At 41.3% G+C, this 61553-nt stretch overlaps 1 protein-coding gene across 1 annotated transcript; it reads left to right on the forward strand.

The window, feature by feature from the left end:
- The first annotated feature begins 31145 nt into the window (after positions 1-31145).
- On the forward strand, positions 31146-60649 carry LCP1 (lymphocyte cytosolic protein 1). The gene is made up of 16 exons (XM_005147674.4): positions 31146-31281; positions 40602-40692; positions 42455-42606; positions 43864-43993; positions 44880-45012; positions 45616-45697; positions 47584-47749; positions 50689-50831; positions 52338-52433; positions 52952-53147; positions 53839-53917; positions 54145-54259; positions 55098-55231; positions 56232-56355; positions 57699-57823; positions 59164-60649. The coding sequence occupies exons 2-16, from the start codon at positions 40626-40628 to the stop codon at positions 59294-59296; spliced, it is 1875 nt and encodes a 624-aa protein (XP_005147731.1). The 5' UTR covers positions 31146-31281; positions 40602-40625; the 3' UTR covers positions 59297-60649.
- Positions 60650-61553: the final 904 nt, after the last annotated feature.

The raw sequence follows: 61553 nt of genomic DNA on the forward strand, positions 1-61553 counted from the left end.
ATCTTCATAACAAATGTGATACATTCCTTCATAGCAAATTGAAGGAAACTGTAAATGTCTTCAGCGTGTGAATGTCATTAGAGATTTTTCTAATGAAGTTGTTCAGGAGCACCAAGACTTCTGAAGTTTTAATATTAAACACCTTAAGAGGTGTTGGTAGCTGCACCCACACTGACTGAAGAGCTGTTGAGCCACAAAAATTGCTAATAGATACATGTGCTGACTTGGCTCTGCTGAAATTCTATTCTATGATTCTAAATATAAAAATATATCTGCTAGTTCTAACAGATATTCACTGACTTTTGTCTGGCTCAGATTTTGGTAATCACCTGCTGATTTTGGTCACAACTGACTATTGCTAAACCCACACACTGTTTGAAAGCCAAGAATCCTCAGACCATATTTTTGATCACAGATCAGATTTTACTAAGGTATAAATGGGGTCTTGCCAAAGGGCAAGAGTTGAGTCAGTCCTCCTCAGAGCAGCGGGTCTGCAGCCAAGGACTCTCCTCTTGGGTCAGGACACTGCCTGAGGTAACCCCTTGGGGCTGAGAGCCTGCGCCTTGACTGGCAAGTAAAATGTGTTTTGGGTTAATTCTCTTTAAAACTTAAACCTAAGTCGGTCTTATAGTATTTGATTCCACTTGGCATCTAGAGTGTATATTTTACTGATGTTATTGGAGTATTAAGTGGGTTTTGATTAGAATAAATTTCCTTTGGGGCTTGTAACCTACCTAAGTCAATTTTGTGGGCCTTCACAACAGAGACTAATAGCATGTTAAACTTTGAAATCTTGACTAAGTGATAGAAAGGATTGATTGTGTGCATACATACATACATATATATATATATATATATATATTCCATTAGACATAAACCATTGACCAAGTCTGGGACTAGGAATGGATCCAGCCACACCTGTAGATTTCAGTAGCTATTCATTCCTACTAATTCTGTTTACACTATGCCTGCTCTAATTCAGATCTCCCCAGTAGCTTCAGGTGTTTAGCTTCTGCAAATCATGTCTGGGCACCTTAAGTGAGCTGGACACCAGAACACTGGGAACTGTAGCTCATTTCTGGTGGTAGATAAGGGACAGGAAGACCCATGCTAGCAGACAGGAGCGTGGGAGGACAGCCATGAAGACCTCTCTCATTCTTTCTGTGATTCTTCCTAAATTCCAAATAATCAAAAAGGTAAAGAAGTTGAATACTGTAAATTATTATTGTTCATGTCTTATAAGTGTCGGTGCTATGCCATTTGCCTCACTGATTACATTGTCTTTGGAAGTTATTTTTATATCTAAACTGTAAAATTAAAGCCTTACATCATTTTAGTGAAGTCAAGGAAAATAAGCAGCACATACCTTTCTAGAAAAAAGAATAAATTATTGAATGACAAGTTAAGATAGACCAGGGTATTCATCAAAAGGGTCAGTGTGGGAAGGTGAAACAAAAAAAGGCCTAAAAGATACATAAAAAGGATCATCTGCTTAAAGAAGCCTCTCAGACTTTTAATTTAAATGCAGAAAAGTAAGATCCTTAAGAAAAATTCCTCAGGGATCACAGATATATCATGAAACAAACCCTAACCCCAGTATCCATTATGCTGTGGGCTTTGTGGATCTCTGAACACTAACCCTAATCCAAACCATAATTTGCATTGCACGCTGGTTCTGAGGCTGATGTCCTCCAGCCAAATGGGTGTCCCAGTTGAGAAAGGTCTTTCTAGAGAAATGTTGATGCAGTGTCATGTTGCCCTTGGTATGCAATTAGCAGCCGCTGCATCTCTGACCCTCCTCCCTTATCCAGAATGTGCTCTGGAGGCAACAGTTTCTGTGTCCTGTGTACAAGGGACAGTTTGGCTCTTCAGTCTTATTCCTCATTCAGACATACATTTATTTGATTTCTTCAAGGACAAGACAGTGTGCTGGATGCTTTGGTCCTAGTCTGCTGATAGGATCATGACAGCTTAAAAGCAAGGTAAATTTAGGATGGTGTTTCTTTAGCCACAACAAACTAGGGTCACATATCACTCACTTAAAGTACTGTTTTTGCTGGAGTTTGTAATTACACCTTCAAGAACAAAAGGAGGACTTACTGTACAGTTGCATGAAAATCTGCCTTCATATCTAACACATTTATAAGATGCTGAAATATATTTCCTGTTCCCAAAATAAAGCAATGTCAAAAACATGTAGGATTGTTTTGTAGTGAGCAAATTGGAATGTCTTGATAATTTAGGAAGGTATTATTGTTTAATCTTCTTATGAATCTACACTTCTGTTTAATAAATAAGATGACATTTCAAAGGCAATGTGCCTTAGACAAATAAATACGTTTTGCAAAACAGAAATTAAGACATTTAAAAGAAAGTTAAAAGTGTTGACCACTTCTATAATTCAAATACATTGGAAAATCTTGGACCATTTTTTAATGGTGGCCAAGAAGCATCTGGAACACCAGAATACTGATTCTGAAATGAGGTACCTCTCCAGTTTTTTCCATTAACCTTTGGCATGACTCTGCCAGCTTCTTTACACAGGACTCTGAAATTTCTGTACACACAGATCTTCTCTGCAGCAGGCAGTGACACAGATTCCTGGAGTTTCTGGACAGAAAGCTGAATTTCAGGAACAGAACCCCAACCTCAGCACAGCATCAGGTCTCTCAGTTCTCCTATAGACAAAAATAATGTGATATGACAGGTCTTTATTTACCTTATTGGAAGCCTTAGCAAAGCTGAGAGATCATTGTGTTTAGATGCTGCATAAAGTTACAAGATGTGCAGACTGTCTAATAAGGCAAAGGTGGAGAGACTCTAGGGATAACTGGAAGTCAGCCTGCTCCAGAAGAGGACACAGCACAACTGCAGCAATGTAGGGCTCTGCATGAGCTGAGAGGCAGGGCTGCACTGACCTTGCTGTCCTGCAGACCCATCTGTGTCCCTGCAGGTAGCTGCATGTCACTGTGTGGATCTGTCAGCCCACTCAGGGCTAGCTTGGAGCTCTCTACAACATACAAAAGATGAGTAAGAAAGACCCCACAAGGTTGGGACAATGCTGTTGTAATTAAGTACTTTTAAATAATTTAATGTAATTTAAGCAGCTTGCCTCAAAAAAAGAATGGATGCTGCACAGCAAAGACTATGAACCAAGAATCTTTTTAGAATGTGGCAAGGCCTGATTGTCTACTAAAAATAACTTGACAAGACTGTTTTTTCGCCTCTGAAATGAATAATAATAGTGCAGTTAGCAAATAATTCTCTTAATAAACAGTAGGCAAAGTGTAGAGAAGTTGAATAAAATAAGGAGAGGGGTCATTTGAGGATCTCAGCTGGTAAAGTGGGGAGTAGACCTATAAATACTTTTCTCTACAGCAACATAAGCAGTATTCGCTGGAAAGAATGTGAAAAGTCAAGTAACTGGTTTTTATAGTATCAGAAAGAGAACTCCCAGCACTGTTTGTTTGCATGTGATGGTGGTTCTGGTATTTCAGTCTCTGTCATTGCCAGTTTCCATTTTGGTCATACTTGCAGAAACGGTTAATAAAGTGATATAACCTGTTTGATTTGACAATTAAATTTCTTATGCATATTGTACCAGAGAACCCCAAAATAAACAGATATCAGACAAAATTTGTGCCAAATTGCTACAATATGGAGTACTTCTTATCACACATTACAAACATAGACATAGCACAATATAACATTTTCAGATACCGCGGAAGTTTACTTTGAAAATTGGCATTTTAACAGGTTTTCTAGATCATAGATACAAAAAAGAGAGCAGTAACAACAATTCTTTCATGGTTACGGAAAAACTAATGGAATATTTACAGTTAATCTACACAGAACATGAGATTGAGGTTCATTTAAAGCAGAATGTATTCAGCCAGAATTATTCCCAAAATCTCTAATCAGTTATTCCTGATCCACCCTCTCACTCAGTGTATTTACTCTGAGCTATTAAAATCAATATGTGAAATTTACTATGTACCTCTAAGAAGGTGCTTGCTTATCCAAATAACAGCTCCTATTCTAATGGAAGCCTGCAGCAGGCAGTTGGGTGAAGCCTGCAAACCATTTCTATCAGGCTGGCTTAGAAAATCATTTCCCCATGCCAGCTTCCAGGGATTTGTGTCCTCTATGAAGGCAAAAACATAAATTCCAGCAGAGGATCCCACATGGGAGTTTGAGTGGTGCTTCCTCTGGTTTGTTCCTAGGAGACTAAATGTCTGGTTCAGACCCACCAAGGGACAAAGTTTTGACCAGCAGGCAGATTCCCAGAAACCATGAAATATTAAATCTCTGGTTCCTTACCAAAAGCAAGAGGCACCTTCTCTCATTTTCCGCATCTGACAGCTACTTTGTATGATGCTGACATAACTTGAGTTGAATTACACTTTGGCAATAGGTACAGTGCTAAGCAAGTGCCAAGAAAATTATGCAGGCCGCATCAGAAAGAACACTAGTAACAGTCAAAGTACAGAGGAAATGGCAGAAGAAGGTGAGACAAGAGAAAAGAAGAAATAATGAAGAATTTAAGCAAGGGAACTATAGGAGAAAAGAATTCAAACAAGTTATCCCTACAGCTACTCTAATGTTAACAAAGTGTTATAAATCTTTCTAAACACTTCTTTCTCATGCAGTGGTACAGTATGAAATTTAAGGTAATTTTTCCATGGATGAGATTACAAAGCCAAAAGATACTTTGAGTGAAAGCTGCTATTGACTCTTACACACAGCAACATGAGCAATGTACCTTTAAAGGATATACCTGAAGGCTAAGAGTAATCTTCTGGTACAAGAAGCAACATAATTCTTCGACTTGGATCTAGACATCAGTTTTTCCTCTTCATCTTGCTTGCTTGCTTGCTATAAAATGAAAATTAGTTTCCCAAACACCCTCCACACTACTGTCATCAGGGGCATCATTAGAGTCTGTCATATAAAAAGGATGTCAGGCATTACAGAACTTCTTAGGGGAAAGGAAACATTAGAGAATGAAGACTGAATGAAAAGTGTTCTGCAAACCTCCTGCATTTAATCCTTGAGATCCTTTGTTGCCATACTCACAAAACTTTCACACAGTAATCAATTAACTCATTAGTATCTTCATAAGGATATAAAGACTTCAGGTTCTTTACAAACACTTTCCCCTTTAGTGGGAGAAGAGTAAGTCTTCATGTACAGAAAAAAGGGGCCAGCAAGTAGAATTGGATTATAGCCTACAGTAATGGCAGTAATTTGCCCTCCTCCATAGCTACCATTTGCAGTTAAGAGACACTACAGGCTTCTCATTGTGCTGGAACGTGCTAGACCTGAAACTGTTCAGAAGCTCCAGAGTGCTTTAGATCTTGTAACTCTAACCTCACTGACACTTCAATGCCAAATCAAGATTGCGTATTAAATTCTTATAATTCCACTATATTGCTAATGCAACAGCTGTAGCCCTCCACAGTCCACAAGTGCTTTGCTGCATTTCTGAGAATCTTATTTCCAATAATGCAGTTTTATGACTGTCAAACAATGTCATCCATCTAGTTTCTCTCTTAAAAGTGACACATAATTCTTGATCCTGTCTGTAAAGGGCCCCTTCCTTTCCAGGTTCAGGTAGCTTTAAGTAATGTCTAGGATATACTTTTTCTTTCTTTTCCTCTTCTAAAAGTTCTTCTGGTGAGCCAGATTTTCTCACCCAAGGCCACTTCTAAAGAGAAGTGCAAAATAATAGTGGAAGACATGTTGCATGTGCAAAAACTAAGTTCCTTTATACATATAGCTCAGAATCATGCTTTTTATGCAGTTTTGCAGCTGACCATGGAGATATGACTCCTCTTCAGAAGAGGGGAAAGACTCTTCAAAGGGTGAATCAAATCTTCAGACAGCTGAACTCAATGAAATTGCTTACCTCTCTTTGCTGATTACCAAAAGGTTTATAAATTCCATTTACTTAGTTTATTCACCTCCATTCAATGACTGTGTGGTGGGATTGCACCGAGCCCTCGTGTCCTACACCACTGATGCAGAGATTCATTTCATACATTTCTCACTAGAACGGGACTTGGCCTTTGCTACCTGGGCTATTCCCAAGGACCTTATTCTAGAGTTCTGTTGGTTCCTTATTTCTGAACAGTACTGCAGCTAGCGGTCATTTAGTTCTGAACATTTTTATCAACAAAGAAATGCTTAGTAAATTAACCTTCATTCAGCCTGTGTATTCCCACAAGGTTGATGTTCTGTTCCCTTTTTTAGGGAGATGTTCCCTTTGTCAGGAAAACACATTTCCAGGGACCTACTGAGGGGGAAGTTACCCCTTATAGCTCTCTGCTACAACTCAGCTCTCAAAGAAAGCTGGGACTATTGACTTATCTCCCTGTCTTTCTTGCCCTCCACCACAGTGTTTGACAGCATCCAGCTCTGTGCTGGGCACAATCCACACCCTGACATTTCTGCTGCCTTTTCAGCCAGTTGCTTCATTGTGTTACATCCTCACTTTGTATACTCCCCTGCAGAGAAAAGGACTTTTATGCCGTACCACACCATCTTCTTTTCCTATTCAGGGCTCCCACTGTCAGGTCTCAGTCTCACACTTCATGAAGCACAAAACAATTCCATCCACCGAGACGATCGAACTACCATTGCTGAAGAACTGCTTGCTGATCAATGGGCATGTTATTGTATAAATAACTTTCAGGTGTAATGGTTCCGCTTGGAGAAATGATCCTTGAACAAAATTTACTGGGCAGCTCATAGATTCTTGTCAGGTTTACTATTTAAATACATGATCTATAAATAGCATCCATCACAAATATGTACTACTACAAGGAGAGGCATCACAACAGAACTTTGTTTCAGGATAAAAGGTTTATCTATCACTTTTAAAATGGTTTAGATCACTGAAGCTCAGCTCTGATAGTGAGCCAGAAATATTTACATCTGTTCAGGCAGTGCCAGGCTGGAAATGTATTGTATGGAAGAAAATTTTACCAGCCCTTCAAAATAATATTTGGAAGGGTTTAATAATATCAAGGGGGGAATAACTATATCACCTGACTTTTCAACCTTATTTCTCTAATTGCAATTTCTTTACTATTTTAAATACTGTTACAAAGATATTTCTTTTAGTATATTCTTGTTGTTCCTTTTAAATTAATATCACACAATGATAACAAATATAGTATGACATTATTCTAACAAAATGTCAATTACCATTTATTTCAAACATCTTTTTTTTTCTTTCTGTTTGTCTGCTTTATTGGCTATGTCATGATGGAGCAGTTTTAACTATTATATACTTCTAACACAACTACAGAGGCTAGATGGAAAAAAAGCTTGCTTCGGTGTCTTTAACCCAGTTTGTAGGGACAGCAATTTTTTTCATGCTACCACTTTGTGCTGATCTTTACAAAAAGCACTGTAAAATTTCTGTATGCTGCAATTGTATAGCAGATCCTGGGGCTTGGCATTTTTGACAGAAGTCAGTGAACCTGACTTCAGGTGCCAGGATCCTTCTCTACAGATCTGTTTCCAGGATTGGTGCCTAGTTTCTACCTTATTTTTTATTACTAAAGTTAAAAATGTTTTTATTATAGCTCATGTTATTGTTTTTCACTTTCATTTTCAAAGGTTAGTCCTTAAATAGTTAATCAACAGCTACTTTATATAAACTGGAAAGAGCTTTTCATTCACATATATAGGCCCACAAAATGCCCAGTTATTTCTGAACCATACTGTACTGTGAGTCTTTTGTTTTAATTAGAAATCCTTGATGCCTTTAAAATAATATAAACCAACATGTGGCTTTTTCATGGATGTATATTCTAAGAAAAGCAGGACCATTCCCCAACCATTTCAAAAGTGATAGATAAAACTTTTATCCTGAAACAAAGCTCTTTTGTAATGGCTCTCCTTGTAGTACTACCTATTAGTGATGGATGCTATGTATAGATTATGTGCTTAGTAAACCCTATTTTTTTTCATTTAATTTTTCATCTTCGTTTGAGTTGTATCTCACTTCCCCTATGGTGTGACTCCATGTGATCTAATTTCATTTTTCTTGATGCCACCAGTTTTTCACGTTCTCTCTCATATCTATGTATGTGTGAGAAGAAATGCCTTTCTTATCCAGTAGGTAATGTTCAAGTCTGATAGGTGGAAGACCTAAGTTCCAGAACCTGCGCTGATGACTTGTCCACTGTTTACATGAAGAGCCTCCCAAAGATATGCAGGTCGTACATGTCACACTACAGTCATATTCTCACTGCCTTGCACTAGTAGCTCAACTTCCATTCTATCTTCTATGTAAATTTTAGAGAACACATGGAATTTGAAACTATGCACTACAAGAATTGTGTTTATATAACTTACCTTTACCAAAATTCTCCCTCAATTCAGATGACAATTTAGGATGCAGAGGTCTACAAAGTAATTTGCTCAGTCATTTTCTTCTTTGCCCTTGTTCCTGATGGATGACTGAAGATATTTCAAAAAATCAGAAGAATCTGACAAGAAATAGTCATCTATAGTTTAAGGTGTTGAGCTATAAATGTCTGCTCAGATAAACCAGGTGATAAAAGAATCATAAAACAGAAGTGGAGAAGTGGACAAAAAGGGCATTTATTCACTTAATAACTGATTCAACAGTTTCTCTAGTTATCATTAGTGTTTCAGGAAATAAATTGGTGATTAAAAAAGGAAGTAATTAGCTTTACTTGCAATAAGGAATGTTTTTCAGCACCTCTGTCAGAAAAGGTGGGGCAATTGGAGTTTTAGTCTCTGATCTAAAGGAGGAACAGTAAAATAGAGAAACACCCAACATCAAGCTTTCTAAAAGCTCCCAGAAACAGTTTTCTGCTGGATAAACAGATTTAATAAGAGCAACAGTTTAACCCTTGTAAACGGCTGATTCTGCAAGTAGCTATTTTATGCTTCTTTGTGGTTTCCTCTTAGTTTATGAATACATGCAATGACAACAGTTTCAATCAAAAAAACCCTGATTTCGTTTAAAAATCCTCTTGTTAGTGGCCAAGTTTAGCAAATCTCTGATTCACAGTAATTTTCAAGATTATCTACATACTAAATTGCAGTGTTGTTTTGTTTGTTTGTTTTGTAAGGCTAAAAACATGTAAGACATCACACAGTATAAAGATCTGATACTAAAGAACTGGAAATCAGAAGAAAAACACAGAAGGGAAAGCACTGATGAAGGTGACTTTGAAGAGAAACTGAAAGTGCCATCAGGAAACTAATGGTTCACAGGAAGATTTATTAAAGTTTAAAAAATGGTCACATACAGCTAGAAGCAAGGACAACTCTATGCAAAAAATATTTCAGTAATTTAAAGCAGATAAACTTGAAGCTTCAGTGCTATTTTGCAGGTGGACAAGATTAATTTAAATGAGTGTAGCATTATATAAAACTGTGATGAAAAGAAAAAAATACTGTGATGAAAAGAGCAGTCCTGTATTACATAAACAGGGCAGAGTTCTGATTTGACACTTTGCTAACATGCCTGAATGACAGTTAAACAAGGGGATGGGGAAAAAAAGAAGCAGGAAAAGTTTGAAAAGGAAGCCTGGAGTTCAGTTATAGCCATCCTGAGTTTGAATAAATGGTCAAATATTGAAGCAAGATGAGTGACCACTGCATGAAAATAACTGGAATCTGGCATGATTCATGATGTTAACCAGGGGCTAACGACAACATCCTTGCAATAAACTGGAAGAACAAGAGGAAGAATATAATATTAAAACCAAACTAAAACAAATAGAATCCTCAATAATATCAACAAAACCACAATGAAGGAATTCTTAAAAAGGCAAAGAAGTCGGGTTTCAGGAACAAGAACAAAACACTCTATAGCTATGTCTGGACTTCCCTGGTGATTCATTGCATCCCATCATCACAGTCTTTCACTCTTCAGAATATGGATTCTGGCACTTGACACACGGATAACAGCACACGGAATAATTCATCTTGGTAGATACCTCAGGAGTTCTCTAATCCAACCTCCTGCTCACAGCAGGGTTGACTATGAAGATTACGTAGAGCTTTACACAAGGATGGAGACCCCATAACCCCTTTGGGTAACCTCTGGGCCTTCTTCCAACATAGATAAAAATCAAAACATTGAGTGCACACCCGGTTAGGGCACACATCTGAAAATAGATAAATGTTCTTTTTTCTCTCATTTATAGGTAATATGTGTGAACACTGGATGACAGATCAAGAATGGTAAGAAATGTTCACAGATATGTTTAAGAAGTAATCATCAGTGCCTTGAGGAGCGCTGCCTGCAAATTACATGGGGATAGAATAGACTGTAAATAAATGAAGGACTAGGATGAAAATGAATTGAAAGAAGTCCTGACAGTGAGTGGACGCAGCACATTCAATTGGCTCAGAGTCAGGGAAAGAGGTGAAAGCACCAGAGGAAACCTGAAGTTACAAAAATGAGCAGTGTGGATAAGAAGGAAAGCAGGAGACTGGTGCAAATGCAGCACAGACAAGAAACCCTAGTGTTTCTGGCAGGGAAGGTAGAGTTGTTCAAGCCACCAGAGACAGGAAGGATAAAAGCAAGACAAGGAGAGAAGGAACATGATTTTCTCATGAGATAAAACTGGCCATTATAGTTGGTAAGATTCTATGTAAAAATCAAAATGAAAGCCTGTCCTGGTTTGAGCAGTAGCAGTAATTTTTTCTCCTTCTTGGTAGCTGGTGCAGTGCTGTGTTTTGACTTTCGGGCTGGGAACGGTTGCTGATAGCAAGTATGTTTTGAGTTACTGCTCAAATGTTTGGTTTGTCCACGGCCTTGTCTGAGCTCATGCTCTGCCAGGGAGGAGGGGAGGCTGGGTGGAAGGAGAGACAGGACACCTGACCCAGGCTAGCCAAAGAGGTATTCCATACCATAGCACGTCATACCCAGGATGTAACCGGGAGAGACCCAGAAGGGCTGGAGCTCTGGGAGGATGGAGGAGGTATCGGTCTGTGCTCGGTCGGGCAGGGTGGGGTGAGTTATGGGTCGGTGCCTGGTGAGGTGTTGTATTCTCTTCATCTGTTGTTTGCTTTATCATTATTGTTTGTAGTAGTAGTAGCAGTAGTGATTTGTGTTATACCTTAGCTATTAAACCGTTCTTATCTCAACTCGTGGGGGCTACATTCTTTGGATTCTTCTTCCTAACTCTCTGGGAGTCGGGGGAGCAAGGGGGGGAGTGAGTTGACGAGCTGTGCAGTTTGGTTTTAAACCACGACAAAGCAGAACTGAGAAGTCTAAAGGCTGTGGCCACAGAAGCATGGCTGTGGTCACTAATGTAGGTGCAATTTAGTTCAAGACACCAGAAAGTTGAGCCAACAAGACTCACCAATGCTTAAGGAGGGAAGAAGAAAATGATTAGTGGGGAAGTTCAGCCCGATGAATATGCAGGAACAGAATGAAAGATACAGTAGTGAAGAAGATGGTGAACCCTTCCAGGCTAGGATCTTGCTAGAGGAAAAGAATGAAGTCAGAGGCAGAAGGGGGATTGAGGGAACAATATGCAACAAACATATCATGAAGAGGAAGAAAGACACAGGGCAACTTCAGGAGTGGATCAAAAGAAACCTTGATACAGTTGTATCCTGCTCTAAGGACAGCCAAGTACCAGGAACTTTCTGCTGCATAGTATCTAATCTATAATGCTAATCAGGAAAAGCATCTGTTCTGTGTATCAGCTTTGAGCAAAAGTCTTTACAGAGATACCCTTAAAAATGTATTTTACTGAGCAGTATAATAACTGTACAGTACGATACAAAATACCAGTAAGATACAACATTGCACCTGGTTTTGATCTTCACCCTAAATCTTTCCCATCTTTGAGCTGAAATTTTCCCTTCTCCTTATTACCATTTTTACACCTTTACAGGTGCCTTGCACAGCATTCTCTGACACAGACGGAACATAGGAATCCATGCCCAGACTTGGCTCCTGCCTCTGATCTAAGGTGCGGTAGCTCAGCCACAGCATCTGTGAACACTGTACACACACGCTGGGGACTTCTCATTCTGAAAGCTGCCCAAGAGAAAAGGACCTGGGGTGCTGACTGATGGCTGCTGAACATGAGCCAGCTTGTGCCCAGGCAGCCAAGAAGGCCAGTGGCATCCTGGCCTGTATCAGCAGTAGTGTGGCCAGCAGGGCCAGGGCAGTGATCATCCCCCTGTACTGGCACTGGTGAGGCTGCACCTTGAATCCTGTGTTCAGTTCTGGGCCCCTCACTACAAGAGAAATATTGAGGTGCTGGAGCTGGTCCACAGAAGGTCAAAAAAGCTGGTGGAGAAGGGTCTGGTGCACAAGGGTGATGAGGAGCAGCTGAGGGACCTGGGGGTGTGTGGTCTGGAGAAGGCTCAGGAGGGACTTTATCGCTCTTTACAACTGCCTGAAAGGATGTTGTAGTGAGATATGGGTTGGTCTGTTCTCCCAAGCAACAAGTGATAGAACAAGAAATAGGTAACAGCCTCAAGCTGCACCAGGGGAGGTGTAGACTGGATATTGGGAAAAATTTCTTCACCACATGGGTGCTCAGGCATTGGAACAGGCTGCTGAGGGCAGTGGTGGAATCAGTGTCCCTGGAAGAGTTCAGAAACTGTGTAGATGAGGCCTTTAGTAACATGGTTTGGTGGTGGACTTAGCAGTCCTGAGGTAATGGCTGGTCTTGGTCTTTTCCAACGTAGGTGATTCTATGGTTCTCTGATTCAGCCATTGCTGCCCGTCCTTAACAGACAGACCCGGGCACTCCACTGCCGGCCCACTCTGGGCGCGGAGCCGCTCTCTGGGCCATGGCCCACAGCAGATTCACCCTCCTCCCTCCACAGGGGCGGCGCGGGCCCCCCTCAGCCACAAACCTCTGGCACTCGGGGCTAACCGCCCTGGCACCCGCACCCTGGCGTAAGGGCACTGCAGCCCGAGGAGAGCCCGAGGAGAGCCCGCAGCGGTCCGCGGTGCCTGCTCTCTGCCATCCTCCGCCGCGGCAGCCGCCGCCTCAGAGCCGGCCAGGGCTGCAGCACGCGAGGCCAACAGAAGGGGGCGTGGCCACGGGGGGTGGGCGGTGCACGGCCGGCGGGAGCACGCGAGGGGTCTGCGGCAGCGCGCCCGCCGCTGCCCCGCATCGCCTGTTGCGGCGCCGCTCCTCGCTGGTAACTACCGTCTCGTTGCAGTTAAGGGGTGATGGTGGTGATGGTGGCGATGATGGTGATGATGGTGATGATGGTGATGGTTTCCTCTCTCGGGGCTCGCGGAGACGGTGTGAGGGGCTGCGGGGCGGGCGTGGAGCAGCGCGGGGGGAAGCGTGCATCGTCGGAGGGGCTGGAAGAGGGGCGCCGGTGCTGTGGGTCACACGCCCTGCCCGGAGCCCGGGTGGGATAAGGTGCAAACATGGTGTTCTTCGTGCCGAGCGGGATCGAGCTGGGCCAAACCTCCTCCGGTTAGTCGCAGAAGTATAATTAATTTCAGCAGTGGACCCTGCACTCCTGGTTCAAGCAAGCCCGTTTTGATCAAGCGCTGTAGAAATCTCGCCTAGGTATAAAGTCTGTTGGAAGTGACTTGGAAATGTGGAGCAGGGCAGCAGGGACTGGATGGGATGGGGAAGGCTGGGATACCGAACTGGAGGCAGTTTTAGCATCTCTGTTAGCTGAAAATGGTCTCATTAGATTGCATTTAGGGACTGATGAGCAGTCTGTATCTGCATGACACAGATCACTCAGCATCGTTTTCTGTGTCAAAAACTACTTAGCAGACACATTTAACCTTAGTATTTATTTTTTAGACTCCTTTTGGTTCATAGGGTTTCACTAAGGACAACTTCTTTATAGTGGTAATAGTTTTGAGAATGTCTGAAGGGCACTTCTTTTGCTTCCCTATGGAAATGAAGAAGCTGGTTTGCATGTTGCAGATGACTCTGCTGTTTGTCCCCTGCCTGCAAGGGTAACGCTTCCCTACCAGGCTGGCAGCAATCAATTCCCCTCTCATGCTTCTGCTTTTCCTTTGCACATACTCCACTGTGTAAAGTGAGTGGACTAGGCTGAGGGGAAAATTTGGATGTCTTTCCTCAAAAGAAACTGTATAAATTACATGAGAGGTATGGCTGCAGCGGGTGTAATAGATGCCAGAGGGGAATTATTTACGTAACACACCAAAGCATTTACATTGTTTTAATGTAGTCGTCATCCAAGGATCAATACTGTGCCCAAGTGATTTATTCTATCATTAGCTTTTGTGCTTAGTGGTGAAATTCAAAGCGAAATGTCTTGATGAAGAAATATATGTTATGTGCAAGCCATGTGAAATTGAGAGCTCTCCCCCATTAGGCCGTAAACCCATTTGGGGAGGTCTTCTTGTGTTACTGTCTTTGCGCAATAGTGATGGTTGCATATCCACCATGGTGTGGCCATGCACTGCATGGTGCTTGGGACTGGTGGGACACCTCTTCCCACCCTGGCACCCCTTTTTGTGGGAGGCAGGACAGGGGTGCTTATGCCTGCCATTGGGTTTGGAGTTGGGTATGACCAGGGTGAGCATTCAGATCTGGGAGCCCAGACACACTCCAAATTCCCTTGGTCAGATGTAGGTGCCTGCTCTGAAGATGACACTCTGAGGAAGGCTAGAAGGATATCTGAAGGGTATCAGAATCCTCACACTAAAAAAAAGTTTGTATGTGTTCATGCTGTTGACAGTGAAATATTGTGTTGCAGTGTTCCATTGGAGATAAATATGAAATTTTTAGGACTGGCAATAGGATTAACCCAACAAAATTTTGCCAAAATATTAAATCTTTATTCTCCAAAGCACTGACTTCAGCAGGGTTAGTAGTTAAAATGCACAAAGCTGAGTGTTTGGAGGGTGGGACACTGGGTTGGCACACGTGCTGCAGATGATGGTACTGAGCTTGGGCTTGGCCAGGTCCCTTCTGCCAGGTACTCACTGGTAGGGGTGGTAAGGGAAGCCTTTCCCGCAGTGTTGTCTCCTGGCTCTGCAGTGGTGTACAAGCCAAAGCTAAGTAGTATGTGGACCCCAGACAGAAAACCCTGCCTGTTGAATACCAGAGTGTGATGTAGGCTTCCTCTCCTGAGGAAGTTTTGCATTCTGTATTCTATCAGTGGGATGAAATTTTGCTCTTACAGGAGCTCCTGGCAAAACTTCTCCAGATTTCACTGGGACTGTGATTTTCCTCATTTCAGATGAGAGGAACAAGGTGTCCTTTGTGTTTGTGAGAGCAAGGTATATAATTTTTTTATTCAACATAAAAAAACCAGTTACAAGATCTGTGCTTAGTACATCATCTCACTCAAAGGCTTGTGGGTGTCTGGTATGTCAAGACACATGGGAGGGACTTTGGCCCACATCCCCATCAGTGTCTGACATTGATTTCCATTGATGATCTATGTTGGGTGACTGATTGGATGGTTCTTCCATCAGCTGCTTCCAAAATCATCCCCTTTATTCCTTTAACAATTTTTAAGACATAGTAATTGTGAGTGAGAAGGTCAGCAACAGTGACAGTCCAGTAATGGTGTATGCTATAGATGTTATTTCAGAGTTAGGAGCCAAGATTAAACCCCCTTTCCCACATTACTGTATCACGTGGTGCTTCCTCACCATTAACCATTTCTGTCTCTTGCATCCCATCATCACCTCTAAGACAGACCTGCAATTCATTAATTTTCCCATGTGCACCATACATTTCAGGTAGCCCTTGCTAAAAAAAAATAAATCCTCAGAGCACTAATACCCTCCAATTATCCATGCCAAATCAGAGAAATGAGCAGCAAGGAACCACAACAGGGCTGTGTTGGGAGCTCAAGAGAACTCAGAGATAGATGTATTCTACTTCTCTGCATGCACATACATAACCAGTGCTATTACTAAATAACCAGACCTATTTATATATTAAAAAAATTATTTATTTTACAGGCAACCTGCAGGTTTTCTCATGAAAATACAATAATTCATCAGAAATTACAGTCTCTTCCTTGCTATTATAGTCTATTCCTTGATGTTTTTGAAGGCTGGATAAAAAAGTACCGATTTTAACAGTGTGGGTTAACAAAATATAATGACTTTCATCAAGAAGAAGCTAGGACCATGCTGCTAGTCCTCCTACTGACCTTTAGTATTGGCAACATAGGGAGCACACAACTGGAAAATTCACAAATTGGTAATATCATTACAAGGTGGACTTGAGGGATGGATTTCTAAATTGATGGTAGACTCTGCGAAGAAAAAAAATATACTTTCATTTTCTCAGTATTTTGCTTTTTTTCAGACACAAACTATGCTGCCTTTGGGCACAGACCCTCTGGAGAGTGCCTCGACTCTTGGGAACCCTGAAGTTCGTCCCACTGCATACAGGCTTAGGAGTCTGAGTGGATGCTCAGTGTTAGGGAGGGGAATACTCCCTGTGTAAACTTCTGCAGTCTGTAGGCTTCCTCTTTTCCTTCCTACTCTACCTAGTGACCCATAGTATTTACAGTGCATTCATTTCCTTCTCAATTAGGGGAATGCACTATTCCAATTTCCTTCTTTCTTACGGAAAGATAGCTAGTCCACTTCATCAGCATTTTGAATAAACCTAATTTATTTATTTGCTTTAGTTATGTTTAACCTGATTCTATTGTGATCATTTTTTACAGTTTTATTCTGAATCAGTATCTACATATTTCCCTAGTTTAAAATTTCTGTATCTGTGTTGGTTTTCATTATTGAACCTTCAATATTTAATCTTCCTTTCCTGTTGTGGTATTTTAGCACTAGTAGACCTTTATTTGTGATTGATTGGACACCCTTGACCATTACTGTTTCAGGAAGCCACAGAAGTTGTTTTGTATGGTTTTTTGCTTTAAAGAAAATATCAGAAGAAGGTCAGTGCGTTTCATTTTGCTCTTGCAAGCCCTTATCCTGCATGAAGTGGACTGTTTTAGCTCATATGTATGAGCTAAGTAAACATGTATGCTTTTACATCAGAATTTTCCTTCCTGTAGAACTGCATTTTCATGTAACTCACTGAGCATGAGATTTGTGTAGATGAACACCAGAGGTCCTTTCCAACCAATGTATCTATGCTCCTTCCTTCTCAACCTGTTCAAACTGGGTACCACAGGATGGAAAAGCATGGTTAAAACTCCAAGTTTCTGGGTGTATGGTTAAAACTCAAACTTTCTCCAAGTATCTGGGACAGCAGAGTATCAGCACATGTCTTCACATCACACTTAAATCAATGAATCCAAAAGTTCATTGGAAAAGGAGGTTAGCATCTTTCTGGAATTGATTTCCCCAGAGATAAAGCCCTGTAAAACTGCAGTAAAAAAATATTTGTTTCAGAGACCTGAGTATTTTTACAAAGTGTTTTTGTTCCTGTAAGCAGAAATAGCTGTATTTCTTAGAAAAGTGGAATTTCTTTCCTCTTTACAGTTCCTGTAACTGTGCTGTTGTGTTGCCTTGAAATGAAGGTGGTTTTGTTAACTTTTTACCAATGTTTGTTGCCGTGTTGGGATTGAATTTCCTATCCCTTTCAGGGCAGAAAAAAAAATAAACAGAAGTTTAATTTTCTTGTGTGTACAGGCAAAAGGGAGCCAGTGTGCTGGGGAAGAGTAGAACTGAGTGGAAAAAAAAATCATTGGGAAAAAAGCCAGAGTTATTGGGGTTTTTTTGTTGGTTGGTTTGAGTTTATTTGATAATAGTTTGTTATGGTTATTATGTTAAATAACAAGAAAAAAACCAAACCTCACTCTCTGTTCTTAAGCAGAAGTCTCAAGTTGAATCACTGAAGACATACGTAAAAATAGTATCTTCAGAAACAACTTCTTTGTTTCACATAAAGATACATGAGAGCATTCTCTAATTTTTTATATAAACAAGTTTCTGAGTGACTTCAAGGAGTTGTAAATATAGTTTTTCTTCTACCACTTATGGGAAGAACGCAAAAGAGGAGATTTCAGTCTATCTCATAGACAGATGCTTCTTTGCATTTACAAGGCCATAAATAATTTATGCCATATATAAAATTCTCCTTAGAAATTATTCAACCTTTACCCTACTTTTAAACTTCAAAGCATCTGTACTTCCAAATGTCAGCAAACTTTTCTAGCATTTGTGCTCTGTTGTTTTCTATACAGTCCTTGCTTGCCTGAAATTCTGTAAAGAGTAAACATATGTAAATATAATGTTCAGTTTGTGAGATTCTTACAATGAAGTACGGTAATAAACTCTTGAAAATGTAACTGCCTCCTATTAGTTAGCTTTGGCAGACTGTTTTTCTCTTTTTCTCCTGTATGTTTGGTGTCTTTATGTGCAGGCAGGTGTCATGACTTGCTCCTCAGTTTTGTCACCTGCATATCCAGGCTAGGGTTTTAAAAATAAAACATAGATTTAAGATTATCCAGTTTAAGACATGAAGAAAATAGAGCAGTCTCTGGAAAGTGCTAAGCAGCTGCTGTCAGAAAGCTCTACTGTACTCCTTAGAGTGTCAGGGAAGAGGATGCATCCAGGCTTTCTGGAAGACCTGCAGACTAGAAGTTTATGAAAGTCCTTGGGTTCTGGATCTGAGAGTTCATCTGGCTCCATTCAGGGTTAGGGAAAACAGCAAAGGCCAGCCAGCAGAAGTGGAAATAGGTTGAATTACATTTTGCAGGCACAGTGAGGTCATTTGCATATTAGTGACTTGACCAGCTTGGCTTTAATAAGGAGCGTTAATCAGAGCTGTGATTAACACAGGAAGCGTGAGCAGGGGCACGCAATGAGCAACAATGTCAGAACATTTATTTTTGCCTGTGAATTAAAATGAAGTAGTTTATGCATTATTGGAAAAAAAAATCCTTAGTTTCTCCTAACAGCTCTATTTCAAAATACTCACTTTGCCATTCTCCATAAGCATGCTTTCCCATCAGCTTGGATCCTGCTCATCAGGGAGATCCTCACTGACTGCTTACCGATGTTTTAAGGCTGGGCAGAGTAACTCCTAGCTTGGATGATGTCCCTTTACTAAAAGCACCACAAATCAGAGGAAAGCATCGTCTTCATCAAGTACCAAAAGCTAGATGCCCTGTCAAGACGGCTGGTGGGGTTGCTCCCATAAGGAAGCCATCTCTGAGTGTGGCAACCTGTCTACCTGGTGGGAGAGACCTTTGGTGCCGTCAAGTCATAAGCCTGGGGGCATCTGCTGTATGTGAAAAGATAACATAGGCATCACATGGATAGATGGTGTGAGGGACAATGGGGCAGAGGTAATAACACTGTGCTGCTCCCTGATGAACTAGGGTCATCGGCCACTGAAGTTCTCCCATGTTTATGAGAGCGTGTTTCTTAGAAACAACACCAACCACAAGCACTGTAAAAAGCAGGTGTATTTCAATATGCATGTCAGTAAGAAGAGTGATATTTGCAAAAGTTGTTGGGTTTTAGGTAGTATGGGAGGTGTCAATGTGCACAGGGTATTTGGGACAAATAATTGAAATAAATATGCCCTATGAAGAGAAACTAATATTTTGCACATTTTGCTTCTTGATGGTGGTAGATGTTTTCCAGGATAAGGCAGTAATAATTTCTTTATTCTTATATTGCAAACAAGTTCTTATATTGTCTATTTGCTAGGTCAGAAAAAGATATCAAAGGAGAGAGTGTTCCTAGAAAATGACAAAGGGATTTCTAGGTAATCAGAGAAGGAAAATGTCCTTACTAAAGATCCTGTAGAACCACCTTCAATCTCCTGTAAGCAACAGGAGGACTGATGCATTTTACATCTAATTTCTAGTATCAGAAGGTATCAAAGTATTTGTTATTACTAATTAGTTTGGGTTTTTTTAAAAAGAAATACCACCCTTCCTCATCTTGTTTTTATTTGGGGTGTTCATTCTGTTAAGCTGTGATACACCAGTGAGCCCCAGTATTTTAATGTGGATGCTGCAGACATAGATGAGAAAACAATTTGTCAAGCCGATTCAAAAGCAGCCTGTGAGTCAGTATTGGCATTTTACACTGGTGTTCAGTTAACTCTAGCTGCCCTTGCTGCAAAGCTGCAAGTGCCCAAGCATTCACCTTTGTCTGCAGTTCTCATTTGCATCCCAGTGTCCCGACTTCATCCACATCTACTTTCACAATTACATGTCCAATGTAGATAGGAAGAGGAAGGACTAAAGGACTGCCCGATGGTTAGACAGCTTTTTCAAACCATGGGAGAGCTCTCTCAGATAGATAGAAAGGTATATTAAAAATATGTTCCCTGTGGGTTGGGTTTTTTTTTTGAGGTTGTTTTTTGGGGGTTGTGTTTTTTTGTTCATTTTTTTGGGGGTGGGGGTTGTTTGGTTGGATTTTTTAGTTTTGTTTTTTGAAATAGAATACATCAGTCATCAGCAGCTCAGCTGCTACCAGCATTTAAGCTGTCTTCTGCAAGCAGACTCAAGTATTTCTGCAGTACTCTGCCCTCAGTGTCTACATGCCCTTAGTTAAATAGTTTTGTGCAACCAATGATAACCAGAAATCCCAGGAGATGCAAGAGAGGTATCCCCTTAGGCTGTGACCACGATGTACCTGCCATGTATTTATCCTCTCATCCTTCCTCTTGGAGCCCTTCTTGTGATGGGATTTGAGGACTCTCCTGTGTTGGCTCTGGTGCACAGAACCCATGCAGTGGTATGTCCTAGTAATTTTGGACAGAAGCACACAGTCTTTGCTTACATTCTGACTTACATTGCAAGGGCAGGTAGCAAGACCTGGTGAAAAGATGGCCTTTAGTAAAAGTTGGGGTTTGTGGCTGCAGATACCTGTGTGCTGGGAAGGAAACCCACAAAGCTCTGTGGGGAGGCTGCAGAGCAGCTGGTGCAGGGGATCCTAATAAATTCATAGTAATTTCCCTCTCATTCATAAGTCAACATCTCTTGCAGTCATTGCTGGAACATACCCTTGGGCACAGCAGCACAGTTCACATGCCAGCTGTCCTCACAGGGCCTCATTCATGCGGCTGTGGCCAGAAATGCACTTGCCAAAGGTGTCCCTGAGCTTTAAGAAGAAAAAGCCCACAGTACTGACATGTTACTGGGATGTGTAAATACACTTGTTTTTAAACCGAAAGTTAACAGCTCTTCAGGCATGGAGGAAACGGAGGTTACAACATATAGCTGAAACTACAGAGGAAATGTAAACAGGCTGAACTAAGCCTGCTCTTTGCAAAGGCACCTGCAAACCCTCTTGTTTCAATGTGATTTGCAAGTCAGATCCTGCAGCATGAAGTCTAGGATGAACTTGCAATATCAATGTGCTGCACAGGAGCACAGTGGGTCTTACCTCATTGTGAAATGAGTCAGAAGATTGGTTTGTAGGGGATCATTGCAGGACATTGGAGCCACCCCCCAGTTTTTCTTCCTCTTTATGCTGCAATTGCAGGAACAGTTCATGTGCTGAGAGGGACCAGGCAAAACTGGTGGGATTTTCTTCATTACGAGATCTTTGCCTGGCTTTGCAATGGCTTGGCTGTCTAGTTATTCTGACATCTAAAACAGGTATTTCGTTACACACTACTCAGTCATATAATATGTAATGCTGTGAAGAACTTTCTACCCTAATGCTTAGAAAAGGATTTAGAGATACTGTCATGTAGGAAACTCATTGCTGCTCATGTGAAACTTGTAACTCACAAGTGGGAAAAGGCTAAGAAATGCCTGAAGGAGCATTAAGCCAGCCAAAGCAAGTTTAACCAGCAGGCAGACTGCTCCTGCCACTCATGACACTAAACTGTCTTTCCTTTGAGCTATTTGGTGGTTTGTGCTGATCTTTTATCTCCACCTCATTCCACCTCTCTTGTGCAGCTGTCCTTCAGTCCTGACTAGCAAAGGGATGGAAGAAAAACTGAAAGCTTCTGCTTTCTTCTTCCCCCTACCCTTAGCAGCTCTGAATGATGGTGGTAGAACAGACCTTCTGTCTATCTATCTGTTATATCTGGTTTCTCTTACCTCCCTCTATGTCTCATCTGTGGGAGTGCATACCCTTTGGGTAAGCTTTCTTTCTTATCCTCTCCATCTTTCCTCATTCCTGGAACCACAGTGCCCAGGGGCTCCAGAAGCTATTTTAGAAACCACCCCTAGGAACAAAGAAGACACAAAGATGAAAAGGGAAAAAAAGCTGAGAACCCAGAAACATTCTAGAAGAAAAATCCCCAGCTTCATTACCTCTTCCTCTCTGCAAAATTGAGGTGCAGGGAAAGATGATTTCTGGACAGCACTTCACAGTGACTGGGGCCTTTTTCATCCTTGAGCAGTAATGTGGCTCATTGTACCAGGTGCTGAGTTTTGGAGTGGACTCCATGGCCTATCTGTCCATGGCAGTGGTTGCCAGGTGTGTATTTGCTGCTTGCTTTGGTGGGAACACGCCCAGAAGAGCAGAATTGGCAATCCTTATGCCACCAACAAGCGCACACACACACACAAGATACAGTTGTGGAGTTTCAATTTCTAGTGGTGAATCTTCCATCTCTCTGTGTTCCCCAAAGGTCTTTCACTTCAAGCAGTCAGCAAATTATTGCTTTCTCTTTTACAATGTAAGCCTTCTGTATGATCGCTAAATTAACTACCCAATAGAGAGGGAATTCTTGACCATATTTTTGTTTTTTAGCTTTGTTGTTTTTTTAACATGTTAGCTAAACATGTTTGCTAAAACTTGTCTAGGTTGCCTCAAACTTTTGCTCAGGTGTGCAAAGCCTCACAGTCTTGGGCACTGTCACTGTCAAAGCATGGCTACTGTTCTATATAGACTTCTAGAGTTTGGACATATCTTTGGATGAATACCCTTCAGCTGTCTTACAAAGCACATCCACATCTTTTCAACCTTATCTCAGCTGAGCTCCCAAGAGGTATCAATGTCAAGAATTAGGACAGGAAGGCATCTGACCAGTAAGATGGGGGGAAAAAAAAAAGCAAGGAAAAGCTTGGGTTTGCTTATTTGAGATGAGCAAAGCTGATACTGAAAACATACAGGAATTGTAACTGGGGTTTTGCACGCCTTCGTCTGATGCAGAATTACAGCCAAGACCAGCTGTAATAAGGGTGCATGATTGCTAGCAGGCAGAGAGGGACAGAAATGTCTTCCCCTTCCCAACCTTTTTCCCCTCATAATTCTTAGTTTGCATATGTCATGGAAGGGTTTCATCCCAAATACAAGCTCTGACTTGAAGGTTTTCTTAATCACCATGTAAAACCATTACTGGGACTAGATTTGCCAGGAAAGACGGTGGCCTTGTACTCATTCCTTTTCCAAAAATGGAGATGTACCAGGTAAGAATTCTATGGATTTAGGACCTTTGTGGAGAGACTGATGTCAGATACCTCTGTGTTTAATTTCCACCCAAAAAAACCAAACCGCCCTATCTTTTTTTTGTCTTCCTGCAGCTTCAGTCGATGCAGGATATGTTCCGAGTGAAAGGCTGTCACCCAGCGCAGCACGTGGTCAGCTTAGTGCTGGCTTCCATCCTTCACCCACAGGGAGGGTGGTGAGTCCCCTTGATGCAGAGCCAGAAGAAGGGCTGGCTCTGCAAATACAACCACGGCAAGGCTGGAAGCAAAACCCCCTCAATTGGGGCATTTGATCTCCAGATTCTGTACTGAGATATTTTGTTTTTTCGGATGTGCTGTAGAAACACAGCAAGTTCCTCCTGGGGAAGGCGAACTTCCCCTCCCAGCGGGGAACTAATAACTGCTTGTACAGGTTTCTGAGCAGCGGTTTCTGTGCAGAATTTCAGACCACTGACCCCCAGGCTTGGAAAATGTGGGTGAGAGGCTGCAAAAAGAAGTGGGGCTTCTGAGCTGAATGTGAGCTGAGTGCCATTAGAAATATCATGAAGAATGCTGTCAGAAGAGCACTGATGAGGACAGAACAAGCAAAAGAGTTGGAGTCAGGGATTGAGGAAATGGCAAGAGGTAGAGGGAGGAAGATAAATATAGAATATGTGCAAAGGGAAAAAGAGAGAATAAGGGGAAATGTGAAAAAAAAAAGGAAGAGATACAGAACTAAAACTTCTAAAGAAGCTGAGTAAAAAAAAAAAAAAGGAAAATAAGCTAAAAACAGAGCAAACAGCCTGGGAGATTAAAATGTCCAACATTTAAAAAGATATAAAATCAAAACATAGTGATAGACTATTCAAGAAGGTATGCATGCGAGTGAGCCTGCATGCACACAAGATTTTGATCAGTCCTCCATTTCCATCTGGATTTAAAGGAAATTGAATTATTTCTTTTTCTTGGCAAAATGATGCCTGTGGGGAAATTGTCTGGGAGAGCAGCTTCATTTACAGCTGTGGGGTTTTTTTCCTGCCGTTGCACCAGTTTGCAGCAAGAAGACAGGTACTAGAAATTCTAGCACTGGGATGGTGGTGCATGGGTTCCCAGCAGAAGTGCTTTATCTTTGCCATGACAGGCATCCTGGGTGCATGGTGGAGCTCTGCACCCACGTAGTTGACAAAGGAGGGGGTCTGGGGAAGCACGGTTTTATGCTGTGCCAAAGTCACCTACTTACAGTTCGCTCACTGAACGTCAAGTGAGATTGAGGCGGTGAGTGCAACAAATAAATGAGGTTGGTTAACTATGAGAAAACGTCTGCCAGATCCATGTTCTCAAAAATCATGACATTGTTTCCATCCAACTTTGCAAAACCAACTGTCATAATAATTATCATTAAAAATAAAATATTTTGTTCCATCTGTTCCTCCATGCTTTTTACTCCTGTAAGCCTCTGGCCAGCTGAGCCACCAACGTCACATTTTCATATTCTATTCCCGACATAAAGATTAAGCATTTTCTGAAAAAAAAACAGTACAAAATTAGGAAACAGGTTTGGGGCTGAGCCTGGGTCTAACCAAGACTCTGGTTTTCCCAGGAATGCAAAAGAATAAAACCAACAAGGAGGTGTGCACCCTCCTGTCATTGCAGTCAGGCTTGGGGGCTGGCAGAGCATCATGGCCAGCCGCTCAGTGAACAGTGACTCTGCTTTCCAACCTCTTCTTCTCTCTCCCCCACCAAGTAAAACCTAAGATTAATTCATGCACTGTGATTAATATTTCACTAGTACTCCCCATTGCAGCAAATGGCTGGTTCTGCTCAATAATTCATGTCTGGGCGTAGCCTATTAAATTTGTAGTGGGGTGTACACTTTCCTGTTATTTATTTATCAGTGCTTTCATTTCACAGGGTCCTTTTTTCCCCTGCTATTTCATTTTTCACTTAAATGCCTCTCCTTCAAAGTTCAGACTGCTTGCAGGAAATTAATCTTGCTCCTTACACCTTTTAAGTTCTTACTGCAAAGGCCTGGGCCATAAGGAAGACTTTCAGACACACAGCCACTTCAGTGCAGGAGGTCTTTTTGAAGCAAATGACTTTGGGAATTTGGTACCAAGTCTGACAGCCCAAAGTTCATCCATGGCCTCAGAGCTGTTTACTTTTTGTTTCATAGGGATGTTTGGCTACTTCTGCTGTGGGAAAAACCTGCTTCAGGACCAGAAGTTGATCATTACCCCATCTCCTCTGCCAGCAGGCACTGTTCTCTCCTAAGCCCCTGAACATATACTTTGGAAAACACAGATCTTTCTAGGCTGATTGTAGGTTGTACCCCCTGCTTAGAAGTGATCTTTTTCTTTGCTGTGTGGAAGCAGTCTACTTATAGCTTATTTGATCTTTGTGGCTCATCTTGATTGCTAAATAACATGGCTTGACAGTGAAACTGAAATACAGATTTCCTTAGAAGACTCTAAGGCAGGTGTTCAAGAGTCAAGAATTTGGAAACCGTGAGCTGCACAAGGATGCAAAATCATAAACTAGTCTCCCAGCTTAGATTTAACAGGACATTACCCTCCTGGTCATTCTCCAAAGGAGAGGGTGAGGTTTGGAGAGCCACTGCTTCTGAGAATGGCCCCACCAGACCCATGCTTTTCAGAGCAAGAGAACTCTCTACATCCCTCTATCTCTGGATATGCCAATATACAAACCTAGATGACCTTCCCTACCCAAGTGTCAATGCCTTGTTACTGATTCACACCCAGCTCTGCTGTGTGGCAAGTTTCCCTTCATTTTCTTCCCATCTATGTAGGCATGGGCCATCACCCTCCTTCATACTACCTCCTTCCTCCTCCTCTAGCTCCATGCAGCAGCTGTTCAGAGCACTGCTGGGAATGATGATAGGAAGGTCCATGGGGCTCAGTAGGTCCTGGCATGGAGGGTGGTGGTTCCATGGGGGTTGGTGATCCCACGTCTCAGGGAGGGAGAACAGAGTGGTGGACTCCAGCTGGAGGTGAAGCTCTGCAGGGATAGGTCTGCCCCAATCCTTTCTGCATGGACAGACTGAAACAGAGAGTGAGATGCTCTTGTTGCACCAACAAATATTTCATGATATTGTGATTCCACCCCAAAAGCCCCCAGTATCCAAGTTCTGACAAGTTCAATGGGATCACCCACTATTGCTTTGCCTTCTCAAGGCTTCTTCTAGCAGATGTAATGTGGAAAGAAAACAGAGTAAAAGGTGTTACTTTCACAGGCATTCTGCAAAGTCCACAGTCTTTAATATTCTCTCTCCTGCAGGCATCACATGCGGCATTTCAGGATACATTGCTAACATAGTCCCAGCATCTGGTCAGATTACCTCCCACCCCTGAGAACATGCCATCGGAGTAATGACTCCTGCTTCACAAGGACTCATTTACCTTTCAACAGCATTTAAGTTCCAAGTTCAGAAAGGAGGCAGGCATTTCAGTTCCTAAATCACTAGTTGCTACAAGAAGTGTCACTGTCTTTAACAGGAACAACAACAGGGTCACACAGAATAAAGGTGTGATTCAGATCACATCAAAGTGTAGTAGGAATTAGATAGGGTCCTATGTACTTCCGTAAGAGCAAGATATTTGTTTGAATGAGGTCACTTTTAAATATTTTCCATTCATTTTTATCTGCCCTAATTTTTTATGGACCAGGAGGATCCCCTCAAAGGGTTCCTTTAAAATTGTGCTTTCATTATAACAAAGATACCTTGCAGGGTCCACAGGAAGCTTCCATTGTTAGCTTGGAAGATGTGTGCTGCTGTCCCTGCTCTGCTCCCCACCATTCCCTTCCCATCCTGTCTTGGATAGAGGACACGTCCACCACCTATGGCAACCCATGACTGTATCAGCAATGGCAAGGAAGGCATTGCATTATATGAACGTGATTTTATGAAATAATGGCTTTTGGAGAAACTCATTCCCTGAAGTAGAAGCAGGCTGCAAGAAAGAAAAGGTCTTGGGAGACTGCAGTGGGCAAACGCAAGAGCCAAGAGGTGGTCATGCCAGAACAGGCCACCACAGGAATACCCTTCCCTAGTTCCCACAGGGAAACTGTTCACCTGTAACACACCCCAACTACCTTCTCAGTTGGGCATCCCTGTATACCCTCTCTGGGCTGCCAGAACACCGTGCTGCCAAGTAAGATGCTGCTGTACCTCTTCTTAGGCAGATGCCCCAGTTCCTCCCAGTATAATTCCCATTCATTAGTGGAAACAGGTTCCATGATTTCCACAGGCTTTTTGGGTTGCTGCTTACCTTGCTAAGCAATATCTGAGGTTGATGATGGGAGAAAGTGGGCAGTCACCACCCTTCCTAAGGCTCCCCATGGCACCCAAGAGTGAAGGGGAGGAAGGTAAGAGCCTGTTGGCAGGCAAGGGGGCGGGAGTGCACTCACACTGCTGCTCAGAGCTGTGGGGCTGACACAAAGGCAGAGGAGAGCAGAGGCTGCAGGAGAGGAGGAGAAAAGTGATGGAAGGGTTTGAAGTCCACAGTGACACAGTCTGGCTGACCTGCAGAGAAGGTTGGCTGCATTGCATGGGCAGCAGGATGAAAGTGTCAGCCTGGCAAAAGGTAGGTGGAAAGAAAAGTCCCACAGGCACAGGGACAATAAGGGGAAAGGCTTTTGAAATGTTTTAGTGGTGACAACATGGGGGAGAGGACTGCTTTTGACCTGTTCAGCTGTGGCTCAGGGGCATGGTCTTTTTATAGTTACAGTCCTGCCTCTGTGTGTGATTAGACACAGTGCATGCTAATATATGGTGTTTAACTTGTAGACAATCATTTCAGCTGTTTCTTAATGTCTTTGCCCTCCCCTTCTGTAACTCTTCTGCCTTTCATGCAAGGAGATCACAAAGTAGCTGCATTGCTATTTTGGCCTTAAGACTGAAGCTGTAAGTCAAGTGTATTATTTTTCTAATGCAGGATAGTAACAGCCATTTAGCTCAGTACCACAGTATGTCCTACTGTAACACTAGCCTGTTGCTAACCGTGAGTGTACTTCATTGTAAAATAGAAGGTATTTATATTGAAGAGTTATGGCTCAACACACTTCTAGGAAATCGATACTATAATGACTGCCTGCAGTATCATGCCCCATGTAAGAAACTGCATTTGAGAGATCATTGTCACATAATCACATATTGTCAGCATTACCACAAAGAAACTTCACAGAGGTACAAGTTAACCAACTACAGGTAGGAGTTAACTATTGCACTTTTCCCGTTAAATGTATTTCAGTGCTGCCCAATGGAATCACAAAGTGGTTTGGGTTGGAAGGAACCTTAAATATCATCTAGTTCCAAACCCCCTGCCGCTAGACCAGGTTGCTCAAAGCCGCATCCAGCCTGGCCTTGAACACTTCCAGAACTGGGCAGCCACAGCTTCTCAGTTGTGAAGAACTTCCCAATATCTAATCTAAATCTCCCCTCTGTCATTTTAAAGCTATTCCCCCTTGTTCTGTCTCTATGTGTACTTGTAAAGAGTCACTCTCCAGATTTCTTGTCACGTTCTTTAAGCACTAGAAGCTGCCCTAAGGTTTCCCTGAGCCTTCTCTTTCCCAGGCTGAACAACCCAAACTCTCTCAGCCTGTGTTCATTGGAGAGATGCTCCAGCCCTCTGAGCATCTCTGTGGGCCTCCCTCTGGACTCGCTCCAACAGATCCACATCCTTATAAAATTGCTATCTGTGTGATGCTTCAAGGATGCACAGTGCAGTATTTAAATAGGGTTTGCTATAATAAGACTTCAGTTGGGATTGTGTGTAAAGACTACCTAACAATGTTTGGTGAGACAGCATTATTAGGTATACACAGTGACATCCCAGTAGATTTTGAAATAGGGCAGAAAAAGGGAAAGGGAATCATGGTTCCCATGGTAAATCTATCAAAATCTTTTTGTTTACACTTGCCTTACAAGTCCATCATACTTTAAATCTCATCCTCGCTGTCCTTCTATTTCTAAGCTTGCTTGAGCACTCTTTCAGCACAATTGGTGCCTATTGATATGAATCAGTGCTGTGTGCTTACAGCACAGTATTGAACTCAGTTTAAGTTACATGAATATAAACTATCATACTCTAAGATGGAAAATCTGAGTCCCTTGCCTATCTTCTGCATAAACTACAATAACTCAAGAAAGGATGTTAAGAGTGCTTAGCAAACATCTCTGATAAGGAAAACTCCACCCCTAGTTTTCCTGTGCAAGACGTTGTATTTAAGGCATGCAACCATTTGGTGTCCTCTTTATCTCAGAAAAGGTATTGCAGCATTTAGGGAGACGTGGAGTCTCCACATCTTAACTAGGAATAGTTAAGGATTTCAAAAGGTCTGTAAGAAAAAAAGTTGGGGCAAGCATCAGGCTGGTGTTAAATATCCTAGAAAACAAAGAAGAGGGTCTGTTGCATAGTCTGTCAGGCAATGAAATAATGAAATAGGGCGGGTATTTCTGAACTAGAAGGAAGTAATAAAAAATGCCTGTAACCTGTTTAACAAAATCACAAATTTTGTTTTGTAAAAAGCAAAAAACCAAACAAAAACAACAACAAAAAACCCAACCAAAAAACACAGAAAACAAAACCCACCAAAAAACAAAATTACACATTTCAGTGTAATTCTGAATACAGAGAATGTACATGTGCTTCAAGGATGGATCTCAGCTATGGAGATTTGTTCATAAGATCATGAAAAAGCTCTCTACATCAGTATGTAACTGATGGACCAGATGGTCTGATGAATTGTAAATGGCAGCTTCTTCATTAAAGCCATTTTTCCAGCTGCCTGTTTTCAGAGGTAAAAGTCAGAACAGAAGTTGTTAAAAAAGCTGAAGGATGATTCTCCAGCTTGTGGAAATAGGTGGAAATTTTACTGTTAAGGCAGGACATTTCTTAAAATCCCCATAGGGTTGATGAATCACTTTCATCTATTGATGTTATGTTTTCAGTTCTGCAAAGGCTTCTAATGCTGTATCATCAGGGTTGAAAGAGAGCTAATAACTGCACCCATCAAGCACTTTTATGCTTGACCCTCAGTGTAGCTGGGAAAAGTATCCTTGAAATTAGTGTCCCTTGTGAGGCTGCATGAGGAGTACTGTGTCCTGTTTGAGGCTCCCCTGTACAAGAAAGGCTTTGACAAACTGTAGAAAGATACTAGGTCATGGGCTAGAGCTCATGAGATCCAAGAAGAGCTGGAGAGGGGCTGGGCTTGTTCAGCCTGGAGAAGAGAGGCCTGAGAGGGATCTTCTTGGTACCTAACATATACCTAATTGGAGCTTATAGAGAAGATGGAGGCAGCCTTTTGTCAGACGTGAGAGTGCACACTGAGAAAGAAAAGGTCACAGATTACATCAAGGGAAACTCCAGCCACATGTAAGGAAAAAACATTTTCACAGTGAGGACACTCAAACGTTGGCAGAGGCTGCCCAGAGATGCTGAGGGGTCTCCATCCCTGGGAGACACTGCCCCAAGCCCTCCAAGTTGACTTTGCAGCCAGCCCTGTGCTGAGCATATTGTGGGACTGCAGACCTTGTTATGCAAGTTTAAAACATGGTGCTCCTGCCACCAGAGAGAGAAGGCATTTTGTGCATGTGTGCACATGCTTAGAGAGAGAGAACAGAACCAAAGAGCGGTAAAACCAAGAGGAAGCAGTCACAGCAGTGGAGCTATTGTAGGAGTAGTGAGGTAGACTAGGTAGGTAGTAGTAGAGGCAGACCAGAGATTTCCTTATAAAGACAAAATCTGTTTCACTTCCTTCTCTGGGCTCACTCACTCTTGGGCTTTCAGTGCTGGGTTTGACTAGCTGCTTTGCAGAAAAGGAGGACCTTCCTAGTGACGCAGCAACCTTTCGACATACTGCTTTGTAGTTACCCAACCTACAAGAAGTTTGGGTTTTCTTCTGTTGGTTTCTCTCTCTGTTGGATTTGCCGTGGTTGAGCTGTTGCTCTGGCAGTTTGGACCCACAGCTTGAACCCAGGAGGTAAGACCATACCACCTGCTGTTTCTATGGCAAGCTGCCCTCATGGGGCGTACAAGCAGCTTAACTGCACAGGAAACTGTGGTCACCGTAAAAAAGCAGTGTAGGCTCTGTACTAGCATAAAGCATCTTCCAGTTGTCTTGTGCATGAGATTTCTGCTGACCTTCTGGAAAGTGATGTATTTAATTGGGCAGAGTGGTCTTTAACTGAGTAGAGTGGTAGTCTGAATTTGCATTGGTTTGGCAGGGTGTGATGATGTAAGAAGCCATTATATAGATTAGAGTGGATCCCTGCAAGAAGGTGATTGTGATACCAGTGATGAAAAACACAGGTTCATAAAGCTAATGTATTTTGGCCTGTAGTGTTTATAATATACTCTGTTGACTGTTAGGACATTTATACTAGGCTTTTATAAATGTAATTTAACTCTGAAGACAATAAATAAAACTGATTCATGATGAAGCCTGATTGTAGTAGGGACTTCTGCTTTAAAAACAGTGGTATGGGGTAGTGCTGTCATTGAATTTACCTTTTAAGATCTTGACTGCTGGAGTTGGTCAGGCCTGTCCCTTGTCTTCTTTGAGATTTCTGCTGAGACTATGGATGATCAGTAACTTGTAAATGTCTGCGGACAATTTAGGTGGTTATACTGTGAACAGGAGCCTTTGGGCTGAACTTTTTGCTCTGTAAGAACAGTAGACTTGCTGTTTTTTGTCAGATAGTGTTTTCCTCAGCACACGGATTTGGTTTGAACACTGTACAACTGGCCCTTAAGGCTGTGGGCAGCTTGACTTTTGAAGCAAATGAGACCTCAGGTCTTTGTAGCCAAAGTCACAGACAACATCAGCCCTCACTGCTGCAGGTGTAAAGTTAAAACCTCTAGCAAATGTAGGTTAGATTGTGCCATCAGGAGTGCAGATGGGCGCTCAGCAGATGGCTGTTTGATTGTCTTGATAAAAGCAGATCACGCCCTGAAACCTCTCATGTAGAGGAACTCCTGTATGCATTGCTTTCCTCCCCTTTTGCTTGCCACACAGGAGCATTTTGCCCTTGTGAAATGGGCCCAGAGGGCCTTCAGAGGGTGAAGACTGGGCTGGGGAAGCTCTGCTGAGCTGACAGGAGATGTGGAAACCCCCTGTTTTCCTGTGGTGGGAAATCCATCAAGGAGAGATGTGAGGGCCAGGAGAGACTGGGAGGTACCTGCCTACTTGCTGGCAGCAAGAGGTGGGATTTCTATTTCAGTCCTGACCATGAGGTCCAGATTTACTTAGCTGAGAAGCTGAAGGCAATGCTCATGCAGTAGGTCAAGAAGAGCTTTTATATGTTACTGGTTTTGAATCTGCTTCCTCAATTGAAACCAAATAAGGGTTTGGACTGAATACTGTTATGGTTATAAAATGTTTGAGAGTCATGAAAGTCACTCTACTTAAGTAAGTCTAGTGGTGTTGCTTCTCTCTTCCTGCTCACAGAACCTAATGTGTACTCTATCATGTTTTATTATGCTACCATTGGGTTTTTTAAACCATGTTTCCTTGTGATTTCAGTTAAAATACAGCTGTGTAGAATGGAGCAGAGCTACTACTTGATAGAATCATACAGCAAAAGTCATCATCATATGTTTTTTTAAAGTACAAAAAAGGATGACTAAAGGGGAAGGAAAGGGATGGGGAAGGTAGGAGAGTACAGTGCATTCAGAGATGAGCTGATTTTCATTTAATTTCCCCCTTAGCCCTTTCATGAAAAAGAGCAGACTGTAGTGAAATGCTGATACAAAACAAAATATTTCACAAAATTAAAAATATTTACTAATAAAAAAAAGGAAATGGTATTTAGATGCTGCAAGATGGAGCAGAGGGCTCTGCATTGGTCACTCTGTGCATCTTTTCACTTATTAAAGGGGAAAGCTGTAGGACAGGAAGTAAATCGCTGCTGCTGGGTGAGATGAGAGGGGTGTCCCAGATATGGAGGCAGCACCCATGGGAGGGTGCTGAAAAATCCTACTGAAGTCAGAGAAGAGCCCTGAAAAACTGAGGACAGAATACAACTCCTGGCGTGCGAGCAACAGCAACAGATTCATAAATCTAGGTGGAATTAGTCAAATGCAAACATGCATTTGTATCTAAAAATAATATATCAACCTCCTCTTTATAGCTGGAACATGTTTTTAGTATTTTCATGCCCAGAGGAACTGTTTTCATGCTAATGAGCTGGAAACACAGGCCATGTTCTCCTTTTCTTGTATCAGATACCAGGCTTTCACAGGACATTTGGGACTGAGTCAGTACTTCGTGACCTTCTGCCATCAGGCTGCAGTGTTATGACTGCCTCACAGGAATAGGAAGAGAGGTTTTTTATCTGTCTGCCCAGGGTTTTGTGTCCTATCTGCCACCCCAGTCGTGATGGGGCAGAGGTGGGGTAGCTCCTCATACCTGTATCCAAAGCAGCCCTGTAAATGATCTCTTTCCCCACCCTAGTGAAGGTGGAACTGGGTGGAGCAGGGCTTTCCTTGCCAAATAGGAAATCTGCTCATTGACTGTCAGTTGAGGTTGGTTTGAAAAATAACTTTGGACAAAAAAAAAAAAAGGAAAAAGAAAAGGAAAAGGGGAAAAAAGAAAGAGAGAGAAACAAGAATCACTGGAAAACAGCTGAGAATCAAAATTTTCCTTTTTCTATGTTAAAATGTTTTCACTTTAAATCTGGCTTGTGTTCCTAAAGGAATAGAAAATATAAGTGACCCAACAAAAAAAGTAGTGTACTGGATTAATTTGTTCTTTTTAAAGAAAAATTCTACAGACTCTGATTGAAAAATAATATGCATATATATAGACTCTCCCTGGTAGGATGTATCTGACAGATAAAAGACACATAAGGAGAGTATTTATGGGTTCACCGCTCTGCTTCTTCAATATCCTAATTTCCTTGAAGGATTAACACTCCTTGCCACTAAGTGGTATATTGGAAAGAGATCTCCATTTCTCTACAAATCCTAGGGCTTTTCCCTTCCCAAGCCCTGTTGACTCATATTTAATTTAGGACTTGGGCATTGCATTGACATATAAGGTCCTTTATAAAATGGAACATTAGGAAAATAAGTTATGGGCATCACCATGTTGCTTTCTGAACAGTAATAAATGTCTTTTCTCTCTGTTTCTTCAAACTGTATATGAAATATGTGAAATACAACAGCTTAATAATTCCAGTGCCTGCATACACAGTGAGATTTTGCTGTTGTAGCATTTTAAAATGTCTGTGAGACAAAGACTGTATTTTATTGTGAATCTTTATCACGCACCAGAGAGGAGCTATTTGCCATAATCTCAGAAAGACTCCTCTCTATGTTTTGTATGCTGATTTAAACAGCAAGATCCCACCCAGACTGAAGGTACTGTAATCGAGGTTACACATTGCAAATAGAGCCAAGTGCATTTCTGTCTACTTTAGGATTTAAAATTTAGCTTGTCATCTTTGAGGAAGTTAGAAAAACCTTTTATCTGTGTGTATATCTATAGCTATTTAAATACAAAAATAATTGTACCACTAAGTGCGCAACTTGAAAAAGGAACTTTTTATTATGAAACACCTCGTGTGGTTAAAGATACTGCAATTTGGGCTTCTTAAATTATTTTCAAAGTTGTTGTGTACGAAAAGTCTCTAATTGATTCGTACAAAGACAGGCTGAGAAAGCTGGGGCTGTTCAGCCTGGAGAAGAGAAGGCTGCGTGGAGACCTCATAGCAGCCTTCCAGTATTTGAAGGGGGCCTATAAGGATGCTGGGGAGGAACTCTTCATTAGGGACTGTAGTGATAGGACAAGGGATAATGGGTTAAAATTTAAACAGGGGAAGTTTAGATTGGATATAAGGAAGAAATTCTTTACTGTTAGGGTGGTGAGGTACTGGAATGGGTTGCCCAGGGAGGTAGTGAATGCTCCATCCCTGGCAGTGCTCAAGACCAGGTTGGATGAAGCCTTGGGTGATATCGTTTAGTGTGAGGTGTCCCTGCCCATGGCAGGGGGGGTTGGACCTAGATGATCTTGAGGTCCTTTCCAATCCTAACTCTTCTATGATTCTATGATTCTATGATCTTAAGGTCCTTTCCAATGCTAACTATTCTATGATTCTATGATACATGGTTCAAAACCTGATGGTATTTGCTGATGCTGTCAGTCATGGCAAGTTGCTGCCTAGCTGAATAACTCATCAGCAAGGAAGGTTCTAGTTTTTATCTTATTCCATTAGGAGTAAAATACCTGTCAAAAGAAAATGTTCACATAATCTGCCTGGAAGCTGTAACACCAAACAAGAGTAAAGGACATGGCTGGTATTGTTTGTCTAAGATGGCTGGATACCCTAGAGCCATCAGTGAAAATTATCACTGCTCCGAACTGACAGTAAAGCTGGGGAAATTTAGTGTTAATGATACTGTCCTACTTTGCTGTGGGTGTTAGTGTGGGGATGCAAGCACATTATTTTGATCAGAATGGTAAAAATAACAACAGATAAATATATGAGAAAGAAGCATGATGATATTGTATGCTAAGAATGTAAAATTTAAGTAGGAGAAAAACTATTCTGGATTATGCAAAAGAGTATATTCAGATGACTGCCAATAAGATGGCTTTGCCTCTTGCATTTTAGTAGAAGGTTTTTGCTGAGGCACACAGCATGAAACTTTAAAATTGAGAAATTTCTAGGCCACACTGTTGCAGTTACAGCAAGGGTTCTTCTTTCAACATGAGGTCCACTGAATAATTTCTCTTTTTCTCACCCCTTAGTGAGAACAAAAATGACAAAAATGTGTCTCCGGATGGAAAATAGCTATCAGAGCCTAACTCACAAATCTTCTCTTTTCTTGTCTCCTCCTCAGCCCTTCCATACTCTAGAAAACTAGCTGATTGAGACACATCGTTTGAACAGAAATTCATATAGATATATGGTCTTAACGTGTTGGACATTATGAGAGAAAGGTAGAGGGAAGTATTTCTGTGAAGGAATATCTATCAGGGATATTCTGATGAGTGACCAGGAATGAGGACATACCCAAAGGTGAAGGAAGTATGGGACAAAGATTAAATATACTCAAGGTATTCCCTTTTTTCTGTCCTGCAAGGTGCTTCAGATCTATCACAACAGTTTCTGCACGATTCTGAGGTCACTTCTCTTATTCCTGCCTGCTGGTAGCATTGTCCAGGGCAGGCTGTGTGTTAGGGAGAACCTCTTTACTACCAGTGAGGAAGGAAAGGCTAATGCAGGAAAGAGCTGGGGAAATGTTCCCCAGCCCTTACAGGAAGCTGAACATTTGGAAATTGAATTCATGAATGAGATAAGAAAGAGAAAAGGAACTGGAGGGGGGAGCTGTCATAAAGTAAAAGGCAGAGTTTTCTGTGAGGAGGGGTCCTATGCTGCCCCACACAACTCTAAGAGCTACCTTTTGCACCAATGAGTGTCTTGTTTCAGAAAAAATAAACTAGTTTGAAGAGAAGGTAGCAGAAGAGATAGAGAAATTTCTATATGACCGGGCCACACTTGCAGTCCTTTATCTGATCACTCTCCAACAGCTAGGGAAGCTCTGGAATTATTAACAAAGTACTAATGTGATAAAATAAAGCTCTGGTGGTAGAAATTGAGTAAATATTAGTAATTTATTCAACTTCCTCAGCGTCAAATTCACAGTTATCTTGATGATTTAAATATGTGTTTGTGAAATATAATGTTGTGCCATGAAATTTGCTTTTTTGCTTTAGGAAAGGTACAACTTTATGTCTAGCTATAGTGTGGTTTCACATCTTCAAGGTTTTCACTGCCTTGCTTGCAGTAAAGCTTAAACACCAGAGAAATGGAGGAAAACATCAAACAAGGTAACTACTTAATGAGAGTCATGGAAACCTTGAGGTTTTAATGGCTTTGCCTTTTATTATTTATATTTCATGGTGGTTGCACACTTTGCCAAGTAATGTATAACCAGGCAGCTTCTCAGATTATGGCTTCAAAATGGAAAGAGATAAAAGGACATCAATATTGCTGTGTTTCAATTTAGAAGTAACATTCAGGTTTGAGATTATTATAGTTCTTCTTTTATATTTCAGACTGAAAATAGTTTGTTAGATCTCTTAAAACATCAGTGCAATAGTAGGTTTTTCTTAGGATAAGGTCAAATAAGAGGACGCTTAAATGCAGGACTGTGATGTATTGGTTTGAAAATGACAGCAGGAAAGGGAATGCTTCATAGAGGCTCTTTTGCTGTCAGTTTGGTATGGTTGTCAGCAGCTTAGGTGAGACCATTTTCCCATTTTTACATTACCCTGAAACTCAACAGTCTTCTGGTGAGGAAGGAGTGTATTTGCACAACTTTTTTTTTTTTTTTGCAATAGTAGGTTTATGCTGTTCTGCAAAAAAATAATGAAGTGTCACTTCCAGGCAATGTGTAATCCGGATGTCCTGATGCCATCTGAAGTTCAGTCTGTCTCAAACAGTGTTTTATATTTCTTATGAGAATTTCTTATGAGAATTTCTTATTCTTCCATTTCTTTCTGGTTGGCAGTTCCACTGTCTTTCTTGCTCTGACCCATGGTGCTGTCTTCCCCTCCTCAGTGTCCTGCTTCCACATCTGAGCACGTGCCGGCTTTCATCTTGTTCTCTCTAAGGAACTTGAATTCTTTCACTGATCTCTGATAACACCAAGTTTAAGATCCTTCCTCCCAGCTGCTTCTGACCTTCAAAATCTCATCTGTGCTGAGAGCTAAGCTGTTTGTATTTGTTCCTTTCCAAACTCCCCTCCCTCCTGCCCAGTTTTTCCATTGCTTTTTGCTGTACGTCTGTGATCAAAGCCATTGCCTGGTTCTCATTGACTGATTTTCCTTTGGCTCCTTTCTCAGCTTCTCAACAGCTATTGCCTTCAAATAAGCTATTTCAGCTCATTCATATTGGCTGTCATCTCCACATATTCTTCTTTGCCATCCTCTGCATTTTTTTTTTCTCTGTATCTGTCTTGTCATACTGATTTTGAAAATGATTTGGAGCAGGGCAGCACAGCTTATGCTTACAGTGCCTTGTGGATTATCTGTAATTAAACTATTCATCCAGGGCTATTGGATGCCCTCTTGATAGGATGTCCTCTCGATAGGATGCCCAAAGTATTTTCAGTTTGCATTGAAGTCAGTGAAGTGCTTAAAGTGTTTGGCCCCTGGAAGCAAATGAATCTGCTCTTGGCTGATAAGATCAGAAGGAAAATATTGGACATGACCTCCTCCACCATTGTCCAGAAGCATTTTACATTTCTGTGTACCTAAGTATCATCATTTACTTTTAATGATATAAGCAAAATAAGCAGTTTATATACTGAAAAGTAGCTTTTTAAAAACGAATGTGTTACTTTTTGGTGTGTGTTGCTAAAGCTTTGGGTCTTACCTCTCTTGATTTCTGTATGGTTTGTTTTTAGTACCTGAACAATTTAAAAAATAATAGCATTTTTAAATTGTGAATAGCTCTAAAACCTTTAATCTGAAAATTCTGATTTTGAATAATTGAGTGGAATATGGATTTTCTTGATGATGGTGTGAGATTTTCATGTGTCCAGGTGCATTTTAGGGAATCCACATGTTGCAAAAACACAGAGCATGCAACATTAAGAGATTGGTAGTGAGAAATTAGAGGCAGAAAAGATACCAGGATGGAAATGGAAGACTATGGATCTAATTTTACCCTAGTATACATTACCCACGTTGCTAGTGGATCACAGGGATTTTTACAGGTAATCCTTGGAAATATGGTGGTTAGAACCACTTGTAGTATTATATTAATATTTCAGTAGCAATCACCAGCTTGATTGTGTTGAAAACTGCACATGGGTTCTCTTGTCCCAAGAGCAACTGCATTATGAATTATACTGCATTTCTGTACTTATGAAGGTTCAAGTGAATTAACCAATTTTTCTCTGGAAGCTGTCCTTACCCTAAAACCACAGTGATAAGACAGAAAAAGGGTACTGCAGGGGGACAGTAGACAAAAACCTAAACACATGAGATTGTCTTTGGACTGTTTCAAAGCCGTGTCTGTAATGGTTCTCACAGGTACAGGGAATCAATGCTTGAGTTTAGGAGAGCATTAAATCTTAAGCCCAGATAGGCTGTACACAACTCTGTGTCTCTGTAGACAGCTAGAGCACATCTGTAATTTTTTACGTTATCTATGTATATCTTTGTATAAAGTTTGGAATCCAAGCCTCCAGGATGCAACGCTTGTTTTAGTCTAAGAATGAGGTATTTCAGGTATTTGTTTTTCCTCATTTGGACACTGTAGCTACAGCAACGACTTTCCAGGACCAACTCAGGTTTCCATGCTATTCTATTTAAATAGTTGTTTGGTTAATTAATTCTTAAAGAGACATAGGACACTAGAGTAATTCTCACAAATATAGAATAATAAATAGTTCATCTCATTAACAGTTTCCTCTTGAATAGATGCAAAGGAGAGTAGGTGCATGAAAAAGCAGAGGGGTATAATTTTCTGGCAGTGTATTAAACAATGTGATGAATGGATATAAACTTTCCCTTTCTGTTTATTAAGAAAGGTGTGTAGAAAGGGAAAGTCTGATCCTTCCTCCTGCTTTATATCTTTCATGAGAGGAAAGGCAGGAAAACTTCCAGCCACCTATTCCTAAAGTGCCATCTAGCCTCAGGCACTAACTTAGGTACCTTGAAGGGCAAGTCCCTAAATGCTCCACATAGCCAGGAAGAGAAGTAGCCCTCAAGGAAGCCTTACCTGGTTGCTCTGAACACCCTGTGAAGGGGCTTCTCTCCATCCATCCATCCATGCATCCATCCATCTCATAAAGGTAACTGGCTTCTCATTAGGTATCCAAGGGTAGGCAATGCAAATATCCCAGTGCAAAAAATGGATGGCTTCAGGCCAGAGGCCCGTGGGCAAACAGGGCTGCTGCTTCTTTGCCAGCGCTGCTGAAGAAGCACAAGGTGAACTGTTCTTTCAAAAGGGGAATAACAAGAATGAGCGTGGTTTTATCAGCTTTCCCCATGAGACACAAAAGGTAGCAGATGTAGGATTTAATTCCAATTAAATTAGCATTTAAACAGAAAACTGTTGGGATTTGAGCAGGGCCTGGCAAAACAACAGGAGGGACATGGATTTGTATCTCAAGTATGGAAGATTTTACTCCTTCACTAGATTTCAGGATGCAGAGAAGAGCTGGGCTTTCAGCTATGGGGAGCTGCTCTGAGGCTTTGAAAATCCAGTTGAAACCCTCTCTTTTTCATCACAACTGATGAACCCAAAAGGCACCCAAATAAAACCAAGTGCTTTCTTTTTGCAGACCTGCCACTCAGAGAAATAAGAAATGGCATCAACCGCACACTTCTCAGAGGAGGAGATGGTGGAGCTACAAGAGGCTTTCAGCAAAGTCGGTGGGTACAGCAAACAGGAAACACTGCAGAAGTGTGAAGCCATGGCAAGCTCTTTTCTCATGTACTGATCTGCCATGAGGAAATGGTCATTCACTCCAGTGCCGATCTGCTGTATCACAGAGACCACAGAAAGTCCTTTTCCTGCCACTACAGGCCTCCTAGATGAAACCACATCAGCAGGATGCAGAGCAATGGCTTGTTACCAGAGACAGATGGCACAGCAATGAGTGGCTTATGAAATAACCTCCAAAGCTATACCATGTTGGAAAAAAGCTGAAAACCATGTTGGAAATACTCTCGTGTGTTTTCCTAAGAATATTGTTTATTCCTGACAAAATATTTGGGTAGCAAAAAGTTTTTATTTTAGTAGAAATTGCTTACTTTGTGGAGGGAAAGTCTGGAGAGGACAATTGTGCAAATGGCCACAAAATTTGTAATCCCTTTACTATGACCTTTCAAGCCACCTATATTTTAAAGTGTGCATTTCCTTTCCAAGACTTTAAAGGTCTCATCTCATTTGTCTTCTTTAAAGTCATGCAGACCATCCCTGTCTACCCAGATTCTAAGGAAAGGTCCTTGTACCTCTCATAGCTCACTTCTATTAGCAGATCTGTCAGCCTCACTGGGTTACATGTTAATCAGTTGTCCTTGCTGTTGCAGGTGATGGTTGTTTCATTTCTCAGCATACCGTAGTCCAGGCTGGCAATCTCAAACACGTGGTCACTGTGTGCCACATACAGATGAGGCACTGACAAGGCAAATACTGGAAGGAAACTCTCGTTTCTCTCCCAGACATTTCCTTCTCCAAGTCCAGACCCTTTTTTTTATGACTTCAGAAATGGATAGGATGCTTTTTGCAATCTCCATTGATCCATGCTACTGATGCTGAAAGACAAGTGCCTTTTTGCAGCATGCAATGAGCAACTCACGTTGCAACTTACCATGCAGGAAATTAACACATGCTTCTTTGAAATCACCTCAGCCTCTGGGCTGGGGGAAAAGAATCTGTAGAACAAAAAACACACAGACACATAAACCACAAATGTAAGTATGTAAGCATAAAAACCTGTACATAACCATGTACATAACCATAGCTTTTCAACAAAAACTCTCCATGCGATAGATTCAGTTTTCTATCTGTGGAGATTTACACAAACTGGCAAAGAAAGAACTATTTAACCTGTATTGGTGATCTTCTCCTAAAATCCTACCCTGGATCTTGCAACTGGCTCAGCAGGATTATCTGTGTAGCAGCATCTCAGACAAATGCCCAAGTTTTTATTTTAAGGATGACCATATGCAGTTCCAAACCTCTAAACTGATGACTTCTGATGATATTGGAAACAGGCAAAAATCATGTTATATCTATGAATATATGCATGCATAAGGTGGAACTTTGTACAGCATGAGTTCCATTTTCTTTAGCTGTTCTGTAGACATGATACTCCCTCTTTAAATTATGTTTGTCTATATGTAACCTCAGAAAGTAATTACATGCATCTAAACCTAGCTTTCTTAAGATATTGCTATATGTCTAAAACGTGCATAAATTCATCACTGTTGGTTTTTGTTTGTTAGATGGTGATAGTAATTTTTTCTTGGGTGCAAATGACAGAACAGTGGTTGAAAATACTGAGTTTCAGGATAACAAATTTTTATATATAATGTACCCTTCCCCAGGTAAAATAAATGCAACAGCCTTTTTGTTTGTACATTTCGTTGGGCTGATGTAGAACATAAATGTGTGCTTGAATCTTTGCAGATGTCAGTGGGAATGGCTTCATCCATACCAACGATTTAACAGACGTGTTGAAAGCAGCCAATCTCCCTCTCCCAGGATATAAAGCCAGAGAACTCATTCAGAATTTGACAACCACGGGGAATGGCAGGATCAGTTTTGATGAATTTATTTCAGTAAGTAAGATGCCATGCAGATTACTCAAGATGCTCCCTAGGGCACATGAGAGGCACAAGCACAGGGTCTCATGGGCATCTAGCTTATCCAAGGAGTCCCCTCACTGGAAAAGATAAAAGTAAAAGGTAACTCAACTAGATATCCTTCAATTAACTGGGAGAAGTTACATGAACACAGCTGCATAATGAACATGCTTCATATCTTTCAGTTTAGTTGATTTAGCTGGATAGTTTTATGGTTTATGTTCTGACTAAATGGTTGTCATGGTTTAAGCCCAGCCAGTAACCCAGAACCACACAGCTGCTCGCTCACTCTTCCCCTTCGTCCCCTCACCCACTCCTGGAGGTATGGGGAGGAGAATCAAAAGAATATAACTCCCATGGGTTGAGATAAGAACAGTCCAGTAACTAAGGTATAACACAAACCACTACTGCTACCACCAATAATAACAGTGATAAGGGAAATAGCAAGGGAAGAGAATACAACCACTCACCACTCACCCAGCCTGACCTGAGCAGCGATCTGGGCCTTCCAGGTAAATCCTCCTAGTTTATATACTGGGCATGACGTGCTGTGGTATGGAATGCCTCTTTGGCTAGTTTGGGTCAGGTGTCCTGTCTCTGCTTCCTCCCAGCTTCTCCTCCTCCCTGGCAGAGCATGAGGCTCAGAAAGTCCTTGGTCAGAGTAAACATTACTGAGCAACAACTAAAAACATCAGTGTTATCAGCGCTGTTCTCAGGCTGAAAGTCAAAAACACAGCACTGCACCAGCTACTAAGAAGGAGAAAAAATGACTGCTGCTGCTGAACCAGGACAATGGTTACAAAAACTTTCATCAGATTGAAACTGAAAACTTTATGGGGCATTTTTTTCTTCTTATTCTGGCCTGAACTAGGGTAAAACCAAATGCTAAAATAGTGGAATTTCCCTCAGGATGGAGAAGTAGATTTTTGCGTGTCCTTTCTTCAAAACAAAACCGTTAAAGGCCCTCCTCCTGTACATTTTAGCTCCATGGTTTCATACCATATACATTTCTGTTATGTAGCTGTTCTTTGTTCACATAGAACATAGAAGTTTTGTATGATCCTTTTCTGCCAGGGCAGATACATAAATTTTACACAGAAACCCACTGAATAATATGCAAGCTGTGCTTCCCTATGTATGAAGCAGAGAGAACGTGTCTCATGGCCCAAGAGCAAACTGGTTTAACTTGGTTTAATTCTCTGAAATTTTATAATTGTCTCTCATGTTTGAAAGATTTTCCAAAACTTGAAGAGTGATGATGTTGCTAAGTCATTCCGAAAGCAAATCAACAAAAAGGAGGGGATCTGTGCTATTGGTGGGACATCCGAGCAGTCCAGTGCCGGCACACAACACTCTTACTCAGGTAGGTACAGCTGACCTACACTGGTAGCAGCTAGGAACAAGTATGTTGTGGTAGTGGTTCGCATTATTCAAATTACCCTTGGCTATTGTGTTGTTACCTGTCTCCCCTGTATCCACTTCTGATATGATTCTAATATGGCCATCACAACCCATTACCACTATCTCTGATGTTTATCGCTTGAGCAGAGTTATAGAGAGGAAATAAAGGTCACAGGTTGGGGGTGAGGGGGGCACACCATCACAAATGCTTCTAAGGTCTCCACCCACCTGAGTACAGAGGACACCTCTGAGTTACTGGAGCCCCTGCAAATGCTGCTGGTACAGGGTAGCCCTATTGGACTATAGGGAATATTTGCCCACTACCCTCTGAATAATCTTTGGGAAAGTCCAATTCTAGCCAGGCTCTTCTAGATATTTAACATGTGGAGGGTGTAATATACAATACAGAATTCATTATTTAAACTTATTTGAAGCTACATGGGATTTTGATTTAGCAAAATGATACAACAATGCATTAAAATTGTGGCACAACTACAACTTATGCTTAGCAGAGCATAGCAGCTGTAACATATAGTTGAATCACATGAACTTCATTACCAGTCTCTATAATACACCTGTGCTCATAGCACTAAGCAACCCCAGTCAGTGGGAGGGAGTATGGAAGGAGTATTAACCAGCTCAAGCTCGTTGCTGCCTTCAGCTCATTTGCCTGTCTCCTCAGAGTATTCTTCCCTTGTAGGAGTTTGTTGATTAGTCAGACTGATCAACAAACTCCTCCAATCACACTGGTGGGTGAGTCTTCTCCCTCAGAAGTTCTGCCTTTGTAAATGAAATTATGGTAGAAGTATCGCAACAGCAAGTTGATTGATTTGATGTTGTGTTCACAGAGGAAGAAAAGTATGCCTTTGTCAACTGGATTAATAAAGCCCTTGAGAAGGACCCTGACTGTAAGCATGTGGTCCCGATGAATCCAGAAACAGATGACCTCTTCCAGGCAGTTGGTGATGGCATAGTGCTTTGGTAAATAATATCTATCTTACTCACAACTGGGAGACATGAGTATGCAGAAATTCACATCTCTGCTTAATGGGAAGCTACTGACCTTACATTAAGATCATGAATCTTTGCAGATTGATCTTGATCTTATTAAGCAGGGCCTTAATAATGCTAGGGGATTTTCCTTCTTTTATCTTTGCAAATATAAAGCTTCTTTTATGTTAAATGAGAGTTTATATTTTCCTATGGGCCCTTGCAATAAGATGAATTCAGTGAAATTTGAGGAGTCACTTGGGTTTATTTTTGTGCAAGGACTTTTGGGGGTTCACACAAAGCAGCAAAAGATAGTGAATGCTTTCACAGAAATTTTCTGCACAATAAGCTTCTCACACAACTTCACCTTGTGGCATTCATTGCCTCACACCTATAGTACAATCTGCATGTGATCCAGAAGGATTTCTTGCATGCACGCCTGTGTGTACCTGGGAAAACAGAGGCTATCTATATTTTTTCAGTAACACTCCAACTCTTTGACTTATCCTGCAGCATAGTGATAAAAACTGTATCTGTATTTTGTGTTCACATATCTAGTAATGTATTTCTTGTTGTTTCTTCTTTTATTTCCAGTAAGATGATCAATTTCTCAGTGCCAGACACCATTGATGAGAGAACAATCAACAAAAAGAAACTCACACCCTTCACAATACAGGTACTAAAATACAACAGCTTTTCCCCTTAGGATGCTTTGATATAATCACTTAGCACAAAGGCTGGAGATACCGTGGTCCTGCCCAACACAAATCAAAGTTTTTTATGGCAAAGTGAGATGTTTAGGTCCACATCCTAAAACCATGCAGGTCTCTATTTCTGTTTCTTTCCAAACATATGAGCAATCTGACTAAACAAACTGTGTTTGTTTTTGCACTTAGCCCAATATATTATGTTTACCAGTTCACACAACAATATGTAGAGATATATTTTTATATTTTATAGCACCTACATATCTGGATACAGAATATAAATAGATATATGGAGGAGATACAAACCTAACCCACTTTAGCCCTCAGCTACTCTGATTTGATGGAACATTAGCCAGGCTCAAATAAGCTCAGAAGCCATTAAATTGGATTTTTATGCTGTATACCACATTTTTCAGTTCTAATCATTTTGGTCAGCAGCATAGCTTAGTGATGCAGCTCAGATCAATCCCTGTCACACATAGACATGATTTGATCAATAAAGCTTCCACTTTAACTTAACCCTTTTAAAGCTCTCTGGTGGAGAAAAGGTAATTAATTGGAAATGCTCCAATATTTCTACCTTATGAGAATTTACACTATGTCTCTCTCTGCATTTTGTATCTAATAAAATCTCTGTCATGCCAGTGGTGATGAAATTCATGTGAAAAATTGCAGATCTGTGTGATAAATTATATTTTCCAGGCTTGTTTGCCCTCTCTGCTTGCCCTGTGTTTACCAAGTCACCTTTCTGAATAGTGCAGACCAGATTTTCTTATACCCTTTTCTATAAATGGGAAGGAAATGGCAAAGGAACATCATGTTCCTAAAACATCAGTTTCTTTCTGCCCCTCACTGTGAATGACAGAATCCCTCCACTTCCACTGGATGCTACTAAGCCAGAACTCTATGCTCCAAATTATGGATTTTGGAGCATGGAGAAGATATCCAGACTTGATCAGTTCTGACCTTGGCTGAATGTCAAGGTTGAAAACCCAGCAGGTTCTTCCATACTGATTCCTATGACACACTGGTTATACACATTGCTAGCTAGCAACTTATTTCTGTCTTAGGTATTAGGTCTTTTACATAGTGCTTAAAAAGAGATGAGCCTGAAATATCTGATGGCTGATTGGGTTGTAGCTCCCTTATTTCTCCATGTGTTCAAGACACAGGTGGATAGCTTGCCCCATGCTAAAGCTAAGGCTCCACTTAAACATCTGCCTATGCATTAGCTGCAGGGAGAGCCTGGGTTTGATAACCAGGACTGAGCCCAGACATCTCTGTGAATACGGATGTATGGTCTGAGCTCCAATGCCTTATGATAGGTGTCTTTCACCTTTGCCAAAGAGCTCCTTTCCATCTTCGCAATGCAATCCAGAACTTTCAGTACTTAAAGGGGGCTTATAAGAAAGATGGGGACAAACTTTTTAACAGGGCCTTTTGTGATAGGACAAGGGTAATGGTTTTGAACTAAAAGAGGATAGATTAGGACTAGATAGGAGGAAGAAACTTTTTACAATGAGGGTGGTGAAAAACTGGCACACGTTGCCCAGAGAGGTGGTGGCTGCACCATTCCTGGAGACATTCAAGGCCAGGTTTGACAGCGCTTTGAGCAACCTGATCTAGCTGAATATGTCCCTGTTTATTGCAGGGAGGTTGGACTAGGTGACCTTTGAAAGTCCTTTCCAACCCAAACTGTTCTATGATTCCATGTTTCTATGATTCTGTGATTCTATGGACATAAATGCCTTCACAGTGAAGCTACTTGTTTATTTCACTGATTTTGTCTGTCCCCCTTCCTGTATCCTCAGTTCTCCAGTTCCTGCATCATTCAGAAGTTCTCTTCTTTCCCTAGGAAAATCTGAACCTCGCCCTGAACTCTGCTTCAGCCATTGGGTGCCATGTTGTTAACATTGGAGCTGAAGACTTAAAAGAAGGGAAACCTTACCTGGTGTTGGGTCTTTTATGGCAAGTCATTAAAATTGGACTCTTTGCTGACATAGAGATCAGCAGGAATGAAGGTATGTATGGCTCTTCATTTCAGTGCTCTACTATCATCACTGAATAGCCTTTAGGATAAAGTTCTTTTAAAAAATCTTGATTTAATTATTTGTTCAAGTATTTTTTGCCTGCCTTCTTGCCTGTGCTAATTTCCCTTGCTCTTCACAAGTTCCAGCACTCCAAAGTCCAAGGCTATGTGTAGGCTTGTATGTGCAGAGCGAGTTTCGTGCTCATTGGTCAGGAATGATGGTCTACACCCATGTATATTCGTGTTTTGGCATTAAATCTGGGATAAGGAAACACTACACTGCATTTAGAAAGCTTTGCTCTTTTCTCGCTCTTGGTTGTCAAACATCTCCTCTTTCTTTATGAAATTGGAATTACAGGATCAGAGACTAATTTAGGCTAGAAGGAACCTCAGGAAATCCACCCTGGATGTCTTCTGGTTCAGCCATCTAACCACCCACTTCAAGCACTGCCATCTCAAGGTTAGGTGAGGCTGCTCAGGGTCTTTTCCAGTGCTCTCTGGGCAGCTTATTCCAGAGCCCAACCACTCTTGTGAATTTTTTTTTTGTTCCTTACATCTAGTTGGAATTTCCTTTCCTGCACCTTGTGACTGCAACTTCTCATTCTTCTGCTGTGCATACTGGGAAAATGCCATTTTGGCCCTTCTGTTGTTGGAGATAATACTTATTCCCTTCTCAGACCTCTTTTCAGGCTAAGCAAACTTAGTTTACTCATCTTCTTCTCGTATATCATGTACTACAGCTGAACCATCTTGGTATCTCTCCATTACACTTGCTGCAGTTTGTCAATGCCTCTCTTGTACTGGGAAGCCCTAGGATGGACACAGCACTCCAGTTGTGTCTTACCGATGCCAGATTTCTCTGTGAAGTATTTTCAGTGTGAGGCTGTGATTATGTACATGCAATTCACATGGCACCTTACCTTGCTGCTTTGTTTCCTCCAGCTCTGGATAGTCTGCTCAACCAACAGTGACACTGCTTTCCTCCAGTTCCTGTGCAGATGTAACCTTCATTGCTTCACCCCTTGCACATTTCTATCCCTTCCATAGCCAGAGCCACCAGTTCCCATTCCTTTATAGTTATCCATACCCTGCTTGAAAGCTATTTTTCCATTTATGGTATTTTCTCCTTCACTTCTCATCTCAGATTTAAGTTTGTCAGGATAGACAAGCCAAGGTAGTCTTGATTTCTTTTCAGGTTCTGTCTTGCCCTGATAACCCTTGACTATGGGACACTGTATTTCCAATGAGCTCTTGTAAGCACATGGTGTCAAGGCAGTAATACATTCCAACCTCTATGGGAAATACGTAGCATGCACTAATACCATGTTTGGGTTTCCCCTTGCCGTACCACATGCTGGCTCAGAGTAGTTCAGAAGACATTTAATACACTCAAGTTGTTCTCATCCTCTGTTCATATAAGCTTTTACCTAATAGCAGTTATTTATTTTAATTCCCTAGTGAATGTCTGTGAACACAGCACTATTAAACTACATTCCATTTTTTATTACTGCCACCTAGTTCTTTCTGTCTGATTTCCTGATCATCCTCTGTATTGACTATGCCACCTAGTGAATATCATCATCAAATTTTTAGCATGTTGCTGGCATATGTGCCAAGGTAATTGATGCAAAAGAGATGAAAACATTAATCCAAAAATCAATCTATGATCCACCTCCACAAGAATCCTTCCTCATCCTACTTCAGTATTAATGTTTCTCTCTTCATAAAATACACCGTCCACTTCCAAATCCTTTTATTATCCCATTCTGGTTCAGTTTAACCCCATAGTACCCTATATCAAATTATCTGCAGAACTCTAGATATAGTTTCTTTTATGTACCAAGTCCATATTTCTTTCAAGTAATCCTGCATTTACGAGGGTTGATCCTTCCCTCCTGCCTCTTTCTCCTCTTATGAACATAACTACTATGCTAATACTTCATATAAATAGGATATCTTCTCCAATTGACAGATGAGTTAACCCTACTGGCCCATGAGCTCATGAAGTTATGTGCAAGTTCTTCAGAATAACTGTGAGGATCCAGTTTCAGTGTAAACACTACTGAGATTTCATCTAAGCTGCAAAAACTCTGTGTTCGTTTCTTCATTCCCATCTTGCCCCTATGCTCAATATCACTGTATCCAGCTCTGGAACCCTCAGCACAGAAAATATATGGAACTGTTGCAGTGGGTCCAGAAAAGGGCAACAGAAATGTTCAGAAGCGTGAAACACCTCTCCATGAGAAAAGACTGAGAGTTGGGGTTCTTCAGTGAGTAGAGAAGAGAAGGCTTCAGGGAGACTTCAGCAGCCTGAAGTACTTAAAGGGGACTTATGAGAAAGATGGGGATAAACATTTTAGCACAGCCTGTTGTGATAGGACAAGGGCAATGGTTTTAAAATAAAAGAGGGTAGGTTTAGATTAGGTATAAGGAAGAAATTTTTTGCACTGAGGGTGCTGAAATACTGGAACAGGTTTCAAAGAGAGGTGGTGGATGTGCCATCTCAAGGTCAGGTTGGACAGGGCTCTGAGCAACCTGATCTAGCTGAAGATGTCCCTGTTCATTACAGGGGGTTGGACTAGATGACGTTTAAAGGTCCTTTCCAACCCAAGCTATTCTACAATTCTATGATTGTCTTTTAAATAAGATCTGAGGCAAGGAAATAGGGTAGTTCTCAAAGCACCCTGAATTTGGTTTGCATTTCTATTTGATCCACTACTAGATCCACAACTAACAGCCTTGTCCCCATATTACTGTTGAAACCCTTTTCCTCTTCATGTCCTCTGTCATGCTAACTTAGCTTGAATTTTGGCAACATTTGGTCCCTCTCTTTTAGAAACTGGGGTAGCAAAATTTGAGAGAAAATAGATATACATTCTCCTCTATAAGTATTCACAACATCATTATTTTTCTCTTTCTTCCCTGCTTAAGCCTTGATTGCTCTTCTGCGAGAAGGAGAGAGCCTGGAGGATCTGATGAAGTTATCTCCAGAAGAACTGCTGCTGAGATGGGCAAACTATCACCTGGAGAATGCAGGATGCAACAAAGTCAGCAACTTCAGCTCAGACATCAAGGTATGAGAAACACTGACCAACAATAGCAAACCAGCAGCTTCACATCCAAATCCCTCTTCTCCAAACAGGTATTGTTCACTGAACCAATCCAAGCAGCTGAGAGTGCTCTGCCAAATATATGGGGCCAGGCTTAGTAGTATTCCTCCTCCTCCTGACCTCAAAGCCCCAGCACACCTCATACATAGGAAAGAAATGGCTGCTGGTTCTGAGCACAGCGTATGGACTCTACCACTGTATTTTCAGTTCCCTGCCTCTATTGCTTTCCTTCCCAAAAGTCCTTAAATGCCTCTTGACCTGGCTTTAGTTTGTAAAAGCTAGACCTTACCCAGATATGTAACTAGGTGTTGAAGAAGAGGATGGAGATCTTCCAGTTACTCCACTTGATCTTTCCATCAGTACAGCATCTGAGTCACGTGCTCCTGTGTCCCAACCTTTGCTATATCCCTACACACACTTACCTCCACATTTTAATTCAGTGGGACTATTCAAAATAATATAGGTAGACAGGAAGGCACTTGCAAGGATGGGTCTCTAGTCCATGCAGCATACGCCGTGTACTTGTGAGTGCACATTTCAGCAGAGCTTTTTTTGTAGAATCTTTATTCTTCCTAGGCAAATATATCTGAACCTCAGTGGCACATGCTGGTGAGTTTCAGATGCTAAAGCTACAGTGTGAGGCCCAGTGAGCATCCTAGTGTGTAGCGGAGGGTGTCTGAGCTTCCAGGGAAGTCAGGAGATGGCCAGCACACCAACCTCAGCAGCTGTGACCCGACCTCCCTGCTCCCACCATAGCATGGGAAAAGCTATATTTTGAAGAGTATTAGTTGAGTTAGTTAGTCAAGTCCCTACATACTAATGTGTAGCTTTATTTACAGTTGTTTGAATTATTGAAGTGAGATTATTATTTTCCACACATGGAAGTAACATTACCTTCACAAAAGATTAGCTACAATATGTTAAATCCTTGTCTTTTTCCTGCCCTTTTGCCTGAAAAATGCTGATACTGTTGTTGGTTTTAACTTTTGTTCTTGAAAACTATGCTTTCTCTTCCATAACTGTTCCAGCATTGCTTTGAAATCCACTTTAAATATCTGCTTTCTCCTTCTGCATTTTCTTTTATTAAATGCTCAGCAGCCTGACTTCTACAACATTATAAAGGTATGCATTTTCTTATCTCTAATTTAATGTTGAGATTAAGCCAATTCCAATACCTTTTTGTTGTTGCTGTCCTTTTTGTAAGTAAGTGCAACACACAGCATTTTGTCTCAGGCGCTGAGCGTTCCACAGCATATATATATATTGGCTTGGGGAAGAAATAGATCTGGCAAATACAGCATAAAGTAAGAAATGCTAAATGCTTCCAGTTCAATTAATTTAATTATGTAACCCAAAGATTGATGCAATAAAAATGAAGCATGCAGGCACATTGTTCAGAGGAGCATTGGCATGCAGTACCTGAGCCTTAGATGTAATTTTTCCTCCCTTTAATTTCTCTGTCTGTCACAGGACTCAAGAGCTTATTACCATCTGCTGAACCAGGTTGCCCCCAAGGGAGATGAAGAAGGCATTCCGGCTATTACTATTGACATGTCAGGATTAAGGGTAAAATGAGATAAGTTTAGAGTAAATGCCAATATTTTCTGTCTTGCACTTGCATTGCTGGCCAACACAGAGTTGCACTGGGATGCCAGAACAAGGATAATCTTTTGAGCATTGCAACCTGATCTTGTATTTCAGAAATCAACCCTTTCAATGAATTAAATGGTATGTTTTCATTGGATATTATTGCTGAAACTGAAACAACCATTTATTGACACTGATAAACTACTAACATGTGACAAGTATATTTAAATCTATTTCTTTGTAAATTTCATCAAACCATCTGCCTTTACATGGAATATAACTGTAAAAGCGTTAGGGTGAGATGGCTGGATTGTAGGTAAAGCCCATTTGAAAACACAGACCTGATGTTTGTAAAAGTGGGAAAGGAAATAGTTATAAATCCAGCAAGGACCTGCTTTAGCAGCCTCATGTATAGCTCCATGTGAGCTCCAGGAAGCTCTCGCGTGCAGTGCAAAGTGATGGGGTGAGGCTGATGATCCCGTTTTCTCCTGGAGCAGGAGAAGGATGATGTCCAGCGAGCAGAGTGCATGCTGCAGCAGGCAGAGCGGCTGGGCTGCCGGCAGTTCGTCACCGCCACCGATGTTGTGCGGGGGAACCCAAAGCTAAACTTGGCTTTCATCGCCAACTTGTTTAACAAATACCCTGCCCTGCATAAGCCAGAGAACCAGGACATCGACTGGAGCTCTATTGAAGGTGAGGAGAATGCAAATAAAGGATGTTTCTGGACACCAGTGCCACAGTATTCCCAGCTCTGAGTTGATGATATGTTAACCTAACCTCGTGTCCTTCAAATATAATCACTGCACCATTATCAGAGGCAGCCTGGAGAAAGGGAGGCTGCTCTTCTCCTGCATGTGGCTTCTTGTATTTTGGAGGTCTGTTCTGTGGATAGCGCATGTTAGAAGACAAAATTGTCTGTGGGATATCTGAACCAGTGCAGGCTACTGAGTGTGCTGGTTAGTTGAAATTAGGGTTGATTTGGTATTCCCTTAATTGAGAGTATAATTTAAAACTCAGATCTTGCATAAACCTGCTGCCTACTTGCTCTGGGTTGGGGTCAGGACCACTGCTGTATGGATCATTTGCTGAGTTTCAGGTCCTTCTTTTTCAGCCTCATAGTGAAGCTGTTCATGCTAGGGCACAGGCTGTTCTTTATTTCTTAAAGGTATTTCAAGGCCAATCTGCCTAAACGCCATAATATATAGGGCATGAAGAAATATTATGTGCTGCACCATGCTCTCTTATTTCACGTGTCAACCAGTGTCTCCTTCTGTTTATGGTTCAGTGCACTGTAAATTCTGAGTTATGGTTTCATCACAGGACACTTATTTTACTGGAGTGTTGTGTTTTGCAGGCCTGTTGATCGATGTATCTGTTGTTTTAGGTGAGACAAGGGAAGAGAGGACATTCAGGAACTGGATGAACTCTCTGGGTGTTAATCCACATGTAAATCATTTATATAGGTAAGAAGAGGTATTACACTTTCTTCAGATAATAAATTTGGCCACTAAATTGCTTAAAAAACAAAAACTTTTGGACCCTATAAGAATATTAAGAATATATGCTCTTTTTTAGTTTGTTTTGCCTTTTTTTTTTTTACTAGAAAACTATCTTTACCTCCACGAATAGTTTAGTTGGGTTCCTTTCCTCTGATCTTTGAACAACGATATATCTTTTCTATTGTTTTCAGTGACCTGTCAGATGCTTTGGTCATCTTCCAGCTCTATGAAAAGATCAAAGTGCCAGTAGACTGGAACAGAGTGAACAAACCACCATATCCTAAACTGGGTGGCAACATGAAGAAGGTAAAAAAAGCTGAAATATCTCCAGTAGCGATGCTCTATCCTCAAAGGATGTCTATATCATTTCAAACAGCAATATGGGCACTCACACTGCTCTCAAGTCCCTAGTACAGCACATTAAATGATTTTTTTGTCTAGTTATTGAATAATTGTTCATCCTGAAAAAGAAACGTACCTTTGGCTCACTGGCTTTTTTGACAGGTGAATAATATTTGTAAAGAAAAAAGACTCGACACCTTTGGTGTCAATATTTAAGAACTGTATTTGCAGGCCACTTCTGCTGCTGTCTTAGTCACCAATTATAATGCATCTTCACTGTAAGTCATATGGCACCAGCTTAATTGCAGCTGTCTGGATCACTGCCCTCCACGTCAAATGAAGACAGTTATGATAAGCATTCTTGACCAGATGCCTCAAGAACTGATCACAGAGTTGATGCTAAATACAAAGCTTTCTCTCAGCTATCTGGATGAGTAATTCCATCCAGTTAAGCCAGAGTGATTAACTGACCACAGTATTGACTAGGACACTAATCCTTTGTCTCAGTGCAATGCTGTGATGTTGGATGTACCCATCAGCCACACATTCGTATTATCCAGGGAAATCAGTTTTTCAGGTCCTGATGGTGAAGTATAGCATTTTCTTCTATGTTAGCTGTTCACCATGGTGTTTTGGAACCAGCTACTGGTAGTCAAACAGCCGTATTATCACAGAGCCTCAAAGCTCCTTTTTGCCCAGGAGGATCAGGACTAAACAACCAAAATAACTTAAAGTAACAGTGCCTTGTCTTCTTTTTTTTTCTGTATTTTTGAGCTGCACTAATTGACCCTGTCATTTACAGCTTGAAAATTGCAACTATGCAGTGGAACTGGGAAAGAATCAAGCCAAATTTTCCCTTGTTGGCATCGCTGGGCAAGATCTGAATGAAGGAAACCGTACGCTCACACTGGCCTTAATCTGGCAGTTGATGAGAAGGTATGGCAGCCAGACACAAACTGCAAACTGTATACTCAGTATGAATTGTGACAGTCTCCTGCTGCTATCACTGAGAAGGCTCGACAAGCTTTCTAACTGCTCTATTTGCGCTTATATGCAAAGACAGAGTATCCTTTTGCTCGCTCCTAGTTAGGGATGCAATCAGGAAGCACATCATCCTGTGAGGAAGACCATTACAGGCAACTTATGTAGAATATTATTATTGTCACTGTCTGTATAGCATGAATAAATGTTCATTGCATGAAAGAGAAAAAAATAAGTTGATGGTCTCTGTATCAGAGAATGGGAAGAATGTACTGGAAACAAGGAATTGATGAAGAAGGTTTGTAATCTGCTGCCTGAAGCGAATGCAATGAAGTAGCTGTCCCCACTTTAATGTAATTCTCTATGTATGTGTGTGTTTGTGTGCATGTTTAAGAGCTCCATAACTTTTTGTAAAGAGACCCAGTGTTTAAGAACTGAACACAGACTAAATTCAGTCTATAAAGCAAGGTACAGGTTTATCAGGCAGTTAATTAATCTAGGGATGCAATTACTTGCCATCAATTTTGGATGCATTTCCAAGGTGTATGCTGACATATAAGCAAAATATTCCAGGCTTGTGTTTATGTGGAAGGTCAGTCTTAGATAAGCATAACGATTCCCTTCTGGCCTTAAAGCCAGTGATCTTTTTTTTAAGCACTATGAGAATGAGTTATGTACACCAGCATCCATTCAAAGGGACCTTTTACAATTCTGAAAATCAAAAACTTCTGACACACCCAAAACAGTGATAAGGGAATTGAGGATTAATTAGACCCATTAGATCAACTATCATGTTACAGTGTAACTCATATATGCTCTGAAGGGTGGGAAGCAGGGCAATATCAGTTTTAAGAGGACTGTTGGGGTGATGTCTATCAAGCTGCACATGTACAGGATGGTTCTGAGGTTATGATAGACTTTGAGCAAATGCAGATATCCTGGCTTCCCTCTTAAGGTACACCCTGAATATCCTTGAAGACATTGGTGGTGGAGAGAAGGTCAATGATGAAATCATTGTCAGCTGGGTCAATGAAACACTGACTGCAGCTGGGAAGAATTCAACCATCTCCAGTTTCAAGGTATACTTTTTTGTTAGAAGTCTCTGCTTAGGAATCTCTTACCCAGTGTGTCTGTTTTGTTACATATGTTGCCTGTGTATAGATGTATACATGCATATACATGCACATACTACATTTTTTTTCTATAGTTAGCTACATAGTTTGGTCTTTTTTTAAATTCTCTTTTAAAAGCATGTTCAGATATGCGGATTTTATTCAAGGGGCTTTATGATGTAAAGTTAACAGAAACGTGATATGAACACGACAAGAAACACCTTGAATGCCAGTCTGACATTGGAAATCAAAGTACAGGGCCAGGAATGACACCTGGAACTAAGCAAGCATTGCTGTGCTGTTTATTATTAAACAACAGCAATTACAAATGACAGTATTACAAAGAGCAATAACAATGCATTTATAATCCAGTAGACCATTCGGGGATACCAAACCCTATTTTGCAAGATACCATGTAAACAAAGGGACAGACCAATTCCAGAGAGCTTTTAATTTTCTAACACATCTACAACACTTTCCAAGGTGGGGAGCACTCAGTGGATGTAAATCAGCAGTTTGGATGAGGCAAGGACAGATCTATCACACTTCACATAATGAGCTCAGGAGACACACAGCTGGTCCCCTTGCACCTCCCATCAGTAGATGTGTATCAGCATCATCTCCCCATAGAAAACAAGTTCATTAGCCCAGCACTCCATCTTTTGCTTTAATGACATTGCATTCTATGACAAGGTGACCTGCCTCATTGAAGAGGGAAAGGCTGTGGATGTTGTCTACCTAGATGTTATTAAAGTCTTTGACACCATTTCCCACAGCATCTTCCTGGAGAACTAGGCAGCAAGATCGGTGTTGGTCTCTCTTGTCCCAACAAGTGACAGGACAAGAGGAAATGGCCTCAAGTTGCACCAGGGGAGGTGTAGATTAGATGTTAGGAAAAATTTCTTCACTGAAAGGATTGTCAAGCATTGGAACAGGCTGCACAGAGAAGTGGTGTAGTCATCATCCCTGGAGGTGCTGAAAAGGTGTGTAGATGTGGCACTTAGTGACGTGGTTTAGTGGTGGGCTTGGCCATGTTAGGTTAATGGTTGACTTGCTGTTAAAGGTCTTTTCGAGCCTAAATGATTCTATGATGTCTTATCCATTGGGAAAAAACAAACAAACAAACCAACCACATAAATCCTTTAAATGGTTCTTAGTCTGGTTTAGATGAAAAATGATGCTAAGTAGCCCTTTGTGAAGATCTAAATGGTATTTGACTGAGTTGTCCATTGTTCTTGATCCTAGTCTCAGGCTTTGTGGGAGATCTGTCATTCTGTTATTACATCTAATCATATTTTTCATCTATGCAGGATAGCAAAATCAGCACCAGCATGCCAGTCCTGGATCTCATTGATGCCATTCAACCAGGATCAATCAAATATGACCTCTTGAAAACAGAAGACCTGAATGATGAGGAGAAACTGAATAATGCTAAGTATGTTTCTGCCAAGTGACACTTACATGAGTTGCCTGCTCTGTCTTTGAAAACTGCTCTATCATTCTCATCTGGCACAACCTCAGCTAATACCTCCAGAGTTAGAAGCATGAAGGCTAGGAGTTAGGCAGTAAAAAAGACTATCAATGGAAATGAAGTGTGTGATGTTATATATAATTCCTGCTTTATAATTCCCTTGCAGGAATCAAAATCACTTGGCTTCACAAGCCCCTGTTTTCTCTTATTAAATTTAAAACTCCTTCAGAGATCAGGGAACAATGCCAACAATAGTGAGCCATGGAAACCAGTGATTAGAGGTCAGGATACCTCTTTGGTCACATACAGGTGGAACAAGGACATATTTAAGAGAGAAGGGGGAAAACAGGATTCATGCCTGAAAAACTGATTTTATGAATGTGGATATTGAGGTTTTTTTTTTCTCCTGAGTGCAAATCCAGCAGAGAACCAATCCTGGGGACTTCTCCCTTTCCTTTCAGAGTTACACAAATCACCTCCCAGTCATCATCAGTTTAGTTTCTGTTTTGCTATGTGGCAACTACAGTCAGAGCTGCCATCATTTTTATAAATACCTTTGTTATTTTTCCTTTCCATTTCCTACCATCTGTTCTCTGTCTTTCCTTGCAATCCCACATGTGCTTCTAACTATACTTTATTTCTTCATCCCTCTGCTGATGTTTTCCTCTTCTCCCCTCCCCCCTGTTGTCCCAGCCCTCTTTCTCTGCATTTTTGCAAGAATTTCACCAATGTAAGTGCTCTGCAGTAGGAAAAACCTGGATTTTCTAGGTTTTTGTTAAAAAAATAGAACAGCCAGTAGCAGTGCAACAGTGCACTCTGAGCGGAGAGATGGGAAGCTCAGCTTACAGATTCTGGCAGAAGAGAAGTCCCTGAATGTTGATTTCCAACAGCACCAACATTTCCAGTCTCCACCAACATCAGTCTTCTGCTTTCCATCCTCGTAATTTTATATTTATGTGCAAAGACTGAGTCACAGAGATTGAAGGGAGCAAGGCCAGTATGGCTGGTTGTGAGAATAATCTTTCAGGGGATGGGACACTAAATGTTTCATACAAAAACTCAACCTGCAGGCTCCCATGCTGCAGATAATCAGTGTTCTGAATATGATCTGGGAATATGTTTTAACCTTTTACTAGAAATTCAGTCCTCTCTGAAGCTTATACATTCCTATAGAAAAGTTTACTTTTGATGAATCAATAAGTTCCCAACTCATTCTGGTATTAATCGTGTAAAAAACTTCTAAACAGAGGGAAAATCAATACTACTGCACTAATTTGCTTGCTTGTTTGACCTCTGCATTGCAGGTATGCTATCTCTATGGCAAGAAAAATAGGAGCAAGAGTCTATGCCCTTCCAGAAGACCTGGTTGAAGTAAAACCCAAAATGGTCATGACAGTGTTTGCTTGCCTTATGGGAAAAGGCATGAAGAAAGTTTAAAGCACAAAATACTTGTACTGATGCCTGGTGTTCACCCTTTTGATTCCCTCAAACTGCTGGATGCTCTTCTTCGTATCAAGGAATATGCAAGGTGCTCATGCTTTAAAGGCATGAGTGTTAACACGGTTCCAGATCATACTAAAGTTGTGTATCCACATGTATCCAGGAAATGTTTTCTTTTGAACATTAATATGTGCTTGACCTTTCTTTTTTTTTTTGTCTTATTTTCCACTTCACTAGATATAACTATTTCATATTCCTGAATAAGTTTTCATACTTTTATTAATGGATACCAGGGTATTCTGTCAGAATTCACCTGGAGATCTTCGTTTTCGGAGATAAAGACAGCTTTTAGGATTATGAAATGTATATACTGCTTCTGCCTGAAAATGTCTTCATGCTTTTGGTAGCATTTCTGCCATACTCTTCTTCAGTTTGCACCTGGGATACCAAAAGGGCATCCCTAAGCCAATGCAAGTACTAGTGACTGTAATTTTTGAATGGTAGGATCCTCTTAGGAAATTCTTGTGGAAAGAGAGAAGTGTCTGGGGTCTGCAGTGTGTTGCTGATATGTGAACAGAGCAGTACTTTTCCCTGCAAGTTACACCTCTGCTTGTCGGAGGCATTACTCACAGAGTACATTACTACTCACTGAAAAAAATATATCATAACCTGGTCTTCCAAGAACATCCAAACTTTGGAACCTTTGCAAGGAATGCTCTCCAATGGATAATTTGTTTTTATGTCATAATACACTTAAAATATAAGCATATTGGGAAGCATGATGGAAATGAAAGCCATGTTAAAGAAACTAAGGGGATACACTCAGGAGAAATACGATAAGAAGCGAACCAAAGGAACACAAAGCAACATACTTGTGTAGTAAATACAAATTAAACCCTGATAACTTCACGGACTTGCACTCCAAGGGCTGTGGCCTGGATTCAGGAGAGCCATTTAAAACTGTGCTTGCATATGAAACATATACTAAAATGCTTCCCTGAACCTAGGCCGGGATCCTCAACAGAGCTAAATCAGCATAGCTTTGCAGCTAACAAGGCACTGTGAGTTTGCCTCAGTTAAGGACCTAGCCCTGTCTGTGGATAGTCAGTGGGATATATTTGCACTGAATCTCTTCTTTGGCATGATTAATTTACTGTTCTGGCCTTTATGTGGATTTTACTGTGGTGAAATGCAGAAGGAGGGAATTTGGCCTTAATGCAATCCCATTGACGCAGTCTCAGTTCCCTTCCTTTCTTCCTCCCTCCCCTTCAGCCCCTTCAGAATTGCCTTAATAAAGAATCAATATTCAATGACATGAGAAGTCTCTCCAAATAAAATGTTCTATAAAGCCAAATGTGTAGTGTTTGCTTTTAGTAATGCATGTGCTAATGGGGAAGAGTGTATCATAGAGCTGAAATAGAGACAGATGTAAAAAACCCAAATTGTGGGCTTGCTAAGGATGTATTCTCCACATTGTTATACTGCAGATGGCAGAAAGTAGGAAGAATTATTTCCAAGGTCATTTCTGAACATGCCACTCCAAGACACTGCCAAAGATGGGACTCTGCTGACTGGACCTGCAGCCTGGCCCAGTATGACTTTCCCCATTCAGTGCAGTAGCTGTCATTGTCTTCCTTTGCTCATATACCCACAAACTTCGGCTCTTTTAGCATTCTGCAGTGCAAACAGGCTGTTTTGGTTTTGTACTGATGTTCAGATCCTGCTCCTGATCAGATCTGGGCACCCTGTTCTTCTCACCAGCCTATGTATTTAATACAGGGTGGGAAAGGTGCAGTATCCTAAGACTGATTTCATCTGGTTACAGTGTTTCCCAGTGCTGGCAGAGGAGAACATCTCTAGTGTTACACAATAGAGATGTCATCCCAGGTTATTGCCCAGAAAGCGGGAGTTACCAGAGCATCAGCCCTATGCTGTTGCTCCTCTTCCTGGGCACAGGACCCATTGTTGCCATTCAAGAGGGGTGGCACTGAAAAGGTGGCTGTTCTTCCCTTATGTTGCCTTACTTGAGAATCCTACAGAGGTAAACCAGAGTGAGGAAAATGCAGACAACAGCATTTCTCTTGAGTGGGATGGCCGTGTGTTTTGTGTGTGTTTCATGCATGTTTGCAAAGTACAAGGGGCCATTTTTGCTTGATACTGAGTGTAGACCTGGAAAGGCCAGGTAATCATGCCTGAGGACAGCCTTGCTCTGGGTTCCCCACCTCAGGAGCATGTTCTCACCTCAGACTCAGGT

The sequence above is a fragment of the Melopsittacus undulatus genome, chromosome 2 (assembly GCF_012275295.1).
Source record: "Melopsittacus undulatus isolate bMelUnd1 chromosome 2, bMelUnd1.mat.Z, whole genome shotgun sequence".
In the NCBI taxonomy this organism is placed as follows: Eukaryota; Metazoa; Chordata; class Aves; order Psittaciformes; family Psittaculidae; genus Melopsittacus; species Melopsittacus undulatus.

Excerpts from the sequence above, each read along its gene's own strand:
- LCP1 (XM_005147674.4), top strand. The coding sequence starts at position 40,626 with ATGGCATCAACCGCACACTTCTCAGAGGAGGAGATGGTGGAGCTACAA. Across the intron at positions 47,750-50,688 it reads AGAGATCAGCAGGAATGAAG|CCTTGATTGCTCTTCTGCGA; the intron begins GTATGTATGGCT and ends TCCCTGCTTAAG. Across the intron at positions 56,356-57,698 it reads CAACCATCTCCAGTTTCAAG|GATAGCAAAATCAGCACCAG; the intron begins GTATACTTTTTT and ends TCATCTATGCAG.